The sequence below is a fragment of the Polypterus senegalus genome, chromosome 3, assembly GCF_016835505.1.
Source record: "Polypterus senegalus isolate Bchr_013 chromosome 3, ASM1683550v1, whole genome shotgun sequence".
In the NCBI taxonomy this organism is placed as follows: domain Eukaryota; kingdom Metazoa; phylum Chordata; class Cladistia; order Polypteriformes; family Polypteridae; genus Polypterus; species Polypterus senegalus.
In genome coordinates this window covers 62,872,343-62,944,431 of record NC_053156.1, presented here as the reverse complement: position 1 = coordinate 62,944,431, position 72,089 = coordinate 62,872,343, and the positions used below count along the sequence as shown (strand labels likewise).

The following is a 72,089-nucleotide window of genomic DNA, read 5'->3' as shown; positions in this document are numbered from 1 at the left end:
TTGTCTGCCCTTAACAGCCCCAGGCCTAAACAACACAGCCCCAGCTGCCCTCCTATCAAGGTCCTGTTGACTTTTTTCTTTTTTTTTTTTTTTTTAATTCTTGAGCATTAGATTCACTTATCTTGAATTTTAGAAAGAAAGCTGACTTTTCCCAGCAGCACTTATGGGAGTGATCAGCCAGCAACTTGGGGTGGGGGGACTAAACTGTTTATATCTGTGGATGCTGTGAGCCCTTCAATAAATTGTTATTTAATTTTGAGACTGCTTGAGTTGTTTTTTTTTTCATATACCATCCATTGTAGCTAGAAACATGGGTTCTCTCTTTAAATACAATTATCAAATGAACTGTTAATAATAAAACATCTAATAAATGTTTATTTGATTATGTGTAATTGGACACTTTTAACTGAGTTTGTGTTCAGCTTTTGAGCGATAATGTGATATTGCATTATGGTCATTGGTTGTTAGAGTAGGACTCATCTTGGCTTGGATAATCTTGACACATCTATCTAATAATGGATGGGGATCAAAGATGCCTATGTGATATGCTTTTGTGCTGTCCCGGATTAAAGAAATGATACTACACTCTAGTTTTCAAATTTCCATGGGTGGGTATCGAACGATGTGTCCTGTCATGCTATTAATATGCTGCTGAAAGATGCACATGTTTGCTCAGTGTTTTATGGTAAGACTTATATCGCTTTCAATTTTTGTATTTTCTTTAGTATGACTCCCCAAGGAGAGACTTTCTAGAAAGTTGTTTAAGATAATGAGGTTTGTTTTGTCCTCATACATCTGTGGAGTTCAGTTTAGAAATTTGTTTAGACCAATTTGATATATGCTAAAGGCATAAATGAAAGTCAGCAGATTCCAAATTATAGTCAACATGCAAATGTACACCTGTATAAGTATATGGTAATCCTATCCAGTAAGAGCTGGAGTCCCAAAATGAAGCATCCCTCCCTAGCTTTGTGTTTGTCTGAGCCAGAGATCCTGCTCCCAGCCAAGTAAGATGTAGGCAACCAAATGTGCATTCTGTAATTCAGTGCAGATATTTGAAGCGTAGGAGATAAAACATGCCCACAACTTTGATAAAGCAGTTAGTTGCCAGGATCTGTTTAATTTCTAAAATGTTTCCTGATACATATTTGATACTTAACCTGTGATAAATTTTTGGAACTTCTCATTCTCAATGTGTATTTTTTTCTGATGCTCAGCAATTAAACTGGTAAACGTTCAACCAATAATATCTATATGTGACTAGAAATAATTGCATCTAGAAGTTAGTTTACATGAAAACCAGCATGTCCATCCGTTCAGATGTTTTGTTTTTTTCTGTTTAATATACTGTAGTAGTCACAACATTATTGTAAAGATAAAAAAAAAATTAAGGTATGACCTTGGTCATCTTTTGGGTTACGTACTACCACAGCACCATGCCTAGAATCTGTCTGCTTCATTCACCAACTGTGCTGGGGAATGTTACTTTTTAAAGTAACTTAGTTACATTATTCGTTACAAAAAAAGTAAGTTAATATGTTTGCATCCCCAATGTGAGCACCTGAAGATCTGAGGTACGAACACTGTTTGCTGCACCACCCAATCACACTTTTTCAAAATATCTATAGTAAATAGCTGGATTAAAACTAAACATTTTATTTATGTGTTTCTGTTACTCCATTGAACACAGGCTGTTTGATTGAGCACTGCAAAGGACCAGTGTACTGTCCACCATACTGGCTTTTTGCGTTACACCAGGTGATGCTGCAGTAATCACTGGCTGTCTTTAAACCTAAATGGGACCAATGAAATGTACGCCTCAGAAAATGCAAGATTAGCGAACCCTGACTTCTGGGTGGGGTGCAGAGGTTGCCAACAGACATGTGTAGTGATGAGGCCACTACATTTTTAAAATGATTGATGGATGGAATCAGGCCAACATCTTAAGACCTACAATTTTCTGCCCCACCATCACAGTATTAACAAAACACACTAGATTAAATATATTAAGCACTATATATATAGTCAACCAACCAGGACCCATATATTTTTTTATGATAAAAGTTTTTTATTCATGTCTGATTGGATAAGTTTATAATTGTAAGGATCAAAGTAGGGCAGGGGTGTGCTGGATAGCAGACTGCTGTGGAAGCCTTTACTGTCGGTGAAGACATGGTCTGTGGTAACCTTGATGGTACTACAGTCTTCTCTAGTCAACTTCAAAAACGTTACCTGTTTATTGTAAAAAATGTTTTAAAAATCAGGAAATTAGATGTAATTGTATAATATTGCTGTTTAATATCAACCAAATATACTGTTTATGTCTCTTTAAACGTTTCCAAATTTTGTGGTTCATAAAATTTTCTGCAGATACATCTATCCTTGATGGTGCGCTTTGACTTGCAGAAACTGTATCACTTTGCCAGTATAATTCTGTTTGGTACAAGCTGTCATTTTTTGACACAGAAAACATTTCTGGTGTTTTTGTGACTGCTTTATTTTGTGTATAATATATCTGAATCATCTTGAACCATTCCGCTGGTTCACAGAGCAATCAATATGTTCACCTTTAATTACAGTAAAGTTTCTTTTTGCATAGATTGAGCTTGCTCCTTCATCTGTTTAGAGAATGAATGTGTAGAGAATATAAGACCTGGTTTACACGAGCGTTCAAATCTTGGTTAAATGACTGCGCTCTGAGCGACTTATGCGTTTATGTTGAGTTTTGTAGTGGCTCTTAATTGACTTCAGTATGACGGGTAATATTGGCTGATAAACGCCAACCTGCCACCCAGAGTGTACTTTTGTGTGTTTACCTGTGAGGTGCAGTTATAGGACAGTCCACAGTGTGTTTAACCTGTGGGGTTCACGGTTCATCCTTCATAGGATTCATGAAATATGGATCAGTTGGCTTTATCCAACCTGGACCTTGAGCTCCTTGTGTTAAAAATCTTCCTGATTCATCGACGTAGGCAGAGGAAACATCGCCGCCGCTACTGGTTCGCCCTCGACAGCACAGTGTGTGTGTAATCCATGAAGAGACAAGAAGATTTCCACATAAACTCTTTAAATACTGTCGGATGTCAGTTTCGAGTTTTGATTGCCTGCTACAAATAGTAGAACACCATATTACACGCCAGTCAACCAATATGCGAGTCAGTGTTTGGCCCTGAAGAGTGGCTACTTATCACCTTGAGGTAAGCAATATACAAACTGTACTCACGTTTGCACTCGCCCACCGGCATTAATAATCCAATAGTAGCTGAAGTTATCTCATTAGTACAAACCTACAAATTGTTGCGAATTTTTATTATTATTTTGTTGGTAATATGTGTAAATGTGTACACATGATCATGGGACATATCCTGGCCTACAGAACGTTAAACGACCGACATGTATTGACGCCAGGACAAGCTGCATTTAACGCGCATCTGACTGAACGCAAGTGAAAAAAGCACGGCAGAAAAATGTTCAGTTCAGATGACGGGGTCTTAATTACAATATTTCAAAAAGGCATTAATAAATGGGCCATGACTCAGTTGTAGCAGCGGGGACTTATTTACGTGCACACTATGTGGTGTCTGAAATCTGGGCTGAACCTTTTTTTTTTTTTTTTTGCTATGGAGTAGTATTTTTTTCATTTGTTAATGTTGTCCTAGATATTCCAGCCAATTTCTGCATTTTTCCTGCTGTGATGTGCGGTTTTGGTGTCATTTTGTCCACTGTTCTACTTTTTTCATTGTAGCTTATCACATGTACCTTTCTAAATATTTTTTAAGTTTTCATTTATGTTTATACAAAAACCATTGCATTTATTTTGTGACTCAGATTCAGACAGAACAGGGACAGATGGCAAATAGACCATAGGTTAAAATTTATAACATTTTACCAAAACATTTACAAGCATAACATTTTTAAAAAGATTAGTTTTCAAATATCTAAATTAAAAACATGTTCTGTTACTTCTTGAATAATGCTAAAACGACATCTGAAACATTTGCCGAGGTTTTGTTTATCAAAACCTATTTTATATGTGGACAGAGGTTTTGCTACCAGCAATTTTTAGTCTAAAAGCCAAATTGCACTAATGAAAAATGAATTCACCAGTGGCTTGTGTGAGCAGAACTGCCCAGTGTTGCCTAATTATCTGTCCACATCAACTACAATCATTTTGTCTTTCTTGCAGGAATTTACTTATGAATATTTGGCGTTGATTACATTTATTATAGACTAGCAAAATACCCGCGCTTCGCAGCGGAGAAGAAATATGTTAAAGAAGTTATGAAAAAGAAAAGGACCTGGCACTTAAAAGTTTCTGTCGCACTTTTGCTGAGTTTGTGCCAAACACGTCCTCTCATTAAACTTGTATCTCGCGAATATCGTATTCGTCTTAGGCATGACATAAGCCAGCGGCAGCGTGTCTATGAACTTAATTTAAAGTTAAGCTTTACACCTTGCTTTCCTATTCATTTGCATAAGCACAGTCCTTCACCAGCAATTATTTAATGTTAGCTCAGACCAGGCACTTAAAAGTTTCTCTCGCACTTTTGCTGAGTTTGTGCTAAACACTATTCTATCCCTGACCATCTCATCTTCGTTTGCATAAGCACAGTCCTTCACCAGCAATTTTAACTCCGTTACAAAGTGATCAAAAGTCTCGTTTATACTCTGCGTCCTCTCAGTAAACTTGTATCTCGCAAATATCGTATTCGTCTTAGGCATGACAAACGCCAGCAGCAGCATGTGTATGAACTTAATTTAAAGTTAAGCTTTACATTTTGCTTTCCTATTCGTTTGCATAACCACAGTCCTTCACCAGCAAGTTTTAACTCCGTTACAGCAATTTTAACTCCATTACAAAGTGATCCAAAGTCTTGTTTACCCCGCATCTTCTCATTAACTTTGTATCTTGTGAATATCGTATTCATCATAGGCATGACAAATGCCAGCGGCAGCGTGACTATGAACTTAAACTTACGGTTTACACCGTGCTTTGTTTCCGCAGTAGCTGCACTTATGAATATGCTTGTATGTGTCACTCACTTCATATTCTTTTGCTCTCTTCTCAATTGTGTAATGCGTTTTTTGTTCAGCGCTCTTTGGAGCTCTTCCTTGTTCTCTGTGTACGGTCTTCACAGTCAGTTCACGTGAGCCGCTCTGAGTACATGCATCGAAGGTTCTCAGCTGTGCTTGTGCTATCTCGTACGATCTTGCAATGTCCACGACTTTATTTAATGTTAGCTAAGACCCGGCACTTAAGTTTTTCTTGCACTTTCACTGAGTTTGTGCCAAACACCACCCTGACCATCTCATCTTCGTTTGCATAAGTAGAGTCCTTCACCCGCGAATATTTAGAGGCAGAGTGTTTCTATTGGATTGCCGCTGCCGAATGGCCTTATATGGGAGGGCACTCAATTATGTGGGAGGCGTGACAATGAGGGACGCAACTCCGCCTCACACAGCGACCAAGCTGCAGGCTATGGCCATATATATGTACATAAGTAGGTTCCAGTTATGACCGTTATGCGTAGAATTTTGAAATGAAACCTAACTTTTGTAAGTAAGCTGTAAGGAATGAGCCTGCCAAATTTCAGCCTTCTACCTGCACGGGAAGTTGGTGAATTAGTGATGAGTCAGTGAGTGAGTGAGTGAGGGCTTTGCCTTTTATTAGTATAGATGGCTTTTGAATTAAAATTCCAGCTTATTCTCCGTGTTCCTTCTCGTTTTGTGTGACTGTGCCATATTGGTTCCTAAATGATGCCAGAAGATTTTTTTAAAATGCTGAGGTAATCTGAGAAGGGGCACTTTATGCAGTGGATTCAGAAAATATTCAGAACCCTTCAATTTCTGCAAACTTTATTATGTTGTAGATTTCATTTGAAATGGATAAATGCACCATTTTGCACATCTCAATACCCCATAAGGGTAAAGTGAAAACATGTTTTCAGATAGGATTTTTTTAATGAAAAGCTGAAATATTCATCTACATATTAAAACCCTTAATTCAGTACTTTCTACAGAGCCTTTTATACAACACTTACAGCTTCAAGTCTTCTTGAGTAAATCTCTACAAGCTTTGTGGGCCTGGATTTGGGCAGTATATCATCTCAAGCTCTGTTAGACTGAATTAAGGAGCATCTGCAAACTGCCAACTTCAGGTCTCTCCACAGGTGTTCTGTAGTATTTAAGTCTGGACTTGGAGGGGGCCATTCAGGGCTAATCAGAGACTTGTGCTGAAGCCACACCATCATTGTCTTGTCTGTGTGCTTTAGGTCATTGTTGTGCTGAAAGATGAAGCCTCACCCCAATGTGAGGTGGCATATACTCTGGAGCAGGTTTTCTTCAAGGACTTTCAATGTTTCCCTCAGTTGTGATCAGTTTTTCTGTCCCTACCACTGGTAAGCACCCCCATAATAGCGTGACGCTGCCCCCACCATAGGGATAGTATTAGGCAGGTGGTGGGAAGTAATTAGTCTTTGCCAGATCTAGTGTTTAGAGTTCTGCCTTAAGAGTTCAGTTTTTGTCTTGTCAGACCAGAGAATTCATAAATTCTGTTCACCAAACTCCAAGTGGACTGTCATATGCCTTTTACTTAAGAATGGCTTCTGTCTAGCTACTCTACTACAAACACTTGGTTGGTGGTGTACTGCTGAGATGGCTGTCCTTCTGGCAGGTTCTCCCATTCCAGCAGAAAACATCTGAAGCTGAGTAATTTTGGGTTCTTGGTCAACTCCATTACCAAAGCCCTTTTTGCCTAGTTACTCAGTTTGGCTGGAGAGCCAATCCCAAACTTCTTCAGTTCCACAATTACTGAAGCCACTGTGCTCATGGGAACACTCAAAACTTAAGAAATAGTTTTATACCCTTGCCCAGATTTATTCCTCACCCCAATCTAATCGTGGAGGCCTACAGAATTATGGGTTATTGAGTATAGATTAATGGGCAAAAATGTGTGCAGAGAGTGCAGGGGTCTGAATACTTGCTGAATCCACTGAACATGAAATGTCATAAAGAGGTATCAATATTGTAGCGCCTACTTTCAAATCCTGTTTCTTAACATTGCAGTTGTCTTGGCAATGTTGTATCCTTATAAGCCAGTGTATGGTTTTTATCACCAGTGCCTATATTGTTGCCATTCCAACCCAAAACAAATGAATAGCTCCACCTAGGGCTGGGCGATTTTTTCGATTAATTCGAATTTACGTTTTAAGACGATTTATTTTTTTATTAAATCGAGGTATAGCGATTTTTTAATAAAAAATTAGATACATTGTAATTGCACCTATGGCAGAATAATTAAGAGGCTTGTCCGACTCCGAACACATGATGGCGCGCCTAATTAACCTCTCACCTGTGAGTACAGTGCTCTATGAAGGAACGTAATAGGCTACAGAAATAATATCATAGAGATGGACGGCTCTTCACGTCAGGATGACCTTGTGCCAAAGAAAGGTAGTAACGTTTCCTCTGTGGTTTGGAAATGGTTCGGATTCGAGAGTTCAGACGTCGAACAAACTTTTGTCAAATGCAAAATATGCAGAAAGTCAGTTTCAACCGGCAGTGGCAGCAGCACTAATTTATTCCAACATTTGCGACAAAGGCACCAAGCTGAATGGGAAGAATGCTCAAAGTTAAGAGATGAAAACAAGCCAAATCCAAGTGCAAAAGGTCCACCTAAAATTGCAAAACGCCAGATGTCATTAGCGGTATCATTTTCCAATTCCGTTCCATACGACAAAAAGGCGCCCCGATGGAAAGAAATGACAGATGCTGTGGCGTTTCATATCGCTAAGGACATGGTTCCCATATACACCATCGAAAAGCCAGGGTTCATAAAAATGCTACACACTGCTGATCCAAGATACAAGTTGCCGAGCCGCAAATATTTCAAAGACGTAGCTATTCCCGAATGTACACTGAAACACGTGAAAAGTAGCGGAGCAGCTTGAAAGGGCATCTTTTTTTCTCGACGACTGACCTGTGGAATAGTCGTACTCTTCAGCCTTACATGAGCCTTACAGCCCATTATGTTGACGCAGAATGGAAACTGCAAAGTTTTTGCCTTCAGACATGTTATTTTCCTGACGATCACACTGGGGAAATAATTGGTCATGGGCTTAAAGATGCGTTGGCGTCTTGGAAGCTTGTGGAGGATCGACAGATGTGCGTGACCACTGACAGTGGAACGAACATGATCAAAGCAATGAAGATGAACGACTGGACCCATCTTCACTGCTTTGGACATCGTCTTCACAATGCCATTGGTAAGAATGATTAATAATTCAAGCATTAAAATCGCAGTTATTCAGATGTTATTTCATTAATAGCTGAAATGATGATGATTATTATTGTTTTGCTTTTGTAATAACAGTGCCAATCACTTAACATGAGTTTGTTGGTTATAGATTCATATTCTGCAGTTATGAAGGAGAAAGCTCTTTACAATATTTCTGTCAAAGTACAATGAACTGCTATTTCAAATCTTTTTTTTTTTGTTTGTTTTTTGTTTACTGTTGAAAATTTGCATAACTTTTTGAGTTGACTGATGTAATGTTTACATTGGTTAAAATGGTTATTTTCTTACTATATATTCAGAAGTATTTAATGTTTAATTCAAATTGCACAATATTTACTTTCATATTTCATTCAAATCTTCTGAAAAGATATTTAACTCGTGAATTTGTTTTACATTTATTTACACCTTGTTGACCGATTTATGTATGGCATGGCCATTAAAAATACAATGTTCCTTAACCAGATGGTTTTTCAAGTTACTTATAAAGAGAATGTTACTTAAGTCATGTTGTTGTAATGTTTTAAGTTGACTAGTTACACAATAAAAAAAATCGAAATCGAAAAATCGTGAATCGGTCAAACTTTATGAAAAAACCTAGATTTTTTTTTTTGCCTTATCGCCCAGCCCTAGCTCCACCATTAATATGTTCCTTAAGTTGTCATTTGTTACTCACATGAGTAGTTTTGTCTTCATGTGTAGAGAACTACTTCAGCTTTTTTTTTTGTACAATGTACTTTATGTGGAGTTCCTGGGCGCACTTAACCAGCACCTCATGGAGTACCTTGGAGATCAGTCAACAATGTGTGAGACTTGCACTCTTGGTCCCGACTCTAAGTTACTATCTTCAGTGACTTTGCCCAGAACATGGAGGAATGTCCCAGTGAGCTGATGTGAAGGCAGCCCGTTAAGTTGTTATCTTTATACTCTCTTGTGGACTGTATAGCCAAACGAACATTCTTTTTTCCTTATTATTTAGTCTTTTTAAACCAAAAAACAAAATTAAAAGCTGACACCATCTTAGGAATAGCAAGTCATCATAGCTGTAGATTCTAGGCCCTGTAACATTTTTGTAGCCATTACAGCTTTTAATTTTGTTTAGTTAGTCTCCTTGGCCTCATTGGGGGATAACACATTGGAAACAGATCGACTGTAGTTTCAAAGCAGCTATTTTTTTTTTTTTTGACAGGGTAGCCTTTTCCCTTCCACAATCTAAGATAGCAGCATGTAACGATGAAAGTGTTTCAAGGGTTGCTTCATTTGGCATCACTACTAGTCTTCTTGGATTTACCATTGTCCTGATATTCCAGATTCAATCCAGATGGTGCTTAAAACTAAAATATTCTTTAAATTGTTTGACTTCCTGGAACCCTTGACCACGTGCCAGTAACTGTTACTCTCTAGTGGAAATCTTCCCAGCAGGAGCGCAGTGCCCTCGTACGTCACACCAGCTCCTTACTTGCAAATTTATTGTTCCTCCCATCACATCCGCGGCAGACTTCCAACTTCAGAAGTCATTTATTCATCACATTAGTCAGAACTGAGAAACTTCAGAATCACAAGTAAAGGAAAAGCAATGTTCAGTGCCAGCAATGTTTTGTCACGGTGGCCTGACTGAACCCGGTGTGGGAAAGACTGCAAAAGGACTGACAGATTGAAGCACATAGCACACTCGGGATGAAAGGCAAGGGTGCTGCTGGCCTGGGTGAGAGGTAGTGACCACAAGGAAGGTAGCACAGGTTTTGTTGAAAAAAGTGCCCAAGATCGAGACCTGGAATGAGTGTCACTAACCTAACTAGTATTAATATGAACAAATTTGTGCTTGACGTACATCAAGATGTACAAGAAAAGGACCGGATTAAAGCAAGTTTTTTGAATCATACAATCATACAAACATAATAGAGGCTAATCTGTCTGATATCTCTATGTCATACTATAGATTGGAGAAAGAAAAAAAAGCCAGGCAAAAATTGTGAACTCGCCATACCTGAAAAAATAAGCTATCCACGTAATCAGGCATAACAATTTTTGGCTGGCAAAATTAGGCAACCTAAAGTACAGTCATTTAGGAAATGTAAGACCTTGAGGAAAAGTCATAAGGATGTCATAGTATCCATCAATCCATCCTATTCCTACTCATGTAATCTGGAATCCTCAAAGTAATAATAAAATAATGATTCATTACATTTATATAGAGCTTGTCAAGGTACTCAAAGTGCTTTACACAATGAGTGAGGAGCCACTTTAACCACCACTAATGTGCAGCATCCACCTGGATGATGCAACGGCGGACATTACCTTTTTGGTGATGAGAGATAGTTAGCCAATCAGAGACAGGGGATGATTAGGGGGCCCGCCCTGGTGGCAATTTAGCCAGAACATCGGAATACGCCCTAATAATAATTGTTTATATTTATATAGCACTTTTCTCATTGCTCAAAGCACTCAGCTCTTTACAAAGGATGCCCAGGGATCTTTAAATGAGTGTTAAGACCTCAGTTTTATGTCTCGTCTAAAGCACAACACAGTGCACAGTGTCCCCAGCACCACATTCAGAGCAGGCACCCCCTGCTGGCCTCACCTTCCAGCAGCAATCCATGCTTTTCTGGTTGGTCTCCCATCTAAATACTGGCTAGGCCCAAACAAGCTTAGCTTCAAGTGGATGACCTGTTCTGAAGTGCATGTAGTATGGTTGCTGGTAATGTCACTAAGTATGCCAGACTCGCCAATGCCAGGTTTAACAGTTTGAAACTGAGAAATAATGAGCTGCTTTGCATCCTAGCTATTTAGCATATTTTTATTCAGGTTTTCAACTAAAGGTTGAGGTGGTATGTAACCAAATTTGCATGGTCATTTTATTCATATAGTATTGTGAAATAAAGGTTTTAAATTATAAAATAAAAAAAATAGCCTCTTCAAGTGTCAATGGTTTTTAAATCCTGAATGCAGCTTCCCTATCAATTCTGTCCTGTCTGGGGCTGCCATACGTGAATATGATCAATCCAGAAATGAGTGGGGGAATCTCATTATATTCCAGTCAAAGTAAGGTTAGATTGTATTGGTGCAGGTGGTTAGGTTGTTAGAACTTTGAAATGAGTATCGCTGAAATCTTAAATACTAAAAAAAAGAAGAGGCAACCATTGGAGAGAATTGAGGAGGAGGAGGAGGAGGATACTGTCAGCTGCCTCTTTACTGCTACAGCACATTGCCAGCACTGGTATGTGGCTCAGTGGTAAGGCCACACAGGTGTGTTGCTGTGGTTCCAGAATTTACCACAACAATCTGCTGGTTGGGTGCATTCCCTTAGACAATCAGCATTCCGCAAGCCAAGCAGGATGAGTAACAGTCATTTAGTATTTATGCAGTCAGATCACTGCTTTGTCAGGAAGTCAAGAGCCAGGAAGGAGATGAGGTGAGTACCACCTAACTCACAACTGGAACCAGTTTGGACTTCCTCAGAACAGACAACTGTTTGGTACAGGATGATCCAATATAAAGACGGGCAGTGAATCACTAAGCTGTGTAGAAAAATGAGCTGTGAATCACTGAGTCCTGTTAAAAGAGGAGCTGTGATTCACAGTGTCCTGTACAAAAATGAAAATGCGTATTCAACTTAAGACCATTAATGCAGTGAATAACAACAACACATTTAACATTCAATAACAGTAGCGTTCCCCTTTAAACAAGTGTGGGAAATGAGGGCGTTATAATCTAATGTGTCAAGCTGTGAGCTAATCATAAAGTATAGAAACTGAAGCAAGCACAAAAACATGTTCCCCTTCACCTGTTCCTCCTACCTGTATACCTGTGAAATTGTTCATTCTGGATAATAAAGTATCTGGGATCATGCAGTTGTTCCTCCTGCATGCTTTATAAATATGAACAAATGTTTACCTTGGAATGGTTCTCCTTAAAAGAGATATGGCAGGGAGCAATAAGCATGCCTACCTTTGATAGGCATGAGCCTATACAGCCCACTGTCTCTTCTGTGAAAAGAGCTCCCATCCACTATCTTCACGCTTACAATTGCCTGCAAGCCATCATTGGAATGCCAGGATTCTACAGCACTGGGAGATTAATGGCTACAGATAATTTGCATGTGCTGCTACTAGAGGCCAGTTATCCTAATTTTTTTTCCACAAGTGACTCATGTGGGTTTTGTTTGTGAGACCAGCAAATAACTTCTGCTCTCAATGATGTCACAGATTCAGATGTTTAATTCTATAGACCTCATTTTCTGAGTTCCTGAACCCTGGCAGCAACAAACATCTACAGTAGCTCCTAAAATATACTGCTCAAAAAAAATCAAAGGAACACTTTTAAATCATAGCATCAAGTCAATGAAACTTCTGGGCTAGTTAAGTAGCAGAGGGGGTTGTTAATCCGTTTCAGCTACAGTTGCACAAGAGGGGAAACAATGAGACGACCCCCAAAACAGGAATGGTTTGACAGGTGGAGGCCACTGACATTTTTCCCCTCCTCATCTTTTCGGACAGTTTTTTCACTAGTTTTGCGTTTTGCTCCGGTCCGTGTCACTACTGGTAGCATGAGGCGATACCTGGACCCTAACAGAAGTTACACTGGTAGTCCAAATTCTCCAGGATGGCACATCAATACGTGTCATTGCCAGAAGGTTTGCTGTGTCTCCCTGCACAGTCTCAAGGGCATGGAGGAGATTCCAGCAGACAGGCAGTTACTCTAGGAGAGCTGGACAGGACCATAGAAGGTCCTTAACCCATCAGCAGGACTGGTATCTGCTCCTTTGGGCAAGAAGGAACAGGATGAGCTCTGCCATAGCCCTACAAAATGACCTCCGGCAGGCCACTGGTGTGAATGTCTCTAACCAAGCAATCAGAAACAGACTCTGGGACATTATGTTTCAGTCCATCTGACGCCATGAAAAATGAATCCGCCATGGCAATTTCATGTGTCATTTAAGTCCAATATACAGTTTATTTGAGATATCTCAATGATAATTGAGCTGTTATGACAAATTTCCTTAACAATAAGGTGACACCATTCAACACTGAATGACCTGTTCTAATCATATTTGTTCAAATGTTCTTATGTCGACAGACAGACGTGGCGATGACAGACTGATAAACATGCCAATCGCAGTATCATCTGCTAACGCACATAAAAAGAGAAAAACAGCATGTCTTACTACAAAGAAAACTCTGCAGTCTGAAGGTGTTTCCCTCTGAGTAGTAAATTGAGCAAATTACGTGTACAGAGTACAGTAAAATTATTAATAGTATGTGTCACATGCACCATGATAAACAGAACATGCACAACTTAATTTATTGTGATCAATGCTTCCACATATTACTGTTTGGAGTAACAGTATTTCCAAGCGTGTCTGCAGCGTTTGAGGTCAGCCGGAAGTTGTCACAACTTCTTGCTATTTCTGTCGTTCTACTACACTATTATTTTATTATAGTACTATTATTCTTATAACCTGCTGCCATCTCCTAGTAATTTTAGTGACACCCCTTCAAGTTCAAAAGGAATCTTTTATATATACAAGGGGTCCCCCTAAAGCAAAGCACTGATCGTGACCGTAAACATTTTAATTGAGAAGTAGCTCCTTTGCCAACATGCTGAAACAATCACTTCACTAAAGGGATACATTCTCAAATGCACGGCATTCAAGGCAACTGAAGTTTACAACACATTTACAGTGCATCCGGAAAGTATTCACAGCGCATCACTTTTTCCACATTTTGTTATGTTACAGCCTCATTCCAGAATGGATTAAATTAATTTTTTTCCTCAGAATTCTACACACAACACCCCATAATGACAACGTGAAAAAAGTTTACATGAGGTTGCAAATGTATTAAAAATAAAAAAACAGAAATCACATGTGCATAAGTATTCACAGCCTTTGCTCAATACTTTGTTGATGCACCTTTGGCAACAATTACAGCCTCAAGTCTTTTTGAATATGATGCCACAAGCTTGGCACACCTATCCTTGGCCAGTTTCGCCCATTCCTCTTTGTAGCACCTCTCAAGCTCCATCAGGTTGGATGGGAAGCGTCGGTGCACAGCCATTTTAAGATCTCTCCAGAGATGTTCAATCAGATTCAAGTCTGGGCTCTGGTTGGGCCACTCAAGGACATTCACAGAGTTATCCTTTGATATCTTGGCTGTGTGCTTATGGTTGTTGTCCTGCTGAAAGATGAACCGTCGCCCCAGTCTGAGGTTAAGAGCGCTCTGGAGCAGGTTTTCATCCAGGATGTCTCTGTACATTGCTGCAGTTATCTTTCCCTTTATCCTGACTAGTCTCCCAGTTCCGGTCACTGAAAAACATCCCCAGAGCATGATGCTGCCACCACCATGCTTCACTGTAGGGATGGTATTGGCCTGATGATGAGCGGTGCCTGGTTTCCTCCAAACGTGATGCCTGGCATTCACACCAAAGAGTTCAATCTTTGTCTCATCAGACCAGAGAATTTTGTTTCTCATGGTCTGAGAGTCCTTCAGGTGCCTTTTGGCAAACTCCAGGCGGGCTGCCATGTGCCTTTTACTAAGGAGTGGCTTCCGTCTGGCCACTCTACCATACAGGGCTGATTGGTGAATTGCTGCAGAGATGGTTGTCCTTCTGGAAGGTTCTCCTCTCTCCACAGAGGACCTCTGGAGCTCTGATAGAGTGACCATCGGGTTCTTGGTCACCTCCCTGATTAAGGCCCTTCTCCCCCAGATCGCTCAGTTTAAATGGCCGGCCAGCTCTAGGAAGCCCTGGTGGTTTCGAACTTCTTCCACTTACGGATGATGGAGGCCACTGTGCTCATTGGGACCTTCAAAGCAGCAAAATTTTTTCTGTAACCTTCCCCAGATTTGTGCCTTGAGACAATCCTGTCTTGGAGGTCTACAGACAATTCCTTTGACTTCATGCTTGGGACCTTCTATAGACAGGTGTGTGCCTTTTCAAATCATGTCCAATCAACTGAATTTACCACAGGTGGACTCCAATTAAGCTGCAGAAACATCTCAAGGATGATCAGGGGAAACAGGATGCATCTGAGCTCAATTTTGAGCTTCATGGCAAAGGCTGTGAATACTTATGAAAATGTGTTTTCTCAATTCTTTTATTTTTAATAAATTTGCAAAAACCTCAAGTAAACTTTTTTCACGTTGTCATTATAGGGTGTTGTGTGTAGAATTCTGAGGAAAAAATGAATTTAATCCATTTTGGAATTAGGCTGTAACATCAAAATGTGGAAAAAGTGATGCGCTGTGAATACTTTCTGGATGCGCTGTATTTTCAGGTCAAATACAGGTATGTGTTAATGGTTATTTATAATTTGCAAATATAAAAATGTGACGGTGTAGAATGTCTATTAGTCTGTAGCAGGCTAATTAAATATCTCAACTACTCTGACCCAGTACTAAGTGTTTTGATCTGTAAGATTATATCAGTAAGACTTATAAAAATGTTGAAGTTATAGTAGGTCCTAATTATACACTTCCACTCTACTCAGGTATGAAACAATGTATCACAAAGTCTGGGTCTTGGGAGTTGGATTTATAAATCGGCACATCAGGGTTTCTATAAACTGTCCTCTAAAGAAAAAGACCTCTTAGCAGACCGATCCTGCCACTTGTTGGCTACATGACCAGCTTGTAAGCCAGACATACACTGCCTTTGGCTTCCTTTCATAAACTTGCCCAAATATCCTAATTCTCTTTTCTTTTGACTACAAGAACATACAGTGGATGAATCTTGCCTGATTATTCACCTTCACATCTCCTTTTCTGTGTACTTTGAAGTGGCAACATATAGAGATGATCCAACCGTACCTCCTTTACCCCAGTAACAGTCTCAGGCTCCTCAGAATTTCAAAGACAGGTTGCTTGCATCTCCCTCTTTTCCAGGAGGGCCTAAATAGAAGTTCACACCATCTCAGTTAACTTCTACAGATTTGAAGGAACAGCAGATATTCTTCAAGATACTAGTAAATTGTTGTTTTCCTCAACCCTGCCATGGAGAGTGAGCCCATCAACCTTATCCAGGATCTCTGTTTAGCCCCAGTACCCATAAATCTCATTTATTCAGCCACCAAGTAGTATTTGTGAGCTTGTGCTCCGAAGTGATTGGTCCGAGTCAACCCAATGGACAAGTTGCTTCTGCTATTTCTAAAGTTTACAGTTTGTCTGGAACCCAGGATTTTCACTGATGAGCTTTTGTGGAACTCTCTCTTTAACAGTCCTGTTGCCCAGACTTTCTGGTAAGCTCCCTGCTGTATTTCATTTTATAGAACTTTTAATCTCAACTGCAGTCTTGTCACATGCAGTGAAGATGGCCGGCCCTGTGTGTTCCAGCTTGGGCAGTTATGTGTGGGGTCAGGGTACTTGTTATATCTGTTAGACACCTCAGTTCTCCTGATGTTGCACTTTAACATTTTCCTAGCATGACTTTATTTTTCTTTCCATACCTTAGATCAGTGCTCAGAACTTGTGGATCTCACTAACTGCCCTTCTACCAACTCCCCCTCTGTACTCTGTGTCTTGTTTTTTTCTTTCCTATGAAAAAAATAGGGCTGCTTCCACCATCTATTCTTTGCTATTATATTATTGTGGAGTGAATGAGACTCACCAACGTCATTATGGATTGGCCTACTCCAGCACACTAAGTATAACACACACATAAGCAACAATTATGAATGATGCCTACTCAGTACTCCACATAGAAACTCACAGGCTTTTGTGAGAACAACACACAGGTGTATCTGGTGTGAAAAAATAGACAAAGAGCCACAAAAAGATTTGGGGCAACCTCCCGTATACTTGAACCCATCTGCAAAATGGTAAATTGACTGCACAATTGTGTACAGATTGGAACCCAAAACAGAACTGACTCAGCTGAGGCACAGATGGTGGTTTTGAAGGAAGGTTGAGGAAGAGATGTCGTCAAGGCCGGGGCCAGTAGTGACGTTGTAACTTCCCGGGACTGGAATTGGCATCGTCGGGGCCAGGCAGAATTTCCTTTAACTGGTCTGCAGTGGTAAGAGAGAAAGGATAAGCACACTCCACCACCTCCTGGTCTGGTGTGGAATTACCTTCATTCAAACCCTTTAGCTGCCTCCCATGCGGACGTGTGTGACACTGGATATAACCTAGGCCTAAAGGGTGAGATACCATATCATGGTCTTTATGAATAACCTGGACACATGGTTAACTTAGACACACCTTGGTTAATGCCACTTAATCAATCAATGATACGATACTCCTATTAGGATGTCCTCTATTGGAGGCGTCCCCTGACAGTGAGCTAATCTAGTGAGAGTGAAAGTGGTGATCCCTCCACACCAGGTGATCTGTATTTACTTTACTACTTCTGTCACTCAAGGAGTACAGAAAAAGTATATAAATTTAAAAGCAAAGCAGTATCTATTAAAAAAGAGTAATAACAAATGGAATAAATGCTTAAATAATTCTTTCTGCTAAGATAAAGGTAATGTCTGTGATAGAGGAAGATTGTCACTTGGCCCCTTTTAGTTTCAATAGTTGGGCTGTGGCATGGACGATGTCTTTGATTTCCAGGCTGATGGAGTCTCCTAGGGTGGCACGGTGGCGCTTGCAGTAAGGAGACCTGGGTTCGCTTCTTGGGTCCTCCCTGCGTGGAGTTTGCATGTTCTCCCCGTGTCTGCGTGGGTTTCCTCCAGGCGCTCCGGTTTCCTCCCACAGTCCAAAGACATGCAGGTTAGGTGGATTGGCGATTCTAAATTGGCCCTAGTGTGTGCTTGGTGTTTGTGTGTGTCCTGCGGTGGGTTGGCACCCTGCCTGGGATTAGTTCCTGCCTTGTGCCCTGTGTTGGCTGGGATTGGCTCCAGCAGACCCCCATGACCCTGTGTTCAGATTCAATGGGTTGGAAAATGGATGGATGAATGGAGTCTCCTTCTAATGTCTCGTTTCTCACCCTCTGCCGATCTTCTCTTTATGCACACATGGACCTCCAGGCCTCGTGATACTACACACATACAACTGGCGAATTACTCTGCTGAGGGATAGCTCTGCCGAAAAGCATTAACCATAAAAGTATTTGTAAAGCACTTTATCTTATCAAGAGTACTTTTACTATCTGTTGTATCTGCAGTTCTCCAGCTAGCATTTGAGTTATAGACTATTTGATCTTTCAATCTTTTGATTATTATGTGAGTTACAGTATGCACTTAGACAACAATGAAAAATAATATGCCTAGATTTAGATTACATAAAAAAGAAGATATACAAAACCCCTAGGGTTAAAATGGTGTCTCATTGTGTTGTTCTTCACAGGATTTCACAACACTGCTCATCCCAGAGAGTTAATGAAAGGCTCATCACAGTCTATCTGGGTAAAATCTTGTAAATAAGGCAGATTGCAGCTTGCTTTTAATATAGTGCCTGCAGTCCCAAAATGATGATTGTCTATTCCACAGAAACTTTGTAAAGTATCTTATAAACCTCTCTACTTGATTCCTATTTGGTTCAGAGACCTTTCTCCTCTCTCTTTTCACCCTCATGGGACACCAATGTCCTCTAATGCCGAATATTGCTCTGGAAACCCCAACTACCAGAGTTCTGCCATGACTTTATCCTACTCCTCAAAGATGCCACTTGATGGGCCTCACCCTGATCCTCTTTGTCAATTATGCCCCTTTGACAGGTCTGGAACTTTTCTACATGTGGCCTTTTCTCATGGCCATGCATAGGTCACTTGTTTCTTCTTTTCTTTCTTTAAATATTACACTATTACCTCATATCTTCCTTCTTTTACAATCCTTTATGTTTCCACAACAAAAATTATTCTGCCTCAGAACTTTGACAGCCAAATTCATTCTTTCCTCCCACTGGAAGGTTCCTGAGTGTGTTAGTATAGGCAGCTGGCTGCCCTCCTTTTATAATTTAATCCATCTTGAATTATTTGCATCACAGATTACGAGCGCCTCCAGCATTTTAGATTAAAGGTGGACTACTTTTGCTCAGTTGTTTGCTTCAGTCCTCTGATCCTGTTTGCTGTGCCTTTTTTCTTCCACTGGTGCAGTTCCTTCGTGATCCCTTTACTTTTCTCTGACTACTGGGTTATTTTATTCCATGATATTTTCCCATTGCCCAGGCTGGAATAGTGTGGGTTGGGTTGTTTAACATTATTTTTCTTATTATATGAGACAAAAAAATAAAATAAAAAGCTCCATCACTTTTCTAGAGCACTGCCTCTCTTCATTGTTTTAAAATTCTGCCAGACTCCGAGTTTAACTTTCATTGTTCTTACCCCAGTGTCTGTGCCCAGGCTGCCTTTATGTGGGCCGAGTCTTCAAGTCTTGTGAAGTGCCAGTGCACGTCATACAGACAGCGCCATTCTGAGGCCTTTGAATGCAATTCCCCGTGTTTTGTATCTTCATCCTGGCAGTTTGCCTTACTCCCCCCAGCCCTCCCCCTACCTCCAAGAGATATGCAGCACAGATGTGATGTTTTTCTTCCAGATGATAGTCATTTGTTAGAGAACTGCACTTATGGTATGTGTTCATGTCAGAGTGCGGGGGGTGCCCAGCTACGCCCCCCTGCTGACTAAACAGGACGGACTGTGTAGTAAACAGCAATTAGCAGCTGAAACACATAGAAATGTAGAAAGAGGGCAGTACGGTGAGCCAGAGGGCAATTCTAGCGAGTTCTGGAGGTCACCTGTTCAATGAACTGCTTGATAAAATGTTCTTTAACAATTAACTCCCCATTAAACTGGCGCAAAAACAACCAGGAGACCCAGCCATGCAGGCCACAGGACTTCTTGGTGTTCACTCATACCGAGACTCACTGAGAGTTCATCCAAACCAACGTGGGATTTAAGACATCCAAGTTATTTGACCGTGTTTAGGCATATCAGTAAGTGGGCCTGCAATGGGCTGGTGTATCAAGTGCTGTGGGACCAGGCCTCTAACCCCATGGCTCTGAATCGGACTAAGCTGGTTTGAGGGTGCTGTGCTATGTTTTAGTTTTAAAGTGCCTCTAACCTTCCAAGCTGAAGGTGCTTAGTTGCTGTGGTCCTTACAGCCAGCTTCATCTGCCATCTATAGAGCCTTGAAAGACTGTGAGGGCCAAAGGCTGACCTGAAAGCTGGCACCATGAGCTGGGCTCTCCATCTGCTCAAGGGCTTACCTAATTCTCTGTTCCTTTGCCAGGTAGGTGGATGGTGGCAACGGTGTGATATTCTCCTTGTTAACGTAGACAGCCACTAGAGATGAGACACGGAGGTGCTGGATTCTGGTTCATCTCACGCCACGTTTCTGGCATGCAGCTACAAAATTAGGGGAGGAAGCTGAGCTATGACGTGGCCGGCAAAGTGAATCAGAATGCTCTTCCGCTCCTGGAGTGCAGCTGTTCACTTAGCTGCTTTCAGACCCACAGAGGTCTTCATTCTCCATTTTACTGACCACTTACAACACATTTTGGTTTTTTGATTGCCATCTGCTAGTGTACCATATGCTAAACTGTGAGCTTTCTTGTGGGATGTGTAGACTTGTAATTATAGTTATTGTGTGCTATTTGTGAGACTCAGTTTGGTGGAATAATGCATTGGCAGATGAGGATGCTCACCATGAAAGGTGCTATATTAAAAATATATACATCAGAGCGTGATGCTCAAAGGAAAGAGTGACTTGTGGCAGCCATTTCTGGAAGAGTCAGGACTGGACTTCCTTTTTCATTTGTTCCCAAAACCACAAGAAACATCTGCTCAGGCCACCGCTGCCCATGAGGACCGTTTAGTTCTTCCAGCTTGGTAGCAATAAGAGCTGCTGGCCCCAGATGTTTGGCGATTTGCAGTACTAATCTGTGGTTTGCCCCCATTGCCTCCAAAATTGGGCCCATTTTAGTAGCTGGGTTGAGGACCAGAAGGAATGAAGAGCCAGTGCCAGCGTAAGAGTGGCAAAAGTCTAAAGCCAAGAGCCATGGAGTACAAAAGGATGCAGAGATTTTAATTTTAAATGATAGGACAGTCCACAATATAGGAGACGCCGAAAGGGACTGGTCAAAAAGGTGGGGAAAGAAATTTAATGGGCATTGTGAGGACAGGCTGGGGAAAAGGGGATAGGTAACTCGAAACAATGGTCAAGAAAAACATGAATGGCTGCAAACTGATGGTGGAGTAGAAAAAGAGGGACAGAAAAATGGTGTTAAGTGCGGGCATAGAGGGGCATGAAGAGAGTGTAGGTACAAACAAAGGCTGGATAGATAAGGTGTAGGCACATAAATTATATAGAATGGAAATAAACATTTGAGTGGCAAAGAAGGGAAAAGTCACTATGTGGCCCAATATAAAAATGCAGTGGGTACAAGGAAGGAAAGGGAATGAAAAGGAGAAGAGAACGGCCATGAAGGGCCCAACCTGATCAGAACACCATAATGGTAAACACAGAGTGGTTACTGTGTGAATAGGGACTTGAAAAACGGAGTGGGCACGAGGATATAAGAGGAATTATGGAAAGCAGGGTAAGGGACAGAATAGGAAGGGACAAGTTAAAGAAAACGGCGTTTGTGGCGAGAAAGTGAAGTAGCAGAGGCGAGCTGGATATTGGGTCCCTAGCAATGCCGCATCACAGCCGTTTAGTTCTGGCACAGGAGTCTTCGTGTTCTACCCACGTTCCTTTTGACCTTTCTCCACATCTCTATTTTTGTTTTACAATGTTTGAAGACTTACGTGTTAAGCTCATTGTTGACTCCCGTCGATGGACCAGCACCCCGTCCAGGTCGGCTTATCGGGTTACTCTTGTTTGATGGTGAATGGCCGGAGAAACGAACGACAGGGCAGCTGGTGGGAAAGAGAGAGCCTGCAGTAAAATCTAATGATGACAAGGAGGGGACAAGGAAAAGAATAACGGTATATGGAGATCAACTGGCTCGGCGACAAAAAGTGGTGAACGGGGACATGATTAGGCACAGCGCCGATCAAGGCATGCCTCAGGGACAGATCACCGACCGCGGGGCTGGCATGGGGGCGGCGTGTGTATCGCGTATAAAATCAGAGAGCCACCGACAACTTGCATTATTTCCCGCCTCTTCATCCGAATTCCTCTTGGATTTGTGCCCAGTGTTCTCCGAGGCTCCAAAGAAGCTATGCGGACTATGCGGCTGCTCCTGCTCTCCGCCGTCTGTTTGACCGCCCTGTCGGCGGTGCTGGAGCGGAAGGACGAGCTGACAGAGGCTCTGGTAAGACTGCGCGTCCCGCGGGGCTCGGTTACTTTGGGGCATCTACGCCTTTAAATACCCGCTGTACTTTATAACTTTTGATTACATTAATATTTATTATGTATAAAAGTGACATTTCACTTTAAACTTGACATGCTTTACTCGAACGTTTGCTTTATTTCTGTGTTTATATAAAGTTTAGTGCTTTGAGCGAAAATGCGTGCGATCCCGCTATTAACATTCCGACACAAGAGGAAAGAATCTAGAACGGGAAGGCATTGTTTATTGGGCCATCTGCTCCTTTTAAATTGTATTATTAGAATTGGTTCGCGGATGCCAAGTCGTTTCTTTAAGCCTCGAGCAAAGTCAGGTCCACTTGAGCTGTCAGTGCGGAATACCAGACTGCGACGTGTTCCTAAGTATTGGGGCTGCAATGCTGGTTTGAAGCAAAGATGTTTAAATTAATTTTATCTGGAATGACATTTATTTTTAATACTTTGTTTAGAAACGAAACCTTTTAACTATGTTGTAGGTGTCGGCAAGTTAACGTTAACGCGGAGTTATGGAGCAATCTGTCTAGAAACTGCGATAAAATCGAAAACGAGAGGTCCTGTCCCTTTAAAATTAGAAGCCTTGAAGATAAATGTTGGCATCTGGTCACTATAAACAAAATCTGAATTTCGGTCGCAGCCCTAAACTATGTGAGACGAGAAAGAGGTCAGGTCGGCTCTGCAGGATCTCGTGCTGGAGGTCTGGGGTGAGATGTGCGTACAGGGCGGAGAATCGGGTCAGCTAAGTTCCCCAAAACAGAGAATCAACATCAACAGTTCGTATGCTGGCAGGCAAACAGCTGTAGGCATCTGGCAAAGCTGAGAATATCCCGGAAGCACTGGGTCCAAGTGGAGAACCAGCCCTGCGGTGGATGCTGGCCCATCGGAGAGCATACTCAAGTAATGGAAAAATTAAGTGTGGGTGAATTGGATCGGACAAGTAGACAGGAAAAGGACAATCAGTGGGCCCTGGAACTGCTAGGCATCAGAGCTCAGCATTGCTCCACATCACTTACTACCAAATAGGCAAAGTATACTTTATATGGCATCTTCAATAGTGACATAGTACTACCACAAGGTGGTTTACTCTATCTATCTATCTATCTATCTATCTATCTATCTATCTATCTATCTATCTATCTATCTATCTATCTATCTATCTATCTATCTATCTATCTATCTATCTATCTATCTATCTATCTATCTATCATATATCTATCTATCTATCTATCTATCTATCTATCTATCTATCTATCTATCTATCTATCTATCTATCTATCTATTCATTTGCCTAACTGATTTCATCCCTTAATTGTTCAAAGTTCTAATGGTCAGAGTAGTGTGATGACAGCACGGGTCTCAAACTATCAGTACAACATGACTAAGAAATCCCACAATTCTAACAATGAAAGATGATGCTGTAAGCAATATGGTGGTGCCTATGCAAATTACAGCTAACAGCAGCACACATTGCAGATTATAGCACCCACGGAAAAAAGACAAACAAAATGGCAACAGAACAATAATAAAATATTTACAATGCTAAAAAAATAATTGCTTGCAAGAACATCAGACATACAAAACCAAATAGGATCTTAAAGGATCCTAAACACTTAGGAAGGGACCCGGTCCCGCAGTGGGGCCCTGATGGGAGTAAAGGCCGTGTATTTAGGCTAACAAGCACAAAGGAGGGACGGGAAGGAGGAAATTATTTTGTGATGGTGTTTGAGATGGAGAATTGGACAATTGATGGCCTGTTAAGCACAGGTGGCATAAGAAGTAGTAAGAGCAGGAGACGTTTGACAAGTGAGAGTCGTTCCTTGGCACCGTCGAGCTGGTTTGGTGAGTAAATCAGAGTAGAGCATAGGAAGCACATTCAGACAGGCTCAGGTTTTCCCCCCTTAATTCATCAGCCGAGAGTCCTGTCTTTAATTCAACGGCTCCATACTATTGGAACACACTTCCTTTTTGTGCACTACTCTGATCTTTCAGTAATATTTAACAATATTTTATCAAAAAAGGCAAGTGATTTGACATTGTGAGCATGCGACTGGATGATGCCATAAAGAGATGCCACATAGAAAACTTAATTACTGTAAGGTGTCCTGCCACAGGTTCTATATTGGCTGGGCACAGTGGACTGAAAAAGTTGTGCCATCCTTCTTAAGTATGAAACTAAGGTCCTGACTGTCTGTGGTCATAAAAGATCCACGGGCATCTGTTGAAAAAAGAGTAGGGTGTTTCCTGATGCCCTGGCTAAATTGCCCACCACAGCCTTGTCCATTCTGGCCCCTAATTATCCTCTGTCCCTCACGGGGAAACTCTCACTCACCCATTCACCTCCTAATCGCTCATGTATGGTGGGCACACTGACATCGCATCATCCAAGTGTGCTAGTTGAAGTGGCTTCCCAACATCTAAGTAAAGTGCTGTGAGTGCCTCTGTAAATTAAATAGTTAAGGGATTACTTACATTTCAAACAGGAATTCACAGATGCAATGAAGCTTAAGCTAACTAAGGCCTCTCCATTTGCAGAGTGGAAGACCAAAGTTAATGGGCAGGTGATCAGGTAAATGATTCCCCACCTCTATCCAGCAGGGGGCGCTTGCGCCCCAGGATTGTGTTCTTTCTTGAGTGCAGGACATACGCCAGCCTTCTACACGTCTCTTTCATTGCCATGCCGAAATAACCAGACTAGAGAATATGGTTCAACAAGAGATATATGTATTTACCTTGCTTTAAAATGCAGCTTCCAGCCCAAAATACAATGCAGCATAACTCATGCCCAGGCCAGAGAGAAGCCAATGGAACATGCAGTCATCATTCAGTTCTTTAAATGGGAATGCTGACAGCTATATGAGTCTGGTCCAGTAGGGTGGGGGCACCATTGGTCAGCTTCTGGCTTTGTGATGGACCCTTGCCATTATAAACACTCACATATTTACATATTCATAAAATTTGTTATGAACTTACCAGGTATGGGCAGCTGCCATCTGAGCTGTCTATGTTATTTCTGGCCTGTGCCCAAATAATGTAATCACTCATGGCTTCTGCAGACACCCTGGCCGTATATATGACTTTAACAAACGTCATCATTTTAAACAGTCCGCCTGTGTCATCAGCTATGTGTGTCAGGCATCTCCCTGTCACCTTCGTCCTGTCAGTTTATTAATGGCTTTGAAATACAGTGGCACACTTCAAACGTATTACTATGCCATCTTAACTGACAAACTAATAAGAAACACAAAACTAAATGAATCAACTCAAATTAACAAAAAAAGCCAGGGGGGTAGAAAAAAAAACAACAAAATACCGAGAAAACACAAAGGCTGATGGATGAATTTCTGTACCCCCTGGAGATTTCTGAAGACTTCAGCTAAGCCCCTTTCCCTTGATACTTGAGCCTCTCCCTTTACCCCGTTGTTTTTATGGATTAGTAAATTATTATTTTTATAATTATTCTATTTTGGTTTGAAGTGCCTCATCAGATTTCCTTTCTCCTCTCCAATTTAAATAGCTGTGAGTGAGTCGGTTTTTTTGCAGAAAATAGAAATGTTACCTTTGTTTGTAATTTTTCTTAGCTAAAATGCTTGTTTAAATGAATAGAAAGGAAATATAATCTATGCGGTGGGCTGGCGCCCTGCCCGGGGTTTTTTTCCTGCCTTGCGCCCGGTGTTGGCTGGGATTGGCTCCAGCAGACCCCCGTGACCCTGTTGTTCAGATACAGCGGGTTGGATAATGGATGGATGGATGGATGGATGGAAATATAATCTATAAATAAATGCATAATATATATGGAAATGAAACCAGAAGAAAACGAGGACTACTCCAATAAAGACGCTGGGTTTGAATGTTGGTCCGAGTGTCATTTGCACGTTCTCTCTGTGTGCCCCTTCAATGGCATCTCTGCGCTGGTGTGACATGTGTGAGTGTGGCCTGTGGCTGACTGGGGCCTGCCAGATACAACATCAGAGATTTGCTAGAGAGTCCTCTGCCAAGCAGAAAACAAAGAATGATTTTACAATCCAAACCTACTGGAGTATTTTATTTAAAGCATCTAAAGATTTTGTACATCGCCACAGTCCCTCTTATGGTCTCTTGGGTTTTTTGGTCTTCTTAAACTAACAACAACATGTATTTATATAGCACATTTTCTTACAAAAGATGAAGCTCAAAGTGCTTTAAATGATGAAGAAAGAAAAAAAAGAACAAATCTAAAAATAAAATGAGACAATACTAATTAACAGTATAAGTAAGGTCTGATGGCCAGGGAGGACAGAAAAAACAAAAAAAAAACAAAATCTGCAGGGGTCTGAGGCCACAAGACCACCCAGCCCCCTCGAGGCATTCTACCTAATGTCAATGACCTCAATCGGTCTTCATGGTTTTCAGGCTTCACGTGGGATTAGATGATGATGGTCATGTGGACCTCTAGTCTTCAATCCATCAATGTGGGGACTGCATGGTGTCCTGGTCACGTGGTGGTGGTGCAGAAAACTGGAAAAAGAACAGCAGAGAAAGTAGGGGTTAGTACGGATTTCGGAGCCACCATGAATAATAATGATAATGAAATGCAAATACAGAATATCAGGGTTACATTAAAATGTTGAAAATGAAAGCCATGTTAAAGTAATGAGTTTTTAGCAGTTGTGCTCCCCCGTATTGGCCTGGATCTAAGATTTTAGGTGCCTAACAGCAGAAGGCCACCTCACCACTTCTTTTAAGTTTAGCTCTTGGAATTCAAAGCAGACACTCATTTGAAGATCTAAGGTTATGATTTGGAGCTTAAGGTAGATAGATAGATAGATAGGAATGGCACTATATGATAGATAGATAGATAGATAGATAGTAATGGCACTATATGATAGATAGATAGATAGATAGTAATGGCACTATATGATAGATAGATAGATAGATAGATAGATAGGAAAGACAGTATATCATAGATAGATAGATAGATAGATAGATAGATAGATAGATAGATAGATACTTTATTAATCCCAAGGGGAAATTCACATGAAAGACATTCTGAAATATAAGATGGAGTGAGATTATTTAAGGCTTTGTAAACCATAAGTCAATGTCATGAATTTGTCCAGAAGTATCTGGATGAGATATTGCAACAGCTTAGCTATTAGTTTAATAAACGATCTTGATGGATCACAAAGTCTCCTGTCATTTATCAGATTTCTTGTGCTCAGTCTCTGTGGCAGGGAGGAGGAGCGAGTCCTTTGACAAGTCTCGAGAGGACTTCAGAAACAAGACAGAGGAGCCTTCAGAAGCAGTTGGCGTTTGCCTTGGTCTCAGTGCTGCTCAATAGTGTGAATGTGGGTAGCAAAGAGTGATAGAGATTGGTGGTACCATCAGTATTCCCCATTGCTGTACCCTTGAAGTGGCCTGCTTCTGTCTTCCATGTTCTTATTGAAACAGACCAGCAGAGCTGCTCCATGGTACTTAATGGCCTCAATCTGCATCATAAAATATTAATTTTTTTCCCTGAGTGCGTCTGTCTGTTCAGAAGTACAAAGTGATGTACAGATTACAATCCATCCACATATATGAAAATTTTGCATAACAAATTTATTGTGTAATCCACTATCAGAGTTAGATGTCAATGTTCGTCCAACCTTAAAGCACTAATGAGACCCCCACTGAGTTTTTAGATTGTGATGGCACACCTTATGCCTCTTTATACCAATGAAGTGTCATATGAACACTACACCTGACCTACACAATGCTGCTGAAGAGACTCATCTCTTGAAGGCCACACTCTCTCTTTCCAAATGGACTCTTCCAGAAGGATGTCACAATGGTCATGGCCATGACTTCAGTTTACTCCAGTGGTTTGCACAATCCCCAGATGTCAACCCTTTGTGGTCAGATGGAATGGGAAGTTCACAGCATGAACATTTGGTTGAAAAATCTGGAGCCTAATGATGCCATCAACTTAGCATGGACCACAATTCCTAAGAAGCATTTCCAGCACATCCATGACTTGAAAAATGCAGGCCATTCTGGTGGCACCTGGTACTCGATGGGTGTGCCAGGGAGGGTTGCCAGGTCCAGCAAAAATTCCCAGCCTAAAGACAGCTCAAAACTCACTTAATGTGCAAAGCATAAAAACAGGCTAATAAATTACCGTAAATACTATAAGTCGGGTCTTGAAACCCGAAAAATTGGTTATAAAATCAGACCCCGACTTATATGCTGGTTCAAAAGTACGACACTTAATTTATTTTTTTTTTACATCGTCTTGCCTCCTCCAGTCTCGCACCACTTTCTCAGATGCATTGAATTTTGTTGCAGCGGCGCAGTTACCAATTTCTTTCTCTACTTCAATGATGTTTAATTTAAAACCAGATTCATATTTTCTTCTGAATGGACGCTCCATTGTAGATAAGGGATGCTCTTACGATAAAGGTGTATGAGGGTGTGAGATACACAAAACAGTGCAAACACCGCTTCAGAATAGTTTGGGTATTACCATGTGGTCACGTAGGCACAATACATAGGGGAAAAGACGGCAGTGTGCTCCATGGTCACTCTCTCAGGTGGGCATTAGTTAGCATTTGATAATCTCTTGGATCAATAGCACGAGTTTTCCACATTCGACTGATACGACCAACATTATAAAATAACAGAAACTATGTGGTATAATCAAGCCCCGACTTATCCGTGGGGGAACTTAAACGCGAGTATATACGGTACGTATTTGTTTTCCTTTTGACATTGTGTTTAATGTTTTTATATAGCTATACTAGCCAACATAATTTTCTGGCATTTTTGTGGTCCATTGTTTTAAGGGTATAATATTAAAAAGCTGGTATTTGGGGTTATTTGTTGGCTCCCCCTTGATGTTTATAGCATTGTCAAGAAGGTAGGGTGCTGTGGAAAAATATCCCAAAAGATTACGTTTTTTTACGAAAGACCATTTTTTCCCGGTAGAAATGAATAAAAAAATAGTCCAACTGGGCAGGAAACTACAGACCTTGCAACACTAATACAAGTGCTGCCAAAATGTCAAACTCTCATTAAATTAAAAAAATATTAATTTAGCCCAATTGGATTCTCTCACTCTATGAGAAGGTAGGGACAGGAATCAGACTGGGGAGCCACCAGAGACACGGCCAGAAGGAAACAGGATATGAATGTGGCCATGAACACAACCAGAGGGGCGTAAAACAACAAAGAGGGGGCCAAAACAAAACCAAATGACTAGCCATCATTTTTTTTTCCTCTTCAATATTTGTTCATTTATTATAGCAGTTTTCACAATTTTAAAACTTTTATATAGATGGTTTTGTGACACGTTGAGTATCATTAATCCTGGTGGAAAAATTTATACTGCTCAAAAAATTTAAAGGAACGCTTTTTAATCAGAGCATAGCATCAAGTCAATGAAACCTCTGGGCTATTCACCTGGTCAGTTAAGTAGCAGAGAGGGTTGTTAATCAGTTTTAGCTGGTTTGGTGTTAATGAAATTAAGAACAGGTTCACTAGAGGGGCAACAATGAGACGACCCCCCAAACAGGAATGGTTTGACAGGTGGAGGCCACTGACATTTTCCCTCCTCCTCTTTTCTGACTGTTTCTTCACTAGTTTTGCATTTGGCTAAGGTCAATGTCATTACCGGTAGCATGAGGCGATACCTAGACCCTAAGAGAGGTTACACAGGTAGTCCAACTTCTCCAGGATGGAACATTAATACGTGTCATTGCCAGAAGGTTTGCTGTGTCTCTCAGCACATTCTCAAGGGCATGGAGGAGATTCCAGGAGACAGGCAGTTACTCTAGGAGAGCTGGACAGGACCGTAGAAGGTCCTTAACCCATCAGCAGGGCCGGTATCTGCTCTTTTGGGCAAGGAGGAACAGGGTGAGCACTGCCAGAGCCCTTTAAAATGACCTCCAGCAGGCCACTGGTGTGAATGTCTCTGACCAAACAATCAGAAACAGACTTCATGAGGGTGGTCTGAGGTCCACCACTGGCACCCTTTGCTTTTCACAGATGAGAGGAGGTTCACTCTGAGAACATGTGACAGACATGAAAGGGACTGGAGAAGCCATGGAGAACATTATGCTGCCTGTAATATCATTCAGCATGACCAGTTTGGTGGTGGGTCAGTGATGGTCTGGGGAGGCATATCCATGGAGGGACACACAGACCTCTACAGGCTAGACAACGGCACCTTGACTGCCATTAGGAATTGGGATGAAATCCTTGAACCCATTGTCAGACCCTATGCTGGTGCAGTGGGTCCTGGATTCCTCCTGGTGTACGACAATGTCCGGCCTCGTGTGGCGAGAGTATGCAGGCAGTTCCTGGAGGATGAAGGAATTGATACCATTGACTGGCCCCTACGCTCGCCAGTCCTAAATCCAATAGAACACCTCTGGGACATTATGTTTCGGTCTATCTGACGCCTCCAGGTTGCACCTCAGGCTATCCAGGAGCTCAGTGATGCTCTGGTCCAGATCTGGAAAGAGATCCCCCAGGACAGCATCCATCGTCTCATCATCTCATGATTGCGAATTTCCCCTTGGGATTAATAAAGCATCTATCTATCTATCTATCTATCTATCTATCTATCTATCTATCTATCTATCTATCTATCTATCTATCTATCTATCTATCTATCTATCTATCTATCTATCTATCATTAGGAGCATGAACCCTAACATTGTCAGGCATGCATACAAGCACATGGTGGCCATACAAACCACTGAGTACGATTCTGAGATGCTGCAATGAAATTTCAGCAAACTGGACTCGCCTGCCGCATCATTTTTACACTCTGATTTTTGGGGTGTCTTTGAATTCAGCCCTCTGTAGGTTGATCATTTTCATTTCCATCAAAAGATGTGGCATCCTTTCATTTGTAACACATTACCCAGTCCATATCCGTAGAGATATCCAGCAGGATTTTATTTCCCACTAAGGTCTGATGTGTTTTCAAAGTGTTATTTTAATTTTTGAACTGACATCCTTGTGTCTTCTCTTCCAGCCTTTTAAGCCACTGTGCCATGTCAGGATTAATTCTTCTGTTTTCAAGCCATTAAGAAACACAAAGTGGTGAAGATGAAAATGGTAAAACCCCTTTTTTGTATTTTTCTCCCCTTTACTAGGATTATCTAGAGACCTATGGGTATCTACAAAAGCCCCTCAGCTCGCAGGACTACACCTTCAAACCTCATGAGGTAGAAGAAGCGCTCCGGTAAGACATTTGCCACTGCCGTGCTCCCAGATGTCACCCTGATGCTTTTTTAACTTTTTCCCTCAATATTCCCACTTGTCCAGAACCTTTCAGAGGGTGATGGGACTGCCGGTCACTGGAGAAACAGATGAGCAGACCCTGACTGTGATGAGACAGCCCCGCTGTGGCTTGGAGGATCCTTTCAACCCAAAGGTGGCATTGAAGTATCGGCTCTTGGGTAGGTGGCTGTTTTCAAATAGATCCTGCCAGAACCTAAATTTATGTTATATTTTACATGGAAAACATGAAAGTTATTTCATAATATAAATAAGTCAATCTTATTTTACAGTATATTGCCTCAACTGTGCTGGTGTGGCACAGTGGTTGGTAATGCTGCCCCCCACTTGTCCGATTCTAGGTTCTGTACCTGGCCTGGTTGGAATCTGTAGAATTCAAATGCTCTCCTCCTGTCCAGTTTTCTCCAATTTCCTCAGACAACCCAGAAACATTCATGTTATGTTAACTGGCAGCTCTAAATTGGTCGAGTAGGAGTGTGAGTGACCTATGATAGACTGGCAAGTCATTCAGGCTTGGCTCATGCTTTGTGCCTATTGCTGAACTGGATAAGCAAGTTAGAAAATCAAAGGATGATTTGATCTTCCATGGGAGGGTGGCACAGAACTCGAGGGACCCCATTGTGTGGAGTTTGCATGTTCTCCCTTTGTACATGTTGGTTTCCTCCCACACTTCATAACTTTGAGAGGTGAACTGGTGGCCACTCAAAGGCTAGTTCTTGCCTTGTCTCTGTTGGTGTGGTAAAAGTAGATTGACAAAATGGATGGCCCTTCCGTGATGGTGGTTAAGTGATCGGAAATTGGGGCATGAATAAATATCCACGCTGCAGAATCTAAATACAATATGCAAAAAGAAAGTTTAGCAAAAGTGTGAGACATCAGCATGAGAGAAATGCGATCAAGTAGAACACTAGGACACAAGTGAGGAGCCGTGTCACTGGGGCTGAAGAATCTAACAAGTTTTCTTACATTTTTTAAATAGAGGAAAGCAATTTAGAGAAGGGGAGAGAAGAGGGAAGTCTGGGAAAAGGAGGGAAATGTGGTCATATGAAATAAAGAGATAAACACAACGAGAGGGTCACAGGAAGAGGGTCTGTTATTCAAGTACAGTCCTGACCCAGAGTGACGTCTCCACAAGTGACAATAGTGAGCCTATAAACCTCTCCAGCTTACTGAACACTAGCAGTTCAAAAGAGTGACTGCTGCCCTCGTGTGGCATGACTTTAAAACTGATCTGCCTTTCTACTCTGTCCATACAAGATCGTCCTGAAATTTAAAACGACAGTGGAAAAAATCTGAAGCATACTCCCACCCCAGAGCTCGAGGTGTTGTTGTTGTGTGTGTGTTTTGTTTAACTTGACATGCAATTTCTGTGTGTCTTTATAGGCCGTTGGAGGAAGAGGACTCTCACCTACAGAATTTATAACCATACCCCTGACCTGGGGTTTGCAGAGACGCGTGCTGCCATCAAATCAGCTGTAAAGTACTGGAGTGAAGTTGCACCCTTAAATTTTCATGAGATCACCACTGGCCGAGCAGACATAAAAATTTCATTCCACAAGAAGGGCCATGCCTGCTCTGTGGCCTTTGATGGACCCGGTAGGTAGATGATTCCAAAAAGGTTTTTTCTGGGAACAGATTTTTTTTTAATGGAAAACTTAATTCTACCAAACGTAGTAGACCCCAGTCGGCGGGATGCCTCCACGTTGGAAGGACCAGGGGAGGGAGCATATCCAGAGCATTACCTCCCCTGGAGCGCTAGGTGGCAGCCCTCCTGGGTAGCAGCGGTGCCTTGGACTCCTGCAGGACCCCGTGGGAGCTGGAGTGTGATACGGCCCTGTTGGGTTCTGTGGGCACCGCCAGGGGGTGCTGCAGCTGCTGCTGAGCCCTTATTGGCAGCTCTTCTGCCACACCCGGGTCAACGAGCACCTGGAGCACTTCCGGGTGCCTTTATAAAAGGAGTCAGCAGCCACTACTCCGGGAACGAGAGTCGGGAGGAGGAGGAGTGGAGGAAAGAGAAAGAGAAAGAGATTTGGATTGTGTTGTGCTGTGAACAATGCTATACTTGTGGGAAGAGGGGGAAGAGGTGTTTGTCTGGGTGGCAGGAGCGCCCTCTGCAGGCCACACCACCTTGAATTCTGAACTTCACTGTTCCCGTGTATTTAAACAGATCCTGCCAGACCTTAGTGACCTGCAGCTTTTGTGAGTTATGCTCAGTTAATGTTAACTGTAAAAGCTCTATCAGCCCAATCATGTGGAGTGGCAGGTGGTTTTAGTTCTTTGAATTGTTAGCTTATTAAATCTTAGCGGCACACAGATTTTGCAGGCTGTTAGGTTGTTCCTTTGTAGTCTCATCTCATCAGGGTCTAGCAAAGGGGATCTTGTCTTTCTCTTTGGCTCATCCTGTCCACTCTTGTGGAGGTTATTTTAATCTGACTGATCGTTGGTCCTTTCATATTTTACACATCTGTCTCTGTTCCTTTTCTAATCTGATCCTATTTGATCTTTTGTAGTTTCAGTGTGTCATAGTTATTAAGTGTGCTTGTATTTCCCTTTTGTGTGATCTGCTTAGATCTTAAAAGATGATCTTTTTTGGCTTTCTTGTCTGACTCTATTGGGAGGGTGGCACACTGGTTGGGTTGGGTTCAAATTCCAGCCTGGTCATTTCAACAGTTGTATCTACCTGGACTGTCAAAAAGCTTTTGAGGCAGTAAACAATGAGACGCATCATCATCATCATCATCATCATCATCATCATCATCATCACACTCCGACTCATGTGACAGTATAGGAGTTTCTCAGCTCTTTTTTGCAAGATTTGAAACCACCTGTTTCAGTACTCAAAATGCACAAGTTAGGAAGGTGCTTTGTAAAAATACCAGACATATTGCTAGGATGGAGCTCAGTGTAAAAAAAAATCAACAGGCCAGTGGGGCCAGATGGCATATCAGGTGGGCTCCCGAAGTCCTGTTTCAAGCAGCTCTCTCCAGTTTTTCTTTTGCTGTTTAACTGGTTACCTGAGCTGCAGAAACAGTCAATCATTACCCGAGTTTCTAAAGTGTCCTGGCCAAACGGTCTGAACGGTCACTGAGGTCCAGTCCAATGAAATGCTTTACATATTTGGTGAAAAACATTTTAATGATATTTCAAAAGTACTAGGGTGTTGCAATGAGACGTCAAGCAGAATTCACCTTTTATTGGCTAACTAAAAAGATTACAATATGCAAACTGCCTGAAGAAGGGGCCTGAGTTGCCTGAAAAGTTTGCATATTGTAATCTTTTTAGTTAGCCAATGAATTCTGCTTGACGTCTCATTTGTGACATTTCAAGATAACTATCAATTTGCTTTCTGTGCTGTTGGAGGATGCTCTCTGCTGATCTACATCAAATCTGATACGCCTGGTTTATAATGCTAGAGCGCCATTTCTGCATTTTTGTCCAGTGTTCAATACCATCCGGCCTTTCATACTGATTAAGAAATGGAAGAGTAGGAGTGTTATCCCATTTATTGCAGTAGGGATTCAGGACTTTCTTTTGAATTGTTCCTAGTCAAAGTACAGGACACTTTTTCAACAGTCATTCACTCCAATACAGAGGATTTGTTTTCTCTCCATTACTATTACTGTACACAAGTGATCAGAGACTGAACAATGAGCAGGACTCCATTATCTGATAAGACGTACACGTGCAGAGGATGGAAGCCACTACTTAAATCAAGTAGACTGTTTGCTAAACTGGTGGAATGAAAACCATCTTACTGTGAATGCCAAAAAGACCAAAGAAATGATATTTGACTTTAAGAGACAGAAATCTCCATGTTCACCCATCATTCTTCTTGAGTTTGAGGTAGAAACATTGACTGAATATAAATACGTAGGAACTTGTCCTAGATAATAATCTTGATTTGAATATTAATACATAAAACATATACTCTAACTCCAGTCCCGGAGGTTGTCATTCTAACTCTTTTCTTTTCAGTTTTTGCTGCTAGTTAACTATTTCCCTTTATTTTAATTGATTTTTCTTGAGACTCTGACCACTGAATTGATTCTTTTTTTCCTTAAACGGCACCTAAACATAAACTTGATGTGAAGTGAGCCAACAGATGACCAACTAAGTTGGGGCCTCAACCTCCAACTACTTCAGGGTCATTCAGTTTCTTAATGTGAAGCCAATTCTCATTGCTATTTAAACCCGTTATTTAATTCCATGGCGCTCATTCTGCCCTGGCAGACATTTCCAAAACTGTCTGTCTTTCATTTTTAAGAGTAAAAGTGCTGTCAAAATGTTTTGTGGACCTGAGCAGAGCAACATCACTGAGGCCTTCACCTTTCTTTATTTTCAGTTACTGTGTGATGGACGCAGGTTGTTGTTTATCTGTTGGTACATTTGGTGTCTTAATATTGTTCGGTTGCTATTTAAGGAAAAAAAGAAGTAAGGTTTAAGTTGTGCATCAATTAAAATTAAGGCAAAGAGTTAATCAGCAGCAAAATCTGGTCACTAATTAAGAAAAGGGTTTGAATGAAAACCTGCAGCCACCGTAGCTCTCCAGGACTGGAGTTGGAGACCCCTGCTCTAAATGCAATCAGCGCTAATTTCTCCTCCATAAACTCAGACTGGTTAAAGTAGACAAGGACGTCATGTCGATTCTCGATTTAAAGGGACAAAGCTCAGTACAAGTACATCCTTATGTAAACTTATTAAAAATAATTGCAAATTTGTAACTACGTCAGATTGGAATGAGTGTCACTGTTGTTATCGTAAAGATTATTCACTTCTAGCGTCTGAAAGGTAAACCTTAGTAGAACAATGCTAGGACTGGAGCCCATCCAGTTAGCACAGGCCGCAATGCATGAACAATCCCTGGACAGTTGACCAGTCCATCACAGGGTGACCACACGCACAGCCACAGCCACACACCATACAAACACTAGGGTCAATTTGTTGTCGGCAATCCACCTAACCTGCATGTCTTTGGACTGTGGGAGGAAACTGAAGCACCAGGAGAAAACCCGTGCAGACGTGGAGAGGACATGCAGACTCTACACAGAGAGGACCAGGAACACAAATTCTGGTCTCCTAACTGCAAGGCAGCAGAGCTACCATGCTGCCCTTAGTAGAATTGCCTCTCTATCTTCAGGGTGACCTGGGTGTGTGCCCTAGGGCCTTGTCATACGTGTGAAAAAAGTAATGCACCCCCGACCCAAATAACCCTCGTCCCCCATCACGTGACACGAGTCCAAGCCAAAAGGAGGTATGAATTCGGCACCACATCTGTATTTTTCTGTTTGCACTCTTTCACGCAATACACTTAGGTGGTTACTCTGACATTATATTGCTAATGTACAAGTGGCTTAAATCTCCAAGGGAGATCATCACTCGGCTCATTTTCTTTTTATATGTCTAAAGAGTGTAAATTTATGCTTGCGACACCCTGGGCCTGTGGGGAGTCTTAAAAAGGTAATGCTGAAATGAATTTTCATAATTATGTAAATAACACAGAAAAGGTAATACCTGTCATTCATTATGCGCCCAGCTTTTCCAGATAATCAAATTATTGAGTCACCAAAGCATATAAAATAGCTAATCATAGGCTGGAGAATATCATTACAGAGCAAACCTCACAGCAGAGCGCAGGCACTATATAATATATAGTGTAAGAGATCTCATATCATATCTGGAGCAAACTCGCAAAGATACCCCCATGACACTCTGAACGAACATGGCAGGGAAGAAACTGGCAGCATCTTTTAAAGTCCGCTTTCCCAAACCAGCAGCTGAGCAATGTCTTAATCAGAGACATCAACTATAACAATACAATAACTAATGGTTCATTGTATGTCGATCTGTATTTTTATATTTCTTATATCTACTCTCTACTGTATATATAAAATCCTAAGCCTAAAAGTGCAACGATTTTGTGCAATGTTTTTATGTCATTTGTTTTGCCACGCTTTAAATCAGGCTTATTTTAAAACCTTTACTGTGATGTTGTTAGATTTTCAGATTCTTATTCGGTTTTTAAATTCTAAACAAAAAAATAGCAAGAACTCAAGTCCTGCGAGACAAGGCTTTGTGCCAAAAGATTTAACCACGGAAATAAAAGACAAAGAGTAGGACCGCTGCTGTACAGGCTTTTAGTTGTTTGAAGCACCGCACGAGTTGCAGATCACACGACAAGGCAGCAGCTGATCGAGCAAAGAGGAGGTAAAAAAAAAAAAAACTCTATTTGTTTCCTGTTGTATCACCGTTTAAGAGCGGGTTTTGGAGGAGCAACCACGTCTCCTTGGAGTGTGTTCAGCACCCCTCTTCACAACGCGAGTGGCAGAGAGTGGGGGGCAGTAGGTAGCGCTGCTGCCTTGCAGTAAGGAGACCCGGGTTCACTTCCCGGGTCCTCCCTGTGTGGAGTTTGCATGTTCTCCCCGTGTCAGCGTGGGTTTCCTCCCACAGTCTAAAGACATGCAGGTTAGGTGCATTGGCGATCCTAAATTGTCCCTAGTGTGTGGGTATGTGTGCGTGTGCCCTGCGGTGGGCTGGGATTGGCTCCAGCAGACCCCCGTGACCCTATAGTTAGGATATAGCGGGTTGGATAATGGATGGATGGATGGATTTGATTTGATTTGGACACCTCTAGCTCTGGAGTGGAAGTGTCCAGAAGCTTTTCAAAAGCAGTAGGCATGTCATCACAAAACGTATGCTAATAGCATTTCAACATACAAGGGAACCATGCAGGCAGTTGTTTTTGCAGTTGTCAACTTGATTCAATTCAGAGACTGCCCAAAATGGAGAGAGCAGCCCATTTGCTGCACTCGTTTGTTGCTGTTAGCCTTTTTCTTTTAGGTTTTTGTTGGTGTGCCATAATGTAGATACTGGTTATTCAAAAGACACTATAATGGAGGGATTGGGGGGTGAAGGCAGAGATTATCTACACAATGAAGCAGACTTACTTTCTACAGGTTTTCCTACTGTGGAATAAAACAAATCACTCTAAGTCCGTTCCAAGCAGGGGGCAGTGGTTACAGGTAATGAAAGATACTTACAGTATGTGATGGAAAAGATGACATTTTTATTGAGATTGCAGAAGGACAATTTCACTGAGAAAAGGAAGCCAGTAATAGAGAAGGTAAAGAAACCACTGGGTGAATTAACATAACTTAAATCATCACTATGACTTAATAGAAGTATGAAAGTGATTATACAAAATAAGATTCCTGCAAATCACAGCTATTTTCAAGCGTGTGTATGTTGTTTTTGTGTCTATCTTTTAATCTTTTTGCTTCTTCTCACTTTCCTGGCTGGCTGTGATTGAAAACTCATTGATTTACCGTATATACTCGTGTATAAGTCGGGTCTTGAAACCCAAAAAAATCAATCATAAAATCAGACCCCGACTTATATGCCGTTCAAACATACATTTTTTTAAACATCTTCTTGCCTCCTCCAATCTCACACCAGTTTCTCAGATGCATCGAATTTTGTTCGCTACTTCAATGACTTTTAATTTAAAACCAGCTTCATATTTTCTTGTGATCGAACGCTCCATCGTAGATAAGGGATGCTCTTACGATAAAGGTGTATAAGGGCGTGAGATACAAAAAACACAAAACAGTGCAAACGCCACTTCGGAATAGTTCGGGTATTACCGTGTGGTCACGTAGGCACAATACATAGAAATAAAAGGCAGTGTGCTTTGTGGTTACTCTCTCAGGTGGACGTTAGTTAGCATATCATAATCTCTTGGACCAATAGCGTGAGTTTTCTGCATTCGCCTTATATGAACGACATTATAAAATACCGGAAATTCAAGCCCCGACTTATCCGCAGGAGAACTTAAACATAAGTATATACGGTACGTAACATTTGTACGTTAGGTGATCCTGAGCGTATATTTGAAGTTATTGTGGAGGAGAATGATTTAGAAATAGTTGTAACTTATTTTACTTGATGGACTTGAATTTGGAAAAACGCCTTACCACAGGAGTAAAAACGATTTAAACTTACAGACGAGAAGCATGTACCCTAGATTATCTGGTCCTGTCAAGTGAATGCAGCTCTCTTCTGTAAAAAAGTGGCGCCCAGTCAAGTGATTGGTTCTCATCTTATTGCCAATGCTGCTGGGAGAGGCGCCAGCTTCCTGCAAGCCTGGACTGGTTTAAGCAGGTTTGAAAATGGACGAATAGAACTAATTAAGCAGAGCAGAAAATGTCACCGTCCGTAAAAGTCCTACAGAAAGACCTGGCCAGAATTCAGAGGAGTAGAAAATGAGGTTCAGTGTAATCTGATGTTAGTCTTAACACAGATGAAGTAACAAAGTTAGATAACCTTACGTAAGTGAGGGCGTGGAACAAGAAAGTTCATTCAGTGGCGAAAGCCGTCTACTCCTAGTAGACTCTCACTGTCCACAGCCAGCCAAATCTACAATAAAAAAGCTAACGGGACACTGGGTCACGTAGCACACTGCATGGACTATAAATCTAGAGAGGCATCACATGTGGAGTTCTGAGCGCGGGCCAAATAAAAAGACAGAGAGGAGAGCTACATCAACGATTCTCAAGTTTCAAGGATGAGGATGCATGTGCAGAGTGCTATGGGACACGGGAGGAAGGCCTAAAATCACAAAAGGAACATGCCAATCATCAGGGGGGAAAAAATGGAAAACTTTATGGAGAACTGTAGACACATGGTGGAACCCACCACATTACAGAGTCGTTTTTCAGCACTTTATGTAAACCAACAAACTCTAAGCTGAGTGGCCCATCCTCTTCACCATTTTCCTCAGTTTCAGGAGTTTCTTATCTATTTCCTTTACATGAAGTTTTATAAAAGTTCAAACCTTCTAAACAGCCTTACACTCTACTTGTAGGCCGAGTCCTCGCCCATGCAGACATCCCAGAGTCTGGAGTTGTCCATTTCGATGAGGACGAGTACTGGACAGAGGGGACCTACCAGGGAGTGAATCTGCGGATCATTGCGGCCCATGAGATTGGTCATGCACTGGGTCTGGGTCATTCCCAATACCCCAGTGCACTGATGGGGGCTGTCTACACCGGATATAAGCCCAACTTCAGGCTGCACAATGACGACATCCGGGGGATCCAGGCGCTGTATGGTGAGTGCGTTCTTCCCCTCTATGCTTCTCTCCAAATGTGCTGGAGTTCTGCTTACCTCACAATGGAGGGCGTCTCTCTGAATGTGTCGGTGTTCTGTTCTGTCTCGACTTATTCAGGTAAAAGAATCACCAGTGTTCCCAGTGAACCCGTTCATCCTCCAAGTGGACCAACACCACCTTTGGTCATCCCAGAACAACAGGGTGACAAACCAGACCCGTGCACTGCTGACTTAGATGCTATTATGCTGGGTAAGAGATGCTCATACAATTATTGACACACCAAGGCACAGGCTGCCTATTCTAACGCTGCTGCTTCTCTCCACAGGACCCTTTGAGAAGACGTATGCCTTTAAGGGTCATTATGTGTGGACGGTGACCGACAATGGCCACAGCAAGCCTGTCCAGATCAATTTGCTGTGGAAGAGTCTGCCGGGTGACCTTGATGCTGTTGTTCATTCAGGCAGAACTAACAAGACGTACTTCTTAAAAGGTGAGTTTGTCCGCCACTCTGAAAGCTTTGGGTGTATGTACATGTAGGCGCTTCCTCTACATTTAATGGTGTGACCGCTTTGTGAGAAAATGTGTGAAAGCCCAGATATCTGAAGTGCAAGAGCATGTTCACTTACCTGTCACCAGCGAGAAAATGCATCGGGCCCTGTCCCCATGTCAAGAGATTCTGCCTGTGAACCTATGGCCTCCGAGTCACTGAGCAACAACTATCCCAGTTGAGCGAATTGGAATTCCAGTTTAACACTCAGATGTCACTGATGACATAACGCAGATGAATAACCAGTTCAGGCATCATTGCTCTGTTGCAGGTGACAAAGTGTGGCGCTACACCAAATTCCAGCTGGATGCAGGCTATCCTAAACTGCTCACCAGGATCCCTCCAAACATAGACGCTGCCCTCTACTGGGAGGTCAACCAAAAGATCTTCTTTTTTAAGGTGAGATTATGTGCTGCTTTGTCCACTTTGAACTGTAAGAAGGGTTCAAACGGCCACTTTCACTCATGGACATGTGTTTCAGCAGAGCCGGATAAGAGTTAAAGGCCCACCTTGACCTAAATGTCCACTTTACTGTCTCCACTCTTCCTCTTGTAGAGTTGGGGGTGTTAGATCCTGGTGGGCTGCAGAGGCCACATGCTTTCATTCCTGCCACTTCCTTAATTCGTTAACAGTTACAGCAGCCAATATGACAGTATAATTTTCAATGTCCAAATTATGGCCGTTACAATTCACAGGAAAATGACAACATTTAAACGTATCACACAGAAAGATCATCAAGACCTGTAAAATAAGAAAAATGGCAACATTGCTTAAATCAAGAGTGGCAAAATGAGTACATCCAGAATTAAATTCTACAAATATTTAATGCTTGCTGTGTTACTCGGCTTCACCCAGGAACTTTTACAAGACAGCGAGCCTCAGTTATAGTGCCGTCGGTTAATCAGGTGTCTAGAAAGTTCTACGTGACTAACTAAACCAGGGACTGCTGTGATTGGCAGGCGGTGTTTGGCGCAGTGATTAAGGGTTTTGGGTTCAAATCCTGCTACTGACACCATGAGCAGGTCACGTGACCTGCTAAAACATAAGAAATGTAACCAATTGTATCTCAGATGTTAGAAGTCACCTTAGATAAAGGCATCAGTCAAATAATAAGAATAGCATTAGGTCACTGGAGCTGCTGGCTCTTGGATATGCTACACACAATTGATCCACATTACTGCCATAGATCAATTCCTGCTTTTTCGAGTGAACTTGACTTTTGCTGATGGTCATTGCAAAACATAACTTCACAGGAAAGTGTATTCTTTTGTACTGAAACAGGTAATCAGTAGGAATAATGTGAAATTTGAGTATAAATTATTATCATTATTAGATATTTATGATTTCAGTTTGTTTATGTTGTTCACTTAAAAAGTTCTTTTCATGTTTTTCATCAGCTGCATGTAGTCCCCCCTTTAAATTCTGCATTTGTAAATGTCTATGTAAAAAATTCTGGAGAGCAGGAGGGAGAGGGGGCATCCCTTACCATATAAGCAAATGAGGATGTAACTGTAAATGATTTCAGGGGTCAGGATAGACGTCTGTTGATGGAAATGACGTTTCAATTAACGCTGTCTGTCCTGGGGCGTTTCAAGGATTTGCAGGTATCAGGGTCTTAACGTACTCTGTGTTTGTTGTGTCTTACATGTATATAAAATCGAAAAATGGTTTTGGGGGTGTATCTATTAATAATGAAAATAATAATAAATATTGACAAATAAAAAAAAAGTTTCGAAAAATAAAAAAAAGGGTCATTACCTTTTTTCTGTGAAATCACCAAATTTTAATAAAATCAGTCAAAGCTTTTTTTGTGATTTTGGGGTGTTTAGCTTTTCTAATTTGGAGGGAGGGGATTACCAATAATTAATGATATACCATAATGTCCTTTTTAGCAGATACCTACTGCCCTAGCTGTACAATAATGCCAAATTTCAAGTTTTAACTAAATGGGCAAATTGTGTTTTTTTTTTTTAATGAGTCAGTGATGCATTTTTTACACATACACACACACATATATATATATATATAAACTGCTCAAAAAAATTAAAGGAACACTTTGAAAACACATCAGATCTCAATGGGAAAAAGAAATCCTCCTGGATATCTATACTGATATAGACTGGGTAATGTGTTAGGAACGAAAGGATGCCACATCGTTTGATGGAAATGAAAATGATCAACCTACAGAGCCCTGAATTCAAAGACACCCCAAAAATCAGAGTGAAAAAATTATGTGGCAGGCTAGTCCATTTTGCCAAAATTTAATTGCAGCAACTCAAAATTGTACGCAGCACTTTGTATGGCCCCTGTGTTCTTGTATACATGCCTGACAACATCGGTGCATGCTTCTAATGAGATGACAGATGGTGTTGTGGGGGATCTCCTCCCAGATCTGGACCAGGGCATCACTGAGCTCCTGGACAGTCTGAGGTGCAACCTGGTGGCATTGGATGGACCAAAACATAATGTCCCAGAGGTGTTCTATTGGATTTAGGTCAGGAAAGTGTGGTGGCCAGTCAATGGTATCAATTCCTTCATCCTCCAGGAACTGCCTGCATACTCTCACCACATGAGGCCAGGAATTGTCGTGCACCAGGAGCCACTGTACCAGCATAGGGTCTGACAACCTAATGCATATGGCCTGATACCTAATGGCAGCCAAGGTGCCTTTGTCAAGCCTGTAGCGGTCTGTGTGACCCTCCATGGATATGCCTCACCAGACAATCATTAACCCACCACCAAAGTGCTCATGCTGAATGATGTTACAGGCAGCATAATGTTCTCCATGGCTTCTCCAGACCCTTTCACTTCTGTCACGTGCTCAGGGTGAACCTGCTCTCATCTGTAAAAGCACAGGGCACCAGTGGTGCATCTGCCAATTCTGGTATTCTATGGCAAATGCCAATCGAGCTGCATGCTGCTGGGCAGTGAGCTCAGGGCCCATTAGAGGACATGGGGCCCTTGGGTCACCCTCATGAAGTCTTTCTGGTTGTTTGGTCAGAGACATTCACACCAGTGGCCTGCTGGAGGTCATTTTGTAGGGCTCTGGCAGTGCTCATCCTGTTCCTCCTTGCCCAAAGGAGCAGATACTGGTCCTGCTGATGGGTTATGGACCTTCTATGGCCCTCTCCAGCTCTCCTAGAGTAACTGCTTGTCTCCTAGAATCTCCTCCATGCCCTTGAGACTGTGCAGGAGACACAGCAAACCTTCTGGCAATGACACGTATTGATGTGCCATCCTGGAGAAGTTGGACTACCTGTGTAACCTCTGTAGGGTCCAGGTATCGCCTCATGCTACCAGTAGTGACACTGACTGTAGCCAAATGCAAAACTAGTGAAGAAACAGTCAGAAAAGATGAGGAGGGAAAAATGTCAGTGGCCTCCACCTGTTAAACCATTCCTGTTTTGGGGGTCGTCTCATTGTTGCCCCTCTAGTGCATCTGTTGTTAATTTCATTAACACCACAGCAGCTGAAACTGATTAACAACCCCCTCTGCTACTTAACTGACCAGATTAATATCCCAGAAGTTTCATTGACTTTATGCTATACTCTGATTAAAAAGTGTTCCTTTAATTCTTTTGAGCAGTATATATATATATATATATATATATATATATATATATATATATATATACTGTATAGTCACAGGTGGCTGGGGGTGGTACCCAGCCAGGACACCCAGAAGGACCGGAGGAGGGCTTACGCCTCCCCCAGACCACGTGGGGGTGACCACCTTGATAGCTTTGGGGACCATGGGAACTGAGCTTGGAAGCTCAACCCTATAGGGGCCCGTGATCACTGCCAGGGGGCACCCCAATGCCTGTGGAGCAGAGGAAAAGGTAGATATTTACTGCCTGGCTGACCAACCACAAGCGTTACTTGGCAGGTAACCACCGAAATAATCAAATTGCAGTTCAGACCTAAGAATGTAATACTTCGATCTTCACCCTGTCAAATAAGCGAACCAGCTGCCATGGCGTAACATCAGAGGCTTTGCCTAAGGCGCTAAGGTCCGATCTCCATAAGGGGATACAAAGATGCACACGTGTGATGAGCCCCAATTAGGGTGAAACATGTGCTGTGTACTCTTTGTATTATTTGGCAGATACTATTATATATATATATATATATAAACAGAGAGAGAGAGAGAGTTTCTAGAACTTAGTGTGTACATCATTTCTTTATCGTACCGCACTGATCCTTCTTGACACTGAGTGTACAAGTCCGTGGCTTACTGTCCCATGTATCCTTTTGCACTGCTTGAAGATGATCTCCTTGAGCACCTTGATGTCTGCTGGGCAGTGCAGCACAACTTGCGACTTCAAAATTCCCCACAGATGTTCGTTAGGTTTGAGGTCGGTTGACATACTTGGCCATTTTAGCACTTTTTCAGCTTGTTCCTCCATAAGAATACAGCAATGGCTTTGGAAGAATTTTAAGAGTCATTATCATGTTGAAAAATTGCTCAATGACCAACGGTGTACAGAGAAGGTTGCATCTTGGCTTTTGACTCACGACTTTACGACATCTTGTCTTGTAAGCCATACACTTCTCACTGTACTCCTTCCCCTCGCAATGTTATACCAGGGGTCTCCAACACGTTGCTTGCCCCTTTCCAAGTAGCTCACCAAAGGGTTAATGAGTCCTACATAAATTTGAAAACTCGATTTGTACAATTAGGGGATCTTTCTGAAAATGTCTACTATGTATGGGTGTACAAACCTCTGTGAGTCTGGCATTAATGTCATGAAATCAAAGTTCAGAACGAGACTGACAGACGAACATTTAAATGACTCCATAAGAATGAACCTAAGTGGCTCCACTCCACCATACACCTCTCTTGTTGCCTCCATGCAGTGCCAGTCATCTGACTAACTAAAAAACACATCACACATGCAACTGGACATGTGAATACTCTTGTGAAGTGAAACAGTAACATTTAACAAAATGACAAATGAAGAAGTAATATCTGTCTATTTGTAATTGCAGTGTTTTGTTTTGACAGCATTCATGTTTTAATTGAATAGTGTGAGATACATTAGAAAATGCATACAGACATTTTTTGTGATGTTTTAATGCAAAATGTGAGTTATGGACACAAACATTTTGTAAATGTTCTGGCAAAACAAGCTTATTCAGTTTGTTTGGGTTGAAATAAGCTATGAGAATAAATGTTAGAAAACATGAGTAGCTCTCGGCCATTTTCATTTTGTAAAAGTAGCTTTCGGGGGGAAAAAAGGTTGGAGACCCCGTTATATATTTTGGCCACCATCAGATCCAAAAAGATCGCTATTGGTATCATCTTACCCAAAGTCTTCACCTTTGTTTTTATGATTCTTTTCAATGGATAAATAGACTTTGTTGTGCTTTAACATCAGCAGTGTATCCCTGTATGAACGATGTGAATGACGACAATTCCAGTTCTGTGTAGGGTGCAACTTGCTAGTTTTCCATATCTTTTGCCAGCTCTGAAGTACTTGCTTTGTTATTTTCCTGTCAAAAACACGCATCACAAGGCCACAGCTTACAACGACAGCGCGAATGTTTTGGGGTTCTTGACGCAAGTCAACGCGTTTTGAACTTCTCTTACTTTTGCGACTGTATTTTGGCTTACTATGAGTGATAGGCTGGTCTTCTGGTACCCTTGTCCTCTTTTGTTTGATGAAAGAACTTTCCCTTTAGGTTTTCAGACAGTTTTCTTCCATGTGTTGCTATTGTCAGCATTAGGTATGGGAGTCATTCAGTAGGGCAAGGGTCACTCTTCATTGAAGGTGAAATGACGACACCACTTTGAGTAGGATGGTTCAACAGGCTCATTTGCTGATCAATTACTGTAACCATCTATCCATTATCCAACCCGCTATATCCTAGCTACAGGGTCACGGGGGTCTGCTGGAGCCAATCCCAGCCAACACAGGGCACAAGGCAGGAAACAAACCTTGGGCAGGGCACCAACCCACTGCAGATTACTGTAACTATCTTCAGAAAATAATTTTAAAATCTTATTATGCAATGTTTTGAGGGTGTACTCATTTTTTCATACTTTCATGTTAAATGTTTCATTGGTAACTGATAAACCTGTGCTACCAACACCCTACCATTAGCTTGCATTCATTTATGCTGTGTACTGTAAATAAGTTTTATAAAGAGAAAGAATTTGCTTCTAATTACTAAATATATTATTAAAACAAAAGCCCGTAGGAACTGAGTTTGAAGACCCCCAAGGTAGCTGGTTAGCTCATTTTGCATCTCATTACCCGACTCTCTGCATCCTCCATAAGCAGCAGGGTGTATCCCGATGTCCAGGTTGAATTGTCCTCCATGGTCTGGTCATTCTGCCCCCCTAATCATCCCCAGTCTTCCCTGTAATTGACTATCTGTCTCTCACCCCTTCACCAGCCAATAGCTAATGTGTGGTGAGCATACTGGTGCAAAAACAGCTGCCATTGCATCATCCAGGTGGATGCTACACATTACTGGTGGTTGATGTGGCTCCACATCTACCATGAAAAGTGCTGTGAGTAGTAAGAAAAGTGCTATATTAATGTAAGCAGTTATTATTATTATTGTCCAGCTGCTGGTTAAGGTGAAAAAAAAAAGAAACAACAAAGGGTTCTGAAGTCAAATACGATGAATGCAAAAGATGTCTGGTCATAAGCAGCAGTAACAGGTCACTAATGAAGGCAATGCCTGGAATGTGAACCTGCAGCCGTCCGAGTTTGACTGTCCTGGCCTAAGTGGTTAAGACTCTCTCTGTCGTCTTTGCAGGATGATGGCTACTGGCAGTGGGATGAACTTACCTACACGGACCTCAGCGTATACCCCAAACCGATCTCCACCCTGTTCACGAGGGCCCCAACCCACCTGGACGCAGCGCTCACCTGGTCCAATGGAAAGGTATATCTCTTCAAGGGGGACCAGTACTGGAGGCTGAATGGCCAGCTGAATACTGACCGAGGATACCCACTGAGCAAGTCTGAGCGCTGGATGCAGTGCCACAAGTACAACTAACGTCTACGGGCTGAGGAGGTTAGCTGTCTGTTTGTGTTTCTTGACAAAGGTGCTTCAAGCTTCTGTCATCAGTCAGCCAAGGTGGTGGACTGAATGACTCTAAAGAGAAGAGACATGGTGGGATGGTGAACTGAATGACTGGCCTGGGACTGACCTCCTCTGCTTTCTGCTGTCTCACTTCTGCCTTTACTGATCTCTGCACTGGCACCTCCTAACTGACCAGCTCTGATTGACCACATAGCCACTACTTTGTGTCACTGCATCACAAAGAAAAGCTGGCAGTCACTTGTGTGCTCATGCGGACCTCTTTGCAGAAGTTTTCTTTATTGAACCTGCACCCCTGCCTTACTGTGGTCCATTCACAAGGCTGACCTTGTAAAACAGTTAAAAGACAATGGCCAGCTGCCTCTTTGACACGTTCATAAGCTGCAAGATTGAAAGTCAGACAAAGAGAAGGAAGGAGACTCAGGCTACACACGAACACAACTAAACTTGACCTGACTGAGCCAGTTTTGTATAAGAATGGATACTGGATTTTAATGTGCCGGCCGGCCAAAAGTGTCAGCTAAACTGCCCATCTTCCTCGATGCCAAGCTGTGTGTGTGTGGATGGGGTAGGGAACAGAAACACAGAGCAGCCGTTTCTGCCATACTGAAGCCGCTGCAGGTTACAGCGTATAGACATGCTACACCGCCGATGGCACTAGCACAGGTAACGATGCCACTGCTTACACAGAAACACAGCAGTTACTGGTGAACTGCTTTTCTCTCTAAGCTTTGGAAACAAGGCATACATAACTGAGTTTCTAATAAACAAATAAAATATTCAACAAGTGAAGGCTCTGTTATGGCATTGTGCCTGCTCCATCAGTGAAAAAGCTCAATGAGGCACAATAAAGTGGACATCACAATGAGGCTACTAACTGTGTGTACACTGGTGACCCTATGGAAGGCTTCTTCACTCTCAAAGAAGGTTGAATGATGAAGGTAGCGGTTCTCTGCCACAGAAGCTGGTGTGTTTGCATTTCATGGGTCAAACACCAAGCAGGGACAAAACTTGAAAAGAAAAGGTAATGTGAATTCAAAACACACGGTAAAGAAATTGAAGGCACACAATCTCAAACTAAATCCATCCATTTTAAAAAACGACATCTCTTCTGCACTAACACGCACCGCTTTAGAAATCCTCATCTCCAGTAGATACAGACAGAGACTAGGCACACCCGTCAGTTTGAAGCTGTGGGGTGGGAGTACTGACTCCATGAAAGAGTGTGTTCCTCTACAAATCCAAAAAGGAAATATCTGCAATTCAAATTCAAAACTCACTGCTGTACAACGGGCCATTCAGTAAAGCCAAAGCCTGACAATTATATTTGCCTAACCTTTTCAAAAATGTGTTGAGATTAGAAAGCTCCTAAAGTCCAGGGGCCTCATGTATAAGGCCGTGCGTAGAACTCGCACTATAACATGGCGTAAGCACAAAAGCTGAAATGTGCTTACGCACAGAAAAATCCAGATGCAGGAATCTGTGCGTACTCCAACTTCCACGTTCTTCCGCTACATAAATCCCGATCAGCGTGAAAACTAACGCGTGCGCGCATTATGTAACGCCCCAAATCCTCCCAGAATTACGCCTATTTGAATATGCAAATCAATATAAATCGCCCTTAAGCGCAGCCTTCTGGGAAAAGAAAATAGGAAAAGCACAGGGAAAATATAAGAATTTCAGCGAATACCAAGTGGAGGCAAAGGAAAAAACATACTATTTGTTCAAATAAACCGTGGTATAATCAGCAAAAGGAAGTTGATCGAGTGACATAGCGTGTTGGAGAAACTTGAAAGCTCACATTCACAATATCGCACAGTGCTGGAAATAAAAAAGAAGTCACATATCAAAGTTGCCGTGAAAAGAAGAGTTGTAAGCCCACTGTCTGAGTGTCATATGAAAGTTTATTAGGGTACAGAGAAAAAAGGCAAATGGTGGGGAAAAAGCACGAAATGTCAACTTCAATCTCGACATTTCCACTTTAATCACGTAGTTTATTTTGTCATTTAGTAGAACATTATAAACTTCATCTTAAAATCGTTTAATTAACCAGTTACTCAAATCACATCGTAATTAAAGTAGCACGTTAAATGCTTTGTTTTGTATTTGATCTTCTATGTGCTCTGTGTGTGTGAATCACTACTTGCTTCTTAAACTGGCTCTCTTCCTCCAACTGGACACAGAGTCCGTTACATTTGTGATATTACAGCTCTCTGAATAACTAAAATACCGAGATGTATACGTGATGTCATTTTCATGATGATAGGAGTTAAAGCACGTTATTAAACATGTGTTTCACTTCGATGAAATAATTTATTGTCGAAATTTGTCGCTGCGTTTTTAGCTGTGTTGTTATTTTCTCTTTCTGTGTTATATTCAATATATACTGGCATAGCCGTCACTGCAGTCCTTGCTTTTCTTTCCCCAAGTAACCGATCGCCACACAATCAGCTCTGTAATAGAAGTTAAGCCATCTGTAAGCTTAGCGCCGATTCTTCAAAACGTTTAAAGAACATTGAAATATCTTCGTAGTACATGTTTAATTATTCTATCCTTCACGACACTCCCAGTGAAGAATATAGATTATTTAAATGAAGTTAAATGTTTTATGTGTATAATTTAACAAACATATTTTGTTGCATTTCACCTTAAAAATGATATCGTCATCATATGTAAATACGCGCTTTATAATATCTCACAACCTGAGCCACTTTATAACTATAGTGCAAGTTTACAGTGGGGTGATTGTACTTATAAGTACAAACCGTTCTACAAGGAGCAATTGATTGAGTGCATTTAAAGTTCTTGGGATGAAACTGTTTCTGAACCGCGAGGTCCGTACAGGAAAGGCTTTGAAACGTTTTGCAGTGGCTGAGACAGCGTGTCCTTGAAGCTGTATACCGATAATTCTCTTTCCGATCAGCTGCTGCTGTGATTCACACTCAGATACAGTGATATAAATACTCCGAGTCGTGCAGTGAGAGTAATATGGAAAAAGATGATCCGCTGTGGCAACTCCTAATGGGAGGAGCTGAAAGAAGAAGAAGAAGAAGAAGAAGTGAGAGTAACAACGCTAAAGCAGTTATGGTATTTGGAATACTATATCTGTTCCCTGGACCATTATATTGTTACAAGTTAATTACAATCAGATGCATTACACTAATAAACAATATGCGGTTAGTTTCGGTGTATTTATAAAGCCGCGTCATGAAAATAATGAGTAATCACACAGGAACAGTACCATTGCTTTGACGCTGGGTGCCGCCAGTCTGCAAAACCGAGCGGAGAACTTGCGTACGACAAGGCATGAGGTACCGTGGAAAAGTGCGTGGCTTTACGCCAAGTGTAGGTTTTATACATCGCGATTTGAACGTGGAAAAGTTCTTACGCAACATTTCTGTGCGTATGCACCGTTTATACATGAGGCCCCTGCTCTCTACCACACTACATGGTCATTTATTCCATTTATCTATGGTTCTCTACATGAAGAAAAGCTTTCAAACAGTTATTGGAAAGTTGCCCTTAACAAGTTTCCCACTGTGTCCATGTTTTTCTCTCTTTGTAAAGTTTAAAAAAAAAATACTCTTCACCATTTTAAACATGTCAGAATTGGAAATGTAAAGAGACAGATGGAATTTAAAGGAATACTCATTTCAAACATATATTTTTATCAGTTACTTACACCATGTTGTTTGTAGTGATGGCCAAGAAAAAAAAATCTAATATTTTTATGCAGAGCTGCAACAATAAGAGTTTCTAATAAAACAAGAGTCTGTGAGCATACAACTGGAGAGCCTGATAACTACAATGTCATAAACATGTTTTTTTTTTTTGCTAAAATATTGTTAAATAGACCACTTCTCAAATGCTTTGGTTACAAAAAGTGCAACAAGCTCAGATACAAATAGCATTTGAATTATAGACCCGCCACCCATCATTTATCCACCACAGGAGTACCTTGTAATTATTTAGTGTCAGGCTATGAAACTTCATGGTTTAATTGACCTCCTGCTTGTTAAAACCTCTCAGTTATGTAGAAGTTCAAGGTATTTTCTCTTCCTGATGTTTCCAATCAGTTTTCTTTCATTTTTAATCTTTTACATGCTTCTTGTTGATATCGCATGAAGTTCAATGTCCGCCAATGAATAAGCCGTTGCTGGCTGGACTCCTGACCAATAAATGAGGTAGGGAGGCGGGCCTTCAGGTCAAAGTCTTGTTCACGTCTGAGCATGCTCCTTTTTCATTCATGACTGCATTTTCCAGAAGTGGTTCCTTTAACAATATTTTAGTAAAAACACACATATTTGGAATGCGAGCATACAAATGGATGACCTAATATGTTGATTATGGGTGACGAGTAATGCAAGATTTTTGAATTGAACCTTTTGTTATTGTTTGCTGTTGCCCAGTGTTGGTCAGCAGAAACATTTACTCTGTCAAAAACGGATATTGCCATTCAGCACGAAAACAAGAGATTAACATTTTTTTCTTTGCACTTTTGTAATTTTGTTTGGTTTGTACCCCTCTATTTGCACCATTTATGGGCTAAAGGTGTACTGAGGCCCAAAATCCATACAAGACTTTCTACACCATACAGAGCTTACCATGGTTGACTGTTCAGGAAGGGATTGAGAAGAAAAGAAAAAGTGAGATACCCCATACACGTCCACTACTGACGACAGCCTTAAGCAAGTCCATACCATGATTCTGACAAACTGACAAGCCCCTGTTACACCTTCAGCTCATAAACAGTGGATCACCGCTCGCTGCCCTAGAAAACAACAAGAGAAGATGACTGATCAAGGTCGACACTTTACCACTATGACCATGAACACACCATGTTTCCATATGTGCCTGCGGAAAGCTCTACAACCAGCCCAAATAGAATTTTATTGCTAATAAGGAGCCATTAAACAGTGAATGCAGCTCTTTAAGTTTGAAATAAGCAATTAAGGGTGGGGAACCTTAACAAACAAGATCACTAAAATGAAACATCAAAATGTAACTTAAGCAATAAGTGTTTCATTAGCAATAATTGATTTCTCATAAAGAAACTGGGTTGGAAGAAAAACCTGCAGCCACTGTGACTCTCCAGGACCGGCATTGCCCACCCCTGACCTAGACAAACACATGGCATCAGAAAAGCAAAGAAAATGTTTTTCTCAACATGGGTGACTTTACACAAGTCTTCACTCAAACTCCCATGTCCAATTTAAAAGCACCCACATCCACACTGTGCTGCCACCCATCAACCCACACGGCATCCAGAAGCAATATGCTGCACAGAGCAATTCCAACACTCAATAAACTTTATTTTCTTGCAAATGTGACTAGGGTTGTGCACTGACAAGGCATGCCACCAAGCTCACCAGACACAAAGTGGACACACAAGTGTAGCAAGGTGGCCCTCAGGCAGTGCAAATACAAGCTGCCAGGTTCCCTTCCAGTTCAGCCATCCAACCTGACACCTCAGTAAGGCACTGGATACAAAGGCCACTAGTTTTAAATAATAAATTAAAAACATCCAATTTAGTCACCAAACAAGTTCGCCCTTTCCTCTAAAAGGTTGGGGGGTGGGGGTCCCAAAATATACATTCCTTCAATGTTGTGACCAGATGTACAAAACCATCAGACTGAATACAGCTGTTTCTCATGCAATCCAGCTTTCCAAGGAGGGCACTGGTCTTTCAGCGCCTGTAAAAGAAGAGAATCTCCTTCTACTCCCAGCATGAAGTGATTTTGTTTAAAATGGTCAAAAATAGAACAAATAAAGTCCAAGGCTGTGTTATGGTAATACACAAAGGCCTCCACATTTGCTGTGAACTCTGAACTTAGAACACCCCAGCATTGCCGGACTTTCAGATCCACAGTAATGTCTGTCTGCTGCCGATGTTCGGTGATAATGGAGGTTTGTAAACATTCCTTCAGACAGTTGGCCCCACAGGTGTGGCAGCAGTAAGAGGCACAGTGGAGCCACACTCATAGTCCAGGTCCACCAACGTGTGGTTAGTAGTGCTCAGGCTACTCAGGGATGTGCCAGTGCCCATCTGCCGATCCCGCAGACTCTGTAGGTAGCTCTGTCAACAGAAAAGGAGATTCAGATTTAGACTGAAATATGTCAGAGAGTGGCAAACATGTTGCCAAAGAAGATAAAGAATAAACCGTGTAATACAAGCAGCCAAACCCAACTTAATATTCTTCTTGTAGTGTTTTCAAAGTCTGTGGGCTTGCTGAGAGTGGACTGTGAGGAAGACCCAGCAGGGTTGTCTTGAATACATTAAAATTGTGAGAGGCCCAATCATATGAGAAGAAACAAGCAAGGTGGCGTGCTTCAAATAAACAAGAGTGCCCAAAATTCTCACAGCAGAATGAAATACCTTACCATAGCATTCAGTGAGGTGAATCTAAAAAGATGGTCTATTGTAAGAAAATAGCAATGCGGAATAAACTAATGGAGAAGTCCAACATTCTAACAAAGGAAGTGTCTCAGCTAGAGGGTCTGCTGTAAAAAAAAAAAAAAGACAACTCAATAGTTAGAGTAGTGGAAATGACACCACGTATAGGGGCCCTTGAGGTGGAACCAAAAAAAAAAGCTGTTTCCGAAAGCTAAACATAGGCACCCAAAAGCTTTCAATTAAGTTTCTGTGGGTAAAAAATTGAAAATTAGCAGCAATCAATGAAACTATCCAGATAATACATAAAATAACATTTTCAGTAATTTTAACCAGGCAGGGTGGTCTAACAGAGGCACTTCAGGACCGAGCTAACCTTAGTCCATCCAGTCATTCATTTGCCAGCCTGCTTATTCACTTCAAGGTCATGGGGAGCTGGTCACGGTGCTGGCAGCAGTTCGGTACAAGTCAGGGGCCGATCCTCACAAACACACCCACGCTGACTCATGATAGGATCATTTAAAGTTGTTGACTTTGGGAGGTTGGAGAAAAACACAAGATGTAAGGAGAACTTGCAGATTCCATACATGTGGTGCCCAGGTTGAGGTTCTGCATAAGAAGTATGTTCATTTAATGGCTGGAGACTCTGAGAAGATGGCCTGTTTAAGTAAACAGTGCATCCAACAGCTTCTAGTTACGTTAAGAGGGCTATCCAAGCGGAACATCTGGCCAGAAGACCAGCTGTTAACATTTACATTTATTTATTTGGCCAATACTTTTATCCAAAGTGACTTAAATATTTGAGATACAAGTGGTTACATTTCTTTTCTTCTTCCAGTTCCAGGGGTTCTCAAAGTCAGTCCTGACAACTGTTAACACTGATCTCAATTAGCTGGTATTTCTTTTTTTTCTCTTCTCTTATTCTACATTAAGAAAGCACAGAGGCATGATTTTTACATTTATAACACATTTAGAAATATTTCTGCTTTTGCTAGAGATTTAAATTAATAATATTTTGCCCTTTCTCTGTGCAGTTTGTTCCCTTCATTGTATCTTAATAATAACAATTAAAAACGAGCAGAGCCGACATAAAGGCAAACACTGAATTATGAAAGGCTGCTTTAGGGTCAGACCCACTAATTAGTAAATAATGGATTGAACAATTAGAACACCAGGAAAACTAGAATGAAAATCAAGAAAAAATATATACTATTCCCATGGAACTGGTTAGTACATTTTAATATATTTTTTTTTACCAAACTTAGTTTTCTGATTTCTATATTGTTCCCAAAAAACAAAGAATCTGGGTAATAACAGTGCACTTAATTAGCCCAGGAGTCCAATTAAACACAGAAGCTGATTGGAACAAAAACCTGCAGCCACATTAGGTCCCCAGGACCGACGTCAAGAACCCCCGAGTTAGAGCACAGGCAGGTGAAGTGACTTGCTCAGGTTCACACAGTACCAGCAGCAGGATTAGAACCCAAAAGTTCAGGGTTTGAAGTCCAAAGCCTTAACCACTGCGCCACAAAAAGGAGACAGTTCAGTCCGTCAGGTTTTGATGATTAGTATGTTACATTACATGACTTTTCCAGTGATTTTCAGTTGCAGACTTTACTTACTGCACTAGTGGTTTGTAGTTTGCTAAAACTACTAGTTTTAGCAAGTTGGTGGCAGTAGCTCCTGTGACCGCCAAGTCTTGTAAGTCTGACATACCCGCAACTCATTCTAAACAGACTGTGACTCGCTCCGACAAAATTAAAAAGGTTTGATTTTATGTCAAGTCATTAGGGAGGGCTCTTTGTGCATGTAGAGCTGATCACCAATGAATACTCAGCCAGAAGAAAATTGCAATTAATGTGGAAAACTAGGAATATAATAAGCAAGAGTGTTTTGGACCTCACAGACAGACAACAGGCTTGTCTCTCTGATGTCTCATGTTTTATGTGCCACAATAGAATTAGAAAAGAAAAATAAGTGCTGTGGCTGAACTCACTCTACCTGTAAAGCCTTTGCACTGATATAGGCACTGTCAATCAACAAACTTTTGGCTGTCAGAAAGAGGTGCAAACAAGATTCTTTGGAATTTTGTAATGCTGGAAAGACGACATGGAGTCACATGTAATCTCTAGTTGTGTAATCAGACATCCTTGAGTAACTAGATCAGCAACTAAGTTGTCAATTTTGACATCTCCGACTATAAGCCATGTAATGTGGCATCAGTTTTACTTATCTCAGTAACTTGATGTCTCTGAGGAGATGGTCTACATTTCACTGGTAATGTGACCTCTCACAACTAAACACTGAGGTGGATGCTCAAAACTTTTGTTTTGTTTTCAAAACCAACTTTTGCATGGTGGGTGAGGCAAAAACTCCTGGAAATAGGAGTTGAGCATTTTTCAATGAGGTAAATGTCACTGGACGGCCAATCACAATTTAAAGTAAGGTGGCATACACAGGTTGGTCTATTTCATTACATACAAGCCAATTAGCTATACTAGGCCTGAGACACCTCGATGGGTACTACTAATTTAGGCAGGCAGTGTGCAGTAGTAGTTATCTTGGGTAAAGGAGCTGGACAAATAAGTAAATGTAACAGTAAGTACAAAACCTTAGGGTGGTGACCAGTGATCAGCAACATCCAACATCTGTGTGATCAGACTGACAGAATATGCAGCACAACTCCTGGTAAAGGCTTTGGTCTTGTCACACCTGGACTACTGCAGCTCTCCTCTTGCAGGAATACCGGCATATGTCACCAAGCTACAGCAGATGATTCAGAATGCAGAGGCATGTGTGGTGTTCAAACAGCCAAGGAAAGCACATATTACTCCACTTTTCAGATCACTGCATTGGTTCCCTGTAGCTGCACATATTAAGTTTATTAAATTCTTAAAACTTCTCTGCACAGTAATCAATGGGTAAGCACTTACAGTATATACATGGAAACAATTGCGAGGTATCTACGTACCTTCTCAACCCCTCAGGTCTGCTAATGAATGACAGCTGGTGTAATCAATTATCAATCCAGACTCTTTTTAAGTTTAGCTTCTTGGTAGTAGAACGAGTTTCCTACATGCATTCAAAATTCTGACTCCCTCACTGTGTTTAAGAAGCATTTGAAGTTCCTCGTGTGTTGAATTTCTGTCCACATAACATTAGCTGTTAGATTTTTGTAATCTCAGAATTGTTAGTAGCTTGTATGTTGTTCTCTCAGCTCTTTACTTGTGATAATCAATTTTGTACTTGTTCTGTAGCTCTTCTCAAATAGTGCCACACATTGATGTTCACTTGTTTATGTTGGGCTCTTTTCTAAGTCACTTTGGATAAAAGTGCATGCTAAGCAAAAAAATGTACACATAAAGGTTTAGCTCACTTACTGGTGCCAGCACATCCCCAGCATAACGCTTCACTGGGTATGGCTTGCGACGGTAGGAGCCTTCTTGAGCTACCATCTGCTGCTGTTTCTTAGCATCTTTCTGACGGATTCTCATCAGCTGGATCCTCTTCTGACGTCGGCTGAGAATAACTGTCATAAGACAGAATGAGAGGTTTGATGAAGGTGAAAAGACATACCAGTTGCATAGAACAAAGAACAGACATAGGGAGGAGTTGGTTACAGGCAGGAGTACAAGACAGGCACATTAGACAGGCAGATTACAAAGACTTAGACACATATACAAGAGTAGAGTGGACAACCATACCTTCTGCATGAGAGAATCCTTCTGCAGTCAGCTTCCATTGCACAATGACTCCTAAGAAGGCCAGCACTGGCCACAAAGAAATGATGACCCAGCTGTACCAGCAGAGTGGGTCTGAGGGTGACAGTCGGATTCGGTCATAGAGGAAATCAACAAGGAGCTGCATTTCAATAAAGTAGTCCACACAGACTGTGATGGTGGCGGCACCAAAAATGGCAGTGGAAAGAATGGTGAAAATCTTCTGCCACTGCAGGGTAAGTACAGCAAATAACATACCCCCTCCAATCAGCATGCCCATGGGCACCCAGACGGTGCCTGGAGTGTAGAACTGTTCCATGATCACGAGTGCAGCCATGCACAACAGCAGTCCCAGGAGCAGGCCAGTCATGAAGAGGCCCACACTTCGCACGAGCATAGTGACCAGGCCACACAGCAAGCCGATGCCTAGGGCTATACTTGCGCTAACTTCCACACTCAGCTGTGTGTCCAGGACCCGCTCCTTGTGGCACAGCAGATAGATGATAACTGAGCCAAACATCAGGCCAGAGAGGAACATGACAGCCTTGAAACAGCGGTAACCTGGATGAGGAAAAACAGAGAGATAGAACGCTCATAAAGTCCTGCAGTGATTCAAGAAAAACCACAAGGTGGCAGCACACATCATTGCTTAAAAATGATGTAATGACCAGCCTGAACTGGAACAACTGAAGTACTACATGCAGTATTAAGAGACAGAGATAGAGAGGAAGAACCCACTCGGCCTGTAGTACCCAACTTTCCATCCTCACACTTACCAAAAAAGCAGTAGACTATCCCAAACAGGCAGCATATGGAATATATAAGAGCAGGAACAACTTTATAGTCCCGCTGGATCTCTAGGTTGCAGGTGTTCACTTCAGCCATGCCCTGGCCCCCATCATATGGGACCATGGGGTCTGAGGCCATGGCGCAGGAAAGGCAGATTCAGGGGGTCTCACCAGCCATGCTGCAATCTAAAAAACATTAAGAGCAGAAAACAAAATCAATAGGAAACAAATTGTTCGATTATCTTTACCTACCTCTGTAATACAATTAAAAGTATGAAGATCACCACGACACTCTCCTGGATGAACTGAATGCACCACTTTCACGACACACAGTCTATGCTCATCATTGTCCCTGGACAAAAAAATAAATTGGTTTGGTTCCCCCATTTCTCATATTAGTTCACATCCGAGTACAAAAAACACACTTTTGCCACATCTGCACACCTGCATTGCCTCAAGGCCTCATATAATTTTGGTGTTAGTTGGACAGGCCAGCATTGCTCTTATCCTGAATGGGCAAAGTGAAATGTATTCGACTTGAGAGACAATCGGAATGAAAAGAGTTAAGTTTATTAAGTAGAAAGCTAAAGTGGGTTTTATTGTGAAGCTGTTGCAAGCAAGGCAAGTGAGAGGGAAAGGGAGGGTGGGGGTGCTTGGGTGACCCATACACAAAGGCCCGCTCTGTTCCCTAGCTCTGCACTTGGGACGGGCAGAATGGAGCCTTTATCTTTCACACAAAGACAGAGAGGCCAGCTCAAGAGCTGGGAAAACTCAGCCAAACCCCATTTTTCATCCAACCTCTTCTTCATCATCAATCCTACCCAGACTGAAGCCCCATTTTTGGTTCACCAACGAAAAACATAAAAATAAAGCCAATCAGCTCAGGAGCAACACCACTCTGGACTCCTCAAGGATGCTGGCAGCCTGACAACTATGTAATATAACAGCTGGCATTTAAAATTAGAGAGCAGCTGTCTTGTCACACCCTGAGCAGGAACCTAGGCAGATAACTGGCCACTCACAGCCACAGCATCTGCAAACCAACCACCCCATGGCCTCATCTGCACAAATGAAGGGGAGAGCTGGACACTGACAGAACTGCTGTGCCCTGGCAGGAACTCTAAATCACTCATCTGCTGTTTTAATTCCATTGGTCAAGAAGGAGCAAAGGCTGGGCAGCTCTCACTGACCCTCCTGCTGAATGAGCATAAGACCAGCAACAGGAGACTTATCTCTGCAAACACTTTCCAAACTTACAGTATATATGCACAATTACTGTATGTGGCCATTATTGGACCATAGAGGATTTGCTGCATAAAACAAAAAATAAACAATTTACACTCTCTGTCTGCGGATTCCTTTACCATGGATTTACTTATCTGCGTCTAATAAAAGTGTAGCCCATTCTGCAACACCAATGGCTTACTCATGCTAATTCGTGGCCATGGGCAGTAGAAAAAAAAATTCTGAGAGGCTTATCAAACAGTAGCGACACAAGTAATAAAAAGGCTCCGATGCCTTTGGATGTCTGGGGCTGCAGAGATGCATGGGTAAGCTGATGAATCATATTCATGAGGCTTGCAAATGTTCCTCACATACAAGATATCCCCAGTAAGTGTGGTTCCTTAGCTCGGTCCAATTTATTACCTGCCCTTTGTACACATCTTCCGTAGCTACTACAGATTGGATTGTCCTTGGATTGGCCCTGCCATGATCACTCACGAATCAGCATGCCTTCTGACCTCCTCGACACCGAGTCCTGCTCACTCATCCCATGTAAGCTGGAACAGTTCCATCTCTCCCTCCTACAGGAGCCCGGGTACCTACCAGTTTACCTTAGCGGCGCAGTTTAATGGCTTCATTTTCGGAACATTGATTGTGTCAGCAAGCCTCCATGTTCTGGTAATATCCCATGTAGTGACAGTTTGTTATGCATGTTTCATATAAATGTATTAAATTTCAACAATGGCAGTGAAGTGTAGTGCTAATGAAAGTGTTTTGCCAAATTCTCCCAAGGACAAACACACTGCAATGAGCTTAGCTGATTTTCAGTCCACAAAATTATGGGTTTATGGTAACAGGTAGCAAAAGGGTATGGTGAAGAGTCTGCCGGAACCTAACTCCACTTTTCCCACCGGATCAATCTTTAGTATTGGTGGTTTCCATTTCCGCAGCATTTTACAGGAAAGTAACCCCATAAATAATGAGAACTGACTGTACTTAGCCTATATGTTTTAATAGCTAGAGACATCGCATTGGCTCTATTGTTGCCAATTAGATTGGAGAAGATGAAAGCTCCTGCTTGGTACAGTTTGAGACTGGAAATAGAGGGTTTCTACAGGCTCAAAATCACAGAGCCACTATAGCCAGCCCTTACCAAAATATACCTTAAAATCTGCTCCTGTCTTCAGGATCCGTTTGCATTTCCTGACACTCATGTGGCCCTTTGGCCTGTATCAACAGGAAATGGCTGGCCTGGAGTCAGGCCAATATCTCTAGTGTGTCCTAAAGTGTGACCTTGCAGGAAAAACAGACAAGACAGAATCCTTAGCTAATCTCTTAGGGAGTTTAGAGTGACGAGACGATAAGGACTGTGGGCCACACAGAAGGGTCAGTGCATCATCAATACTTTTACATTGCAAATTGTACATTTTACATAAGAAAAACAAGGAAATAGCAATTCAAATATGCTTCTAACCAATGGCCAGCCCTCCCTGTAGAATCAACCCACTGGGACACAACATTCTCCACTATCTCAATACTGACTATCAGAAAGTAATGAGATCCTTCAACATGTCTAACTCTCCACCTCTTCCTTCGAAAACAAATCTGCTGCAGAGTGCAAGGGTGGAGCAGCGCTCAAGTCGCAGCGTCCCGTCACTACACTATATCAATTTTGCAGTATATCAGAGGAGCCCAACACTTGCAGCAGCCCTGTAGTTTTCCCAGTCTATTCACTTTTTCCACAGATGGCCAGCAATCTGATATGCAGCGCAGCCCACCCCCCAACCCCCATTCCCACCCTGAGGCTCTCAGCGGAAAACCTTACAGCATCATGGCAGCACGCCTGACTCTGTAACGGCTTGGTCTCATCAAAAACAAAAAGAGAGGGTGGGAAGTGCAGCTCACAACAGGGGCCCCTGGGTGCTGGTCACAAAGCACAGTTCTCAAGTCAAATGAACTTGGCAAAGAATTCTGCTGCACTTCACTTAGATTGCATTGCAGCAGAACAACCAGTCACCACTCACTGACAAAGCCCACTGCCCATCTCTGAATATCCTCTACTCAACCGCCACCGCATCAACCTACACTGTCTCGATCAATAGTTCTGTCTGCCAGTATGCATTTTGCATTATGAAATGCCCACAGATGGCAGTTTTTGCAGAATCATTCAGATATATCGCACCAGATTTTGCAAAATAAAGGGGTTATGACACAAAAATTAATTTTTCTTTTTTTATCAGCAGACAAGTAAATAAGCCAACCACCCCTCACATCAACCAGCTTCACATTCAGTCCTCTACCCACAAGCTGTCACGGGTTCATGGTATCAGTGACAATGGGCAGATTGTACTGCTACCAAAATATCATATAGATGCAAAAGCCAAAGGGCAAAATGAGTAAATGGCAAGCAAGCAATTATCAGTTGCAGCCAGAAAGCATTCGGAGACATTTCAAAAGAGCTCACATGGCCCCCTGCTTCCTCTTTCACAGGCCCTGAAAAGCCTGCCACTTACACCCATTGCGTCCTGGTCCAAATCAGTTCACCCGGGCCTACAGACTTGCCTTTTGCCAGCTCAGATTTCTAAGGCCTTCAGCCTAACCACATTGGACGAGGATGCTGACATAACTGCACAGAAACAGAGTTTTATGTCTGAGGAGTGTGCTCTCCAAATATCTCAAAATCTTGCAACTTAATTTCCTTGCAACTTGACTCAGTCAAACATGACAGACCTGTATCCTAAATAAATTGCCCTTTCTACTTTACGTTCCTGTTACTTAAAAGTACTGAACACTGAGTGACAGAACCTCTCACACAAGACAGACTTGTAAGTTTGTAGTGTGTCGGCTATTAATTGCCCTAGGAACGAAGTTCTAAATTAAAGGGTGTCTAATTGTGCCATATCTCTGAAGGCTACTACATTAGCTCTCTGTAGTTTGATTGTGTCCGAATGTACAGACTTGCACTTAATCTTAAGGTCATGTCACATTATATGACTTTTACAGTGATTTTCAGTCATAGCCTTCGTTTACATAATCAGAGGCAGTCAACGATGCGCACCCATGACCAACAGTCATCTAGTCTGACATGCCCAACGACTCACTCCAATTAGTCTGCAGCTCACTCTAATAAAATCAAACAGGTATATTTTGTATTTAGTCGTAGGGATAGGCTGTATGCCCATGTAAGCTGGCAACTGTTGAATGCTCATCCAGAACAATGCATGTAACATATGATGTGTAATAAGGAATGTGGATGTTTTGGACCTCACAAAACATAAGACAGACCCGTCTTTCTGATGCCTCATATTTTACATACCAGAATAGAATAGGAAGAAGAAAAAAAGGCAAAGATTGCAGCTGAACTCAGAAAGCTAGTAACCCTTCAGAAAACATGGCCTTCATCAGGCAGCACACCACTAGCTGTCACAAAAATTGGTGAGCACGACTGCACTTCCAAGATCAGCAAACTGTCTGTAAAGTAGACATGGGGCAGCAATTTTCAGTCATTTAAACGGACATGGTCTGACAACAAGAAATGTCACATACCCCAGAACCAGACATTGTGCAATGTAACACTGGCTTTATAAGAAACTAAAGTGTCATACCTATATGGCTTTTGCTTCCAACTGCTTCAAGTTGGAATTCTGTCACATGACCCTGCCAACACTTCCATCTTAACCTTAATGGAAAAATGAGACTGTAACTCCTCTAAGGATTTATGTTTACTTCCCCCAAGAATGACCATGTTACTTAGTGTGGCTGCAGCTTTCAAATCTTGTGTGACCATAGCTTAATCTAGTTTAAGCCTGGAAGTTTCACAACTCTAAATCACTGCTTTTACCTGAAATTTCCAAAGCTCTGTTGCCTAATCTATCAGATGGCTGACACTTTTATATCTAATACACTTGAAATGTTACCCCCTCTGATTTCTTAATTATCCTGTCAAATGCCATATGTAAAAAAGCTGTATTGATGAATGATTCTCTCATATTTAAAGACCTAGTAATATTATTTTCTAAGTGCCTAATCCTATGATACAGAACAAGCCCTTTTGTCTCCCTAATGACCAATTCTGTAACATGTAAAAGACCTACAGACCATTGTTGGTGCATTATCAAATCATCTGATAGTCCTAATGTTCCCCTTTTCAAGCCTGTTTCACTCAGATCCCATGGCAGTGTTCTTAGCTGCCTAACTGGACTATAAGTCTTCATTAAAACACTGTACATATTCTAAACAATGTGTATGTAAATTAATTATTTAATTCCAGTAGCATTATCATAAACTCACAATAACCATATAACCATGCTCAAGTATGCAACCCACTTCAGTAAGATGTCATACAGAAGAAAGGGAGAGAGAGAAGTTTTGCATGGTAAACACTGCAATATTCTCTCGCGTTATCATTCATTCTAAATCAATACTCACTTAATCCCAATATGGACAGTAGGGGGTGCCAGGGTCTATGCTGGCAGCAACAAGCTCATTGAGTGTCAGCAGTAACCTAATTTGCACATGTGTGGTTTGCGAGAGGAAAACTGGACAACTACAAGACAATGTCACAAAGATACAGGACAAAAGCACAAAATTCAGTCTGGAAGTGCAAGGATTTGAACCCAAGATTCCAGAATGTATGTACCTCCCAAAGAGCTAAATAGCCAAGGTCATTTCTTTATTTTTTGCCAAAGACTCTTTAACAGTCTTTGAAATCCAAGTGTGACTGACTGATACCACCTACCACATGATCTCATTGAAATCTAGTTAGATCATGGACACTGGTACTATTATATTGAAAGGGTAATTTCATAATAAAGTTTTTATTCCCCCAGATGTAATTTAATTGATATAATTAAATAACCACTCACTTAAAATGAAAAGCAGAAAAGAAGTTTGATGCCAGAACCAGGAAATGTTGTCCAGTGATGCTTATTCAAGTTCTATTTAAATCATTAGCAATGGCCTGCAGCTTTACTTTCTTCAAGAATGGCCATTCATTATCAATAAACTGAAAACAATGTACTCCTGGTTAGATCACAGCTTTCAGCTTTACATAAATTATCCACTTTTGTCAATTCACAAAGAAATTATTTTATGTCATTCATCATTTAAAGCAGCAACACATCAATATATGGAACCTATTGTATCAATACGAAACAAATTAATTAAAGATAAATGATCCCAACTCCTATTTTGTGCCCAATTAAAATTCCCTCCCCGCAAACCCAGAATTTTGACTGACATACTATACAGGTGCATGTTACCCGCCATACCATATGTTTTGCCTAGGGACCTCAACACACAGCTCCAGTTCGGTGCATTGTTTTAATTTTCTGTTCAGTATGTAGCCAACATGCTGCACTGATTACAGAATAATGCGGAGATTAGTAAAAGAGCTTTGGTCCAACTGTATTTCTACAAACATGCATGATATCAGAAGGCACCTGTCCTAAATATTTTGGCAAGCCAGTTAAGGCCAGGGTGATGCCAAGATATGCCTCTCATGGGGCAGTTTTCCAAAGTTCCCTTCTGTTGGGAGATTAATTGTAATAGGCTTTGAAACAGGACAGTGCCAGCAGAATTTGCATTTTTACTGGTAATATCTGGATTAGCTAGCAGTAACTGAATGCAGCCTGGTGTCAAAAGAGCATGTGACAACACTCGAGGGCTAATGTGCCCATGAAACAACATGCTATGGAGACACATGAAAATCTGAGCTAATCTAATGCTTTTCATATTTACTCATGGCACTTGGGGCTTAGGAGCTTGGACCATGAAACATGAAGCACACTGTGACACCACTTGTGTCGTGGTCGGTTTATGTCACATTCACTACTGTGCTAATCATCAGCTTTAATTAAGCAGTAATTTGAGGAGACATTCAATTTTGACAGTCCTTCAACATGAAGCACATTGCCAAGATGCACTGCTTCAAAGACTCATTTCTTTTTTCTCATTTCATTTTTTTTACGTTCTTTCACAAAATTGTGTACATACTGAATGCATAATATACACATGAATATTTTAAACTATATTTGTTAACTAAGAGTCACTTAACATTTTTCAAATTACCCTCGAATATTTGGTTTTGCTGCTTTTTTTTTTTTTTTAAACTAATAGTTCCATCTACCAAATAACTAAAATATTTTTAATTTTAACATACTAATGATCTAAGCACAAAAAACACCAGCACAGTTAGACAACAGAATGATAAGAGTTGTGCCCTATGATTACAAACTGTGTAAGCAAATTACAAAATGTAAGGGGGGATCACACTAGGGCTAATCTTTACAATTATCCCAAAAGTACCAGCATGGATGTGTTGTCTGAAGGACACAACCTTCCATAAGCCAGTAATACAATACACATTACAAACAAGAGGAGATCATTCACTCCCTTTACATCTGTTAATTATTAACTATCATACATTTTCTACAATCTTTACAATTTGTAACCATTCTACAAGAATTGTTAGTATTATTTAGAGTCACATGAATATTTGTGTAAAGAAGTAGTTCCTGGTAAAAACAACATTCTAATACAGTACTTTTAACTATATTATACTAATGCCATTTATGCACCAAGTGTCTCTGAAATGATGTGGTAATGTCATCAACAACATATTTATAGCATAAAAGTTTCTATTTTATTGTGAAATTTGTAGAGTTCCATGGCTAATACTTTCTCTGAAAGGCACCATGTGAAATCATTTTACATTATAATGATATTAATATTGTAATATATGACCTATTTCTCTGGATTTACTCCAATAATTATTGATATACCGAACATCCTGCTCAAGTCCTCCAGTTTCATTAAAATCTGGAATCATTTTTAAAGTTTAAATTCATACGCTGCCCATTGTATATAATCCTGCGAGGCACCCAAATGGTTTTTGCCGATGGCCTTTCCATCATCCCAAAGCTTCACTAAAAGGTTTAGCTTCGTAATCCAAAATCTCTGACCTTCTCTCTTCTATACAGAGGATCTGCAAAGCTTCTTTAGTCGAATAGTTCAGGGTAGTTATTTTTTATTGCTTTTGAAATTATTTCTACTTTAAATTAATAACATTTTACTTTGATGCTGTTCCATATTTTTGATGGAGTATCTTGCGAAATGCTTTCTGTTTCAAAAGGACAACTAAACAGAAAAATTTCAGGCAGTTAATTAATCAATTAAACTCCTTTTGTTTAAATGAGATGGACATTCCATTTCATCAGTTTGATTGTTTTATACTATTCCTCCTTCTCCCCCTCTTCTTTAAACTTTTTACAAACATCATTTTTGGATAAGAGGTGCGGGTACAATGGGGTCTGATATTATTTACCTTCATGTGAAGTTTATACAGTTTTATTTCATATAATTTATTTTTTTAGTGCAGGACACAATAAATTAACTGATATTAATTACATAAACACACCTATATGATGATAACACTGTTATGTTTACTTACATCTTAATGTAGCTGCATATTAGCACTTCAGCTGAACTAGGAAAGACTATTATATTCTAATAGCTATAATAACGACCTAACTCACACTAATTTATTCATCCAAGTTTAAAACTGAAGCCAAACACCACCTCTGGGTTATTACTTTATCAACACTCTGTAATAAAATAATAATAATAGAAATAATTAGATTTATATAATGCTATTATGACTACTCAAAGTGCTTTACATAGACAGAGGGCAACCATTTCAACCACACCACCAATATGTAGCACCCACCTGGATGATGTGATGGCAGCCAATATTGCACCATAACATCCACCACACATTAGATATTAGGTGGTGAAGGGGTGAGAGAGACAGCCAAATAGAGACAGAGTGATTAGGGGACTAGGATGGACAAGGTTGTGGTGGCCAATTTAGCCATGGCATTGGGATAAACACTCCTCTTTTTGAAAGACGGCCTTGCTGGCCTTACCTTTACCTCTTCCAGAAGCAACCCAAGCTTTTCCTAGATGGTCTCCCATCCAACTAATGGCCCGGATACTTAACTTCAGGTTTATGACCTGTTCTAAAGCATAGGTGGCATACTGCGGACATTCTAGTAAGATATCGCAAAGCTGTTGAATTATAGGACTTGGATAGCATCTTGTAAACTCTGTACAAAAACTGAAAGTATCTATACAGAGATAAGTGGGAATAGGCTGATGTGAAAAATGTAGAATAAAACTGAACTGAAGCAGCATCATGCTATCTGGTTGGTTGTAAGGACTCATATCACACAACACAGATGCACCCTGTGCATACACCCTACACCAGTGAGAATCTCATCAAGTGATTTTTGAAAACATACTATAGCCAAGAATTGGCACATACACTGACAACAGAAAACTAGCCTGGAGATCCCAAAAGCTGTTGGAGTAAACAGAAATTCACTTCAACATTAATGAGTGCACCAAGAAAAAAAAAATATATATATATAGGTCAGCTATGAATTCAGCAATTAATAAGAGACATCACTGCCTTCATAGCACTACAGACAGAATAATTGGCCACACTTTGTCACTTGTGCCTGAAGGCTTAGCAGCAGATTGTCACTAATTCCTGATTTTATAAAAACAGATTTTTTTTACTAGAACTTAAACTGTCTCATCATTAGATGACAATTGAGACAGTCTACTCTCACTGGCTGCAAGAAGTCAGTAAAATTTAGCTCCATCAAACACGGGCTACATCAGCTTGCCAAACAAGTTCCAAGTAGCGCTATACCCACACAACTAACATGTCATAACATTATCAGTGAATGGTTACAAATATCTGAACCTCAGAGAACAAAAGTAAAACACACCAAGTTAACCTGGTTATTACACCTTACCACAGGTTAACAACCAGGTATATCTGACAACCAGAAATAAAAAGAAAAAAAAGATTTTAACAAATATAATGCAATTAATCAACAACAGCATTTACCCTATCAACCCCAGAATATGGCACCAATGACTGGTCACTGGAAGACAAACACTCACAAAGTCCTAGGCTCTGGCGACATCTTTAACATTTTATTTACAGGCACTTAACTAATTTTTAGACAAGTACATTGAAAGTTTGGTGTAAAACCATCATAGTGCTATGTACCAGAAAAGTAGACTTCAAACATTGCTACAAGTCTGGACAGCAGAGTTCCTAGTGGAGACACTGCACATCTTTGTATCATATACTTTATTTACGTTTTCAGTATATGTAAAGTCACAATAGAACACAGAAGCATGAACATGTGTGGAACGAACACAATGTCTACAAATATACAAATATCTTGAAAAATTGCAGACTCACAAAATCACATATAAAAGAAGACACGAGAAAACACAAACAGGAAAAATACAGACACCAAAATGCAGACAGAAAAAGAAATGTATGTCTTAATAAGATGCCAACAGAAAAAATATGGACACCCAACACAGAGGCAGGCAAACCAACACACAGAAGTAAACCCAAGAACAAAATACCAAGACATACGGTTAACAAAACCTCACAGTTTTTTTGCTGTTGTTTTTTATTTTTTTTAAGTAAAGAACACAGGAATACTGTATGACAAAATAACCAGAAAGGTACACTCACTCTTGAGATCACAATTAAACACTCACAGAACACTGACAAAAGACAGTGACACATGCATACGTAAATACCAAAAGAACACACCCACACAAGTTGACATGCATATTTAAAATGACAAGACTGACTTCATTAAAGTCCCATGAAAGAAGTAGTGCAATGTGATCACACGTGCATGAAAAGACACTTGTAATATAAAAAAAAATCAATCAGATTCAAGCATGGATGTAGCCGATCAAAGGCTAGAGAAATCCATTCCACTCAAACTGTGAGCTGAACTATAAGATTATCAAATCTTAGAAAAAAATGTATATGGGCTTCCTCTTAAACTTACCACCAACATTAATGAAAACATATAGAGACACCGTTGAGAGGATGTGCACAGGAAATGTCGCCACTGTAACACAGGTAAGTACAAGAATTAACCTGAGAAATACAAGACTATTACCACACATGAGGCCACATACTGTATGTAAGAACATATAAAAAAGGGTGTCAAACACCTGAATGCACAAACATAAGCTTACCGATAAGCACATACAAATAAACACATGCAAATGGCACGAGCAGTTTTACAAGATTTACGATATTCACAAATACATATGTAACCACAAAAACTGAACACTCAAATTATATATAAGATCAATCAATCTTCAATCTTACAAGTAAAGCCCCCCCCCCTTATATTTGCAGAAGCGGTCACAAAAGAAACACAAAAAAGTAAACATAAATAACAAAACTACAATCCTAGGCATCACAGTAGCACTACCAACAGTGACACGTACCTCAAAACATACCTCAAAACTCCAACAAAGTTGTATGTAAACACAAACTAATACACACGAGTATATAAAAAGTATAGTCAAGCATAAGAAAAATGGAGACACGTGTATATTCTGACTCGGAAATATCAAGTGACACACAATATAAAGCACACACGTAAACAGACCGAACCGGCCGCAAACACAATCGCAACATTCAAACTTGCAAAGACATAAAGAACGCATAGTTTAAAAAAACAAAACGTACCTAAATTCGCACAAGCACACTCAAAGGCTGAGCGCAACACATTGGGAGATGTTCAGTTAATGTCGCGCCGTGCACCGCTGCTGGGCGTCGAGGTTCTGCTCGGATTGTTTTTGGGTTGCCGCGTCGAGTGAGGCAGGAGCGCGCGCGCACGCGCGTGCACACAAACACTTCAAGTGACACGCACCCCTTTCCCAACCGCCAGTTTGTCAGCGCCTCGTTACCTCCACTTGTGTCTTTATAAACTCTGGGCTCCGCGCCTTCTCTCGCTGTTTGTCACCTGGTATTCTGGCTAATGCGGTGTTGTCCGCTTTTCAGTACGTCTTTTTTTGAACTCATTCCCCGAAGGTGAACACGTATCTGGTTACTCAGCTCGCTCAGCGGCCAGCAGCTGAAAAGCTTTTTGACATCATCCACCGAACCGGACGCACCATCTGTTTCGGGGGCGGGAGGAGAGGCGAGGCCTGGACGGGTTTCCTCGTCCCGTCCCGTTGCATCCCATGTCGTCCCACCCCAGTCGGATCGGGTTACTCGGGTGTGTTGGCAAGACAACATGTGTTTAGTACAGTGCTGTGAATTTCAAAGAAGAGTGACTGTGTAACTGCAAGGGGTAAGTGTGGAGTGTGCGCGAGTGAGACAGCGAGTCTTAGATTCGAACAGAGAGAGTCTTCGCTTACAAATCAGGGGGGTATGTCCACGTGGGAACGGAGAGTCTTGAGCACCGCCCTTTGGCTGTGAGACAGCTGTCATTGGGCTTTAAACAGATCAACCGCAGAATGAGAATGATGTGCTAAATACAAATTCAAATATAGACTTTTTTTCTAATTGTTTTTGGCATTAGTCTGACAGCCTGTACATGTGATAATGGATGTCTGAAAGAGTGTTAGTTTAAGC

The 72,089-nt window shown here is 41.3% G+C and overlaps 3 protein-coding genes across 5 annotated transcripts in view; 2 read left to right on the top strand and 1 right to left on the bottom strand.

Moving 5' to 3' along the window:
* pym1 (PYM homolog 1, exon junction complex associated factor) overlaps window positions 1-259 on the top strand; it is an 18,367-nt gene extending 18,108 nt beyond the window's left edge. The window contains exon 3 of the mRNA XM_039747328.1: window positions 1-259. This exon is cut by the window's left edge and continues 1,361 nt beyond it. The gene's annotated coding sequence lies outside the window, so the exon portion shown is untranslated.
* Window positions 260-22,313: 22,054 nt separating this feature from the next.
* Window positions 22,314-49,274, top strand: mmp19 (matrix metallopeptidase 19). The gene is made up of 9 exons (XM_039747327.1): window positions 22,314-22,482; window positions 31,634-31,722; window positions 31,806-31,939; window positions 33,162-33,374; window positions 40,639-40,884; window positions 41,002-41,133; window positions 41,210-41,374; window positions 41,703-41,830; window positions 48,200-49,274. Exons 1-9 carry the CDS (start codon window positions 22,390-22,392, stop codon window positions 48,440-48,442), a joined length of 1,443 nt encoding a protein of 480 aa, XP_039603261.1. The 5' UTR covers window positions 22,314-22,389; the 3' UTR covers window positions 48,443-49,274.
* A 4,504-nt stretch (window positions 49,275-53,778) lies between these two features.
* LOC120525214 (transmembrane protein 198-like) lies at window positions 53,779-71,679 on the bottom strand. 3 transcript variants are annotated; one of them, XM_039747326.1, is made up of 6 exons: window positions 71,199-71,413; window positions 70,504-70,566; window positions 59,375-59,572; window positions 58,584-59,159; window positions 58,260-58,408; window positions 53,779-54,564 (listed from the first exon to the last, which is right to left on the bottom strand). In XM_039747326.1, exons 3-6 carry the CDS (start codon window positions 59,523-59,525, stop codon window positions 54,412-54,414), a joined length of 1,029 nt encoding a protein of 342 aa, XP_039603260.1. In that variant the 5' UTR covers window positions 59,526-59,572; window positions 70,504-70,566; window positions 71,199-71,413; the 3' UTR covers window positions 53,779-54,411. The 3 variants fall into 3 exon arrangements, with proteins under 3 accessions (XP_039603260.1, XP_039603259.1, XP_039603258.1); XM_039747325.1 differs by lacking the exons at window positions 70,504-70,566; window positions 71,199-71,413 and adding an exon at window positions 71,420-71,679; XM_039747324.1 differs by lacking the exon at window positions 70,504-70,566.
* Window positions 71,680-72,089: the final 410 nt, after the last annotated feature.

Excerpts from the sequence above, each read along its gene's own strand:
- LOC120525214 (XM_039747325.1), bottom strand. The coding sequence starts at position 59,525 with ATGGCCTCAGACCCCATGGTCCCATATGATGGGGGCCAGGGCATGGCT. Across the intron at positions 59,160-59,374 it reads GATAGTCTACTGCTTTTTTG|GTTACCGCTGTTTCAAGGCT; the intron begins GTAAGTGTGAGG and ends TTCCTCATCCAG. Across the intron at positions 54,565-58,259 it reads CTGGGGATGTGCTGGCACCA|AGCTACCTACAGAGTCTGCG; the intron begins GTAAGTGAGCTA and ends TTCTGTTGACAG.
- mmp19 (XM_039747327.1), top strand. The coding sequence starts at position 22,390 with ATGCGGACTATGCGGCTGCTCCTGCTCTCCGCCGTCTGTTTGACCGCC. Across the intron at positions 40,885-41,001 it reads GGGGATCCAGGCGCTGTATG|GTAAAAGAATCACCAGTGTT; the intron begins GTGAGTGCGTTC and ends CGACTTATTCAG. Across the intron at positions 41,134-41,209 it reads CTTAGATGCTATTATGCTGG|GACCCTTTGAGAAGACGTAT; the intron begins GTAAGAGATGCT and ends TTCTCTCCACAG.